Here is a 72,089-nt window from a genome sequence, read left to right as displayed (position 1 = left end):
CACCGTGCAAGAGTTATACATCAGAACTCCAAAGCACAATACCTGCAACAAACATGATTTATTCAGAGCAAACATGCACATGTCCACGCGCCTCTATTTCTTCTCCTAAACAGATGTAGGCAAAGTTAGAATCATATTGGCTTGGCAATGTCCAACCAATCCCTGCAGAACAGTGAAAAGAAAATAATTGGGCGATTAGATAAAAGTTGAATTTATTAGATCCAGCATATACACAAAAGCACCAAGAGGCAATCATATCATGATATACAAGCCAATAGATAGTGCCAATGCAATAGATAGTTAAATTAACATGATGCTGGGAAGAGATGTGTACAAATATGATGTGTCCTTTGAATCTGAGTACAGAACCTAAGCAAGCACATGATCCTCTCTCTACCTATCTCTCTGAACCCAAAATCTTGACCCTAATCCACTGCACACAATAGAAATTTACTTAGGGGAGCAGCTGACTTCCACACTCTAGTCTGCACAACATTCCTGTCACTCAAATCTATGATAAGTATTGGATCAGGGGACCAAGACGTGGATTACCTGAGGCGGAAACACTTTGTGGGATGGAGAGGCAGCACGAACACCAGTCTGCATCTGCAAGCTGCACACGGGCATATGGTGGAGCAGGAGGACGAGCTTCTCGTCCTGGATTGAGGCACGGCAGCGACGGCGCCGCAGATGGCTAGGCCTCCTGCTCCTCCCGCCCACGACTATGCCGCGGACAGCTCTGCCACCTTGCTATCCACGCGGCCCACGCTTGATCCTGGACGGCCTCGAGGAGGAGGAGGAGGAAGGCGGCGCAGAGGAGCGGCGGCCGACTGGGCGCGCGGAGGAGAAGGCGGCGACATGGGGTGCACGAGGACGGCGAAGGCCCACGCTCCTCTCACCCAACTCCTCCGGTGAAGGGAGAGCGCCAGCCGGCGGCTCGAGGGGAGGTGCGACGGGGACGGGGGGCGGAGCGGCGGCCTGAGTTCGACGGTGGGGAAGAGAAGACGTCGTGCGGCGGTCGGGAGCGCCGCCAGGAAGGGGAGCGGGGAGGAGGACGAGTGGGAGAGGAGGGGAGGGGAGGCGCGCGGGAGGGGAGAGGAGGAGGTGGCGAGGCGGGAGGAGCTGGGCGCGGGGGAGGCGCGAGTGCGGAAGGGAGGATGCGGCTAGGTCATCGCGAAATGACCAAATGCCCTGGTGGGGGCATGGATTTTACATTATGTTGCCATTGAATTTTTATCCGATGGCCGAGGTTGATCGGGTAAATATCCAACGACCCACAGCGATTTGGATCGAGATCCGACGGCCTGTATCGCGAGGAGATTTCGATCCGATGGTCCAGAATCCAAACACACGGGGAGGCTTCATTTTGCTTCGGACTCTAACAAGGGGATAGTACCAGAGAGGAATGCCATGAATGAGCCAAGATTTCTAGAGAAAGAGACCTGAGACAAGTTTTCTTGCCGTCAAACACTAAAGTTATTATGCCATGAAGTAGTAACCAAACTGATACGGTAAAAAGTAAAAATAACATCAAGACGCAAACACAAATCGTCACAATATCATGGTAACACGTACAAGCTGAAACATTGTTAACTGAACATGGATTGAAATTTAGCAGTCTGCATAATTAGTTGCACATATGATACCTTTACCTCTTAAACAGAACTAGCCACCACGGGACACCATGTCCAGTAACTCCTTCATGAGCAAAGGACAGCTTGCTACCAAATGCTCGAAACCATCGGTTGCCATAACAGCTTGTAGAACATTCCGTGGAGCGATAAACTCAACACATGCTTCTTTGAGATCCTTGCAATGGTGTTGCACTTGCTCTGCTAAAACCAATGTTGTTGCAACAGTCTCCACGTCAATGCGCTCAGACAATTTACTTTCGCACATCCCATTTAACCTATCCAATCCATATCGATCCGAGGCAACTAGCAGATGCTGCATTTTTGCAATTTCACCTTCTCTGTGGTGCTCATTGACTAGCAGGGAATCTGTGTATATGAAGTGAAGAAGCGCCTCAAAGATTTTAGGGTCGATGTCATCAATTTTGATACACTGTGTTTCTTTCTCCTTCATAGGACCAAAGAGCTCCGCCTTGAAAACCAGAGACCGTGCAGCCAACAAGCATCTGTGAGCTTTGAACAATTGGCCACTCACACTGAATGTCACATCTGCTCCCTGTCCATCCTTCCACATTTGGCAGAGTTGGCCTTGCATATTAGGTTGCGGAACCACAACAGTGTTCCTCTTAACCTCGGTGCAAGGTTCTTTTATCACGGTGAGAACACAACGTATAATGAAGAAGCCATTGTTGGCTTGCGACGATGATTTCAGTTTCGCTTTGGCAACGAATCTGAAGTAGCCCCAATATGACTTTGCTGAGGAAAAGACATGATTTATCTCATTATATTTAGTTAATTGTGCCTCGCCGTCTTTCTCTAGCATGTTTAAGGTGAACTTAGTCCTGACATTATAAGTGTCATTCTGTTGGATGACACGGTCAAGAAAGACTGATGTATAGTCAGCGTAGTCTGCCATCCTCCCATCCGGGAAGAAATTGATAAACCATTCGAAGCCACCCACGCTGAAGTTGCTTGAGCTGACGTGCTTGCCGATGCCAATGCCATCCAGCAACCGGTAATTGGCCACCTCAAAATCATGCACCGCAGTGACACCCTCCGTCAAGCATGTGGACGATGTCTTGGGTAGCTGGCCATGGCTAACTTCAGAGGTGGAATTGTTGGCCATGGTGAACAAAAATGCAACAGGTGTTGCAGGCTTGCGAAGAAGACAGAAACTTCCTCTGACAACAGGAGTAGCAAATATGAGCCTTATACTGAGAGATCAACAGGTTACAACCGGCGAAATCGGACCTTGAACGAAACACAGCCCAGATTTGAATCCGATGACAATGAGATCTCAACACCAAACATGCCACCATTTGGCTGATGCATAGCAGCTTACCATCTACAAAAGCTGAGGAAATTCAAATCAGGAAAAATATTTAAGATCTGAACCAAGGCTACCCAACACTAAAGATGGTTCACGGCGAACGGGCAGCGGCGCACCATGGTAGAGAAGGCGACGGAGCTGCGGGAGGGCGGCGCACCGAGGAAAAATACTCGACAGGCGAGGGCGCGACGGGCAATGCACGACAACGTCGCCAGGCGAGGACGCGATCCCGCACGCTGAGCAGGTCCAGCCGGCGGCGAGCCCGCAGGTGGTGGAGGTGGAGAGGAAGAAACCCCAGCCGCCGGCGCCCCTTGGAAGCGTTGGGACTACCTTTTTTTGAGCAACTAGCGTTGGGACTACCTTTGTCGACTAGAGGCTCACTACACCGGCTGAGAGAGAGTCTACTTCGTCGATGGGCAACACAAAGAAAAGAGTTTTTAGTGAAACCGGCCCATGAGAAACTAGGCTCTTGATCCAGTCCCGAGTGAGCTTCAATTTTCCCATGGCCAATGCTAGGCGCGGGCGCGCCGGCCCAATCTTTCGGTCGGTCCGCTGCTAGCCATTCGATCTGAAATTCATGAACCGTCACATCTCATGTCCTCTTCCTCTCCTTTCCATGTCCTTCTTCCCAACACGCACAAGCAAATAAAAACACAATGAGCATCATCGATTCCTTGCCACGCGACCTCGAAGCTTTGCTGGTTCCCCAGCGCTCATCGCTCGCTGTCGCCGCTCGTCAGTTGCAGCACAAAAAACAAAGAATACGCCAGTTTTGAAACCAAAAACACATAGTTCCATCAAATAATTAATATGGCTCCAGCAAACAATACTGTGGTTGCAGCAAATATGCTATGATTTCAGCAAAACACATTGATATGGTTCCAGCAAAAAATACACATGATTCCAACAAAAAATTGCTATAGTTCCAGCAAAAAAGTGAAAAGTGGTTCCTCGGGAAAAAAAGTCAATGCAGCAAAAAAATTCATGGCGTCGCCGTTGTATCCGCCCCAGCACCATCCTTGCCGCTTGCAGGAACTCAAAATGTTGGTTCCAGCAAAAAATCTGTGCAACAAAAATCATGGCACCCCGCCACAGTGGTCACTCAGCACTATCCTCCCCTGCTGCAGCAAATCGAGAAAATGGTTCCAACAAAAATTGAAAGTGGTTCCAGTAAAAGTAGAAAAAGAGGGCAACTTACCGCAGCCACCATTGTCACCGCCATCACCATCATCTCCGGTTGAAGCAAATCCTCGCTATCCTGGACTTAACACGACAGATGTCCTAGCAAAAGGACTTAGGTGTGGAGCCATCGCAATTAGGTTAGCTCGAAGGGGTTGAACGGGACAAAAGAAACAAAGAGTTTTACCCAGGTTCGGCCCCTCCCAATGAGGTAAAAGTTTACTCCTGCTTTCGGTTGTATTGCTTGGGTTTCGATTACCAGGGAGCGAATACGCTTGACCTAGTTCTTGATTCACTGTTTCTTGAGTTAACCCACCACCGGGTCACCCCTTTATATACAGGTTGATCCCCGGCGGCTTACAGAGTCTCGGCCGTCTCACACAAATGTGACCGGCTCAGTTTCTAACTAAGCTTACCTTACAGGACAAGTTAAACATACGGCGGCTCGCACCTTTGGGCCTCAAATCACCTCCGGGTCTTGGGCCTTCAACAAGCCTGCTCTACAAACTGAAGGAAATATGCCCTAGAGGCAATAATAAAGTTATTATTTATTTTCTTATATCATGATAAATGTTTATTATTCATGCTAGAATTGTATTAACCGGAAACATAATACATGTGTGAATACATAGACAAACAGAGTGTCACTAGTATGCCTCTACTTGACTAGCTTGTTAATCAAAGATGGTTATGTTTCCTAGCCATGGACAAAGAGTTGTTATTTGATTAACGGGATCACATCATTAGGTGAATGATCTGATTGACATGACCCATTCCATTAGCTTAGCACCCGATCGTTTAGTATGTTGCTATTGCTTTCTTCATGACTTATACATGTTCCTATGACTATGAGATTATGCAACTCCCATTTGCCGGAGGAACACTTTGTGTGCTACCAAACGTCACAACGTAACTGGGTGATTATAAAGGTGCTCTACAGGTGTCTCCAAAGGTACATGTTGGGTTGGCGTATTTCGAGATTAGGATTTGTCACTCCGATTGTCGGAGAGGTATCTCTGGGGCCCTCTCGGTAATGCACATCACATAAGCCTTGCAAGCATTGCAACTAATGAGTTAGTTGTGAGATGATGTATTACGAAACGAGTAAAGAGACTTGCCGGTAACGAGATTGAACTAGGTATTGAGATACCGACGATCGAATCTCGGGCAAGTAACATACCGATGACAAAGGGAACAACGTATGTTGTTATGCGGTCTGACCCATAAAAGATCTTCGTAGAATATGTAGGAGCCAATATGAGCATCCAGGTTCCGCTATTGGTTATTGACCGGAGACGTGTCTCGGTCATGTCTACATTGTTCTCGAACCCGTAGGGTCCGCACGATTAAGGTTTCGATGACAGTTATATTATGAGTTTATGCATTTTGATGTACCGAAGTTTGTTCGGAGTCCCGGATGTGATCACGAACATGACGAGGAGTCTCGAAATGGTCGAGACATAAATATTGATATATTGGAAGCCTATATTTGGATATCGGAAGTGTTCCGGGTGAAATCGGGATTTTACCGGAGTACCGGGAGGTTACCGGACCCCCCGGGAGGTATATGGGCCTTAGTGGGCTTTAGTGGAAGAGAGGAGAGGTGGCCAGGGCTGGGCCGCGCGCCCCTCCCCCCTAGTCCGAATAGGACAAGGAGAGGGGGGCAGCGCCCCCCTTCCTTCTCTCTCTCCTCTTTCCCCCTCCTGAATCCTATTCCAACTAGGAAAGGGGGGAATCCTACTCCCGGTGGGAGTAGGACTCCTCCTGGCGCGCCTCCTCCTGTCCGGCCGCACCCCTCCCCCTTGATCCTTTATATAGGGGGGCAGGGGGCACCCCTAGACACACAAGTTGATCCACGTGATCATATTCTTAGCCGTGTGCGGTGCCCCCTTCCACCATAGTCCTCGATAAAATTGTAGCGGTGCTTAGGCGAAGCCCTGCGACGGTAGTACATCAAGATCGTCACCACGCCGTCGTGCTGACGGAACTCTTCCCCGACACTTTGCTGGATCGGAGTCCGGGGATCGTCATCGAGCTGAACGTGTGCTAGAACTCGGAGGTGCCGTAGTTTCGGTGCTTGATCGGTCGGGCCGTGAAGACGTACGACTACATCAACCGCGTTGTGTTAACGCTTCCGCTGTTGGTCTACAAGGGTACGTAGATCACACTCTCCCTCTCGTTGCTATGCATCACCATGATCTTGCGTGTGCGTAGGAATTTTTTTGAAATTACTACGTTCCCCAACAGTGGTATCAGAGCCAGGTTTTATGTGTTGATGTTATATGCACGAGTAGAACACAAGTGAGTTGTGGGCGATATAAGTCATACTGCTTACCAGCATGTCATACTTTGGTTCGGCGGTATTGTTGGACGAAGCGGCCCGGACCGACATTACGCGTACGCTTACGCGAGACCGGTTCTCCCGACGTGCTTTGCACAAAGGTGGCTAGCGGGTGACAGTTTCTCCAACTTTAGTTGAACCGAGTGTGGCTACACCCGGTCCTTGCGAAGGTTAAAACAGCACCAACTTGACAAACTATCGTTGTGGTTTTGATGCGTAGGTAAGATTGGTTCTTGCTTAAGCCCATAGCAGCCACGTAAAACTTGCAACAACAAAGTAGAGGACGTCTAACTTGTTTTTGCAGGGCATGTTGTGATGTGATATGGTCAAGACATGATGCTAAATTTTATTGTATGAGATGATCATGTTTTGTAACCGAGTTATCGGCAACTGGCAGGAGCCATATGGTTGTCGCTTTATTGTATGCAATGCAATCGTGCTGTAATGCTTTACTTTATCATTAAGCGGTAGCGATAGTCGTGGAAGCATGAGATTGGCGAGACGACAACGATGCTACGATGGAGATCAAGGTGTCGCGCCAGTGACGATGGTGATCACGACGGTGCTTCAAGGATGGAGATCACAAGCACAAGATGATGATGGTCATATCATATCACTTATATTGATTGCATGTGATGTTTATCTTTTATGCATCTTATCTTGCTTTGATTGACCGTAGCATTATAAGATGATCTCTCATTAATTATCAAGAAGTGTTCTCCCTGAATATGTATCGCTGCGAAAGTTCTTCGTGCTGAGACACCACGTGATGATCGGGTGTGATAGGCTCTACGTTCAAATACAACGGGTGCAAGACAGTTGCACACGCGGAATACTCAGGTTATACTTGACGAGCCAAGCATATACAGATATGGCCTCGGAACACGGAGACCGAAAGGTCGAGCGCAAATCATATAGTAGATATGATCAACATAGTGATGTTCACCAATGAAACTACTCCATCTCATGTGATGATCGGACATGGTTTAGTTAATTTGGATTACGTATTCACTTAGAGGATTAGAGGGATGCCTATCTAAGTGGGAGTTCTTTAAGTAATATGATTAATTGAACCTAAATTTATCATGAACTTAGTACCTGATAGTATCTTGCTTATTTATGTTTGATTGTAGATAGATGACCCGTGCTGTTATTCCGTTGAATTTTAATGCGTTCCTTGAGAAAGCAAAGTTGAAAGATGATGGTAGCAATTACACGGACTGGGTCCGTAACTTGAGGATTATCCTCATTGCTGCACAGAAGAATTACGTCCTGGAAGCACCGCTGGATGCCAGGCCTGCTGCTGGAGCAACACCAGCTGTTATGAACGTCTGGCAGAGCGGCTGATGACTACTCGATAGTTCAGTGTGCCATGCTTTACGGCTTAGAATCGGGACTTCAACGACGTTTTAAACGTCATGGAGCATATGAGATGTTCTAGGAGTTGAAGTTAATATTTCAAGCAAATGCCGGATTGAGAGATATGAAGTCTCCAATAAGTTCTATAGCTGCAAGATGGAGGAGAACAGTTCTGTCAGTGAGCATATACTCAAAATGTCTGGGTATAATAATCACTTAATTCAATTGGGAGTTAATCTTCCAGATGATTGCATCATTGACAGAATTCTCCAATCACTGCCATCAAGCTACAAGAGCTTCGTGATGAACTATAATATGCAAGGGATGAATAAGAGTATTCCTGAGCTCTTCGCAATGCTGAAAGCTGCGGAGGTAGAAATCAAGAAGGAGCATCAAGTGTTGATGGTCAACAAGACCACTAGTTTTAAGAAAAAGGGCAAAGGGAAGAAGAAGGGGAACTTCAAAAAGAACAGCAAGCAAGTTGCTACTCAAGAGAAGAAACCCAAACCTGGACCTAAGCCTGAAACTGAGTGCTTCTACTGCAAGCAGACTGGTCACTGGAAGCGGAACTGCCCCAAGTATTTGGCGGATAAGAAGGATGGCAAGGTGAACAAAGGTATATGTGATATACATGTTATTGATGTGTACCTTACTAATGCTCGCAGTAGCACCTGGGTATTTGATACTGGTTCTGTTGCTAATATTTGCAACTCGAAATAGGGACTACGGATTAAGCGAAGATTGGCTAAGGACGAGGTGACGATACGCATGGGAAATGGTTCCAAAGTCGATGTGATTGCAGTCGGCACGCTACCTCTACATCTACCTTCGGGATTAGTATTAGACCTAAATAATTGTTATTTGGTGCCAGCGTTAAGCATGAACATTATATCTGGATCTTGTTTGATGCGAGACGGTTATTCATTTAAATCAGAGAATAATGGTTGTTCTATTTACATGAGTAATATCTTTTATGGTCATGCACCCTTAAAGAGTGGTCTATTCTTATTAAATCTTGATAGTAGTGACACACATATTTATAGTGTTGAAGCCAAAAGATGCAGAGTTGATAATGATAGTGCAACTTATTTGTGGCACTGCCGTTTGGGTCATATCGGTATAAAGCGCATGAAGAAACTCCATACTGATGGGCTTTTGGAACCACTTGATTATGAATCACTTGGTACTTGCGAACCGTGCCTTATGGGTAAGATGACAAAAATACCGTTCTCCGGTACTATGGAGAGAGCAACAGATTTGTTGGAAATCATACATACAGATATATGTGGTCCCATGAATGTTGAGGCTCGTGGCGGATATCGTTATTTTCTCACCTTCACAGATGACTTAAGCAGATATGGGTATATCTACTTAATGAAACACAAGTCTGAAACGTTTGAAAAGTTCAAAGAATTTCAAAGTGAAGTTGAAAATCATCGTAACAAGAAAATAAAATTCCTACGATCTGATCGTGGAGGAGAATATTTGAGTTACGAGTTTGGTGTACATTTGAAACAATGTGGAATGGTTTCACAACTCACACCACCCGGAACAGCACAGCATAATGGTGTGTCCGAACGTCGTAATCGTACTTTACTAGATATGGTGCGATCTATGATGTCTCTTACTGATTTACCGCTATCGTTTTGGGGATACGCTCTAGAGACGGCCGCATTCACGTTAAATAGGGCACCATCAAAATCCGTTGAGACGACGCCTTATGAACTGTGGTTTGGCAAGAAACCAAAGTTGTCGTTTCTGAAAGTTTGGGGCTGTGATGCTTATGTGAAAAAGCTTCAACCTGATAAGCTCGAACCCAAATCGGAGAAATGTGTCTTCATAAGATATCCAAAGGAAACTATTGGATACACCTTCTATCACAGATCCGAAGGCAAGACTTTTGTTGCTAAATTCGGAAACTTTCTGGAGAAGGAATTTCTCTCGAAAGAAGTGAGTGGGAGGAAAGTAGAACTTGACGAGGTAACTGTACCTACTCCCGTATTGGAAAGTAGTAGATCACAGAAACCTGTTTCTGTGACACCTACACCAATTAGTGAGGAAGCTAATGATAATGATCATAAAACTTCAGAAGAAGATACTACTGAACCTCGTAGATCAATCAGAGTGAGATCCGCGCCAGAGTGGTATGGTAATCCTGTTCTACAAGTCATGCTACTAGATCATGATGAACCTACGAACTATGAAGAAGCGATGGTGAGCCCACATTCCGCAAAATGGCTTGAAGCCATGAAATCTGAGATGGGATCCATTTATGAGAACAAAGTATGGACTTTGGTTGACTTGCCCAATGATCGGCAAGCAATTGAGAATAAATGGATCTTCAAGAAGAAGACTGACACTGACGGTAATATTACTGTCTACAAAGCTCAACTTGTCGCAAAAGGTTTTCAGCAAGTTTAAGGGATTGACTACGATGAGACCTTCTCACCCATAGCGATGCTTAAGTCTGTCCGAATCATGGTAGCAATTGCCGCATTTTATGATTATGAAATTTGGCAGATGGATGTCAAAACTGCATTCCTGAATGGATTTCTGGAAGAAGAGTTGTATATGATGCAACCAGAAGGTTTTGTCGATCCAAAGGGAGCTAACAAAGTGTGCAAGCTCCAGCGATCCATTTATGGACTGGTGCAAGCCTCTCGGAGTTGGAATAAACGCTTTGATAGTGTGATCAAAGCATTTGGTTTTATACAGACTTTTGGAGAAGCCTGTATTTACAAGAAAGTGAGTGGGAGCTCTGTAGCATTTCTGATATTATATGTGGATGACATATTACTAATTGGAAATGATATAGAATTTCTGGATAGCATAAAGGGATACTTGAATAAGAGTTTTTCAATGAAAGACCTCGGTGAAGCTGCTTACATATTAGGCATTAAGATCTATAGAGATAGATCAAGACGCTTAATTGGACTTTCACAAAGCACATACCTTGACAAAGTTTTGAAGAAGTTCAAAATGGATCAAGCAAAGAAAGGGTTCCTGCCTATGTTACAAGGTGTGAAGTTGAGTAAGACTCAATGCCCGACCACTGCAGAAGATAGAGAGAAAATGAAAGATGTTCCCTATGCTTCAGCCATAGGCTATATCATGTATGCAATGCTGTGTACCAGACCTGATGTGTGCCTTGCTATAAGTCTAGCGGGGAGGTACCAAAGTAATCCAGGAGTGGATCACTAGACAGCGGTTAAGAACATCCTGAAATACCTGAAAAGGACTAAGGATATGTTTCTCGTTTATGGAGGTGACAAAGAGCTCATCATAAATGGTTACGTTGATGCGAGCTTTGACACTGATCCGGACGATTCTAAATCGCAAACCGGATACGTGTTTACATTAAACGGTGGAGCTGTCAGTTGGTGCAGTTCTAAACAAAGCGTCGTGGCGGGATCTACGTGTGAAGCGGAATACATGGCTGCTTCGGAAGCAGCAAATGAAGGAGTCTGGATGAAGGAGTTCATATCCGATCTAGGTGTCATACCTAGTGCATCGGGTCCAATGAAAATCTTTTGTGACAATACTGGTGCAATTGCCTTGGCAAAGGAATCCAGATTTCACAAGAGAACCAAGCACATCAAGAGACGCTTCAATTCCATCCAGGATCTAGTCCAGGTGGGAGATATAGAGATTTGCAAGATACATACAGATCTGAATGTAGCAGACCCGTTGACTAAGCCTTTTCCACGAGCAAAACATGATCAGCACCAAGGCTCCATGGGTGTTAGAATCATTACTGTGTAATCTAGAATATTGACTCTAGTGCAAGTGGGAGACTGAAGGAAATATGCCCTAGAGGCAATAATAAAGTTATTATTTATTTCCTTATATCATGATAAATGTTTATTATTCATGCTAGAATTGTATTAACCGGAAACATAATACATGTGTGAATACATAGACAAACAGAGTGTCACTAGTATGCCTCTACTTGACTAGCTCGTTAATCAAAGATGGTTATGTTTCCTAACCATGGATAAAGAGTTGTTATTTGATTAACGGGATCACATCATTAGGCGAATGATCTGATTGACATGACCCATTCCATTAGCTTAGCACCCAATCATTTAGTATGTTGCTATTGCTTTCTTCATGACTTATACATGTTCCTATGACTATGAGATTATGCAGCTCCCGTTTCCCGGAGGAACACTTTGTGTGCTACCAAACGTCACAACGTAACTGGGTGATTATAAAGGTGCTCTACAGGTGTCTCCAAAGGTACATGTTGGGTTGGCGTATTTCAAGATTAGGATTTGTCACTCCGATTGTCGGAGAGGTATCTCTGGGCCCTCTCGGTAATGCACATCACATAAGCCTTGCAAGCATTCCAACTAATGAGTTAGTTGTGAGATGATGTATTACGGAACGAGTAAAGAGACTTGCCGGTAACGAGATTGAACTAGGTATTGAGATACCGACGATCGAATCTCGGGCAAGTAACATACCGATGACAAAGGGAACAACGTATGTTGTTATGCGGTCTGACCGATAAAAGATCTTCGTAGAATATGTAGGAGCCAATATGAGCATCCAGGTTCCGCTATTGGTTATTGACCAGAGACGTGTCTCGGTCATGTCTACATTATTCTCGAACCCGTAGGGTCCGCACGATTAAGGTTTCGATGACAGTTATATTATGAGTTTATGCATTTTGATGTACCGAAGTTTGTTCGGAGTCCCGGATGTGATCACAGACATGACGAGGAGTCTCGAAATGGTCGAGACATAAAGATTGATATATTGGAAGCCTATATTTGGATATCGGAAGTGTTCCGGGTGAAATCGGGATTTTACCGGAGTACCGGGAGGTTACCGGAACCCCCCGGGAGGTATATGGGCCTTAGTGGGCTTTAGTGGAAGAGAGGAGAGGTGGCCAGGGCTGGGCCGCGCGCCCCTCCCCCCTAGTCCGAATAGGACAAGGAGAGGGGGGCAGCGCCCCCCCTTCCTTCTCTCTCTCCTCTTTCCCCCTCCCGAATCCTATTCCAACTAGGAAAGGGGGGAATCCTACTCCCGGTGGGAGTAGGACTCCTCCTGGCGCGCCCTCCTCCTGACCGGCCGCACCCCCCCTTGATCCTTTATATACGGGGGCAGGGGGCACCCCTAGACACACAAGTTGATCCACGTGATCATATTCTTAGCCGTGTGCGGTGCCCCCTTCCACCATAGTCCTCGATAAAATTGTAGCGGTGCTTAGGCGAAGCCCTGCGACGGTAGTACATCAAGATCGTCACCACGCCGTCGTGCTGACGGAACTCTTCCCCGACACTTTGCTGGATCGGAGTCCGGGGATCGTCATCGAGCTGAACGTGTGCTAGAACTCGGAGGTGCCGTAGTTTCGGTGCTTGATCGGTCGGGCCGTGAAGACGTACAACTACATCAACCGCGTTGTGCTAACGCTTCCGCTGTCGGTCTACAAGGGTACGTAGATCACACTCTCCCCTCTCGTTGCTATGCATCACCATGATCTTGCGTGTGCGTAGGAAATTTTTTGAAATTACTACGTTCCCTAATAAAAACCGCCATCCTCATGTCTTCGTGGATCTAGCCTCTTCGCCTTTAAGCCACGAGTGGTATGACCCGGCCCCTCCTGGGCGAGTCATACCCAGTAGTTACATCCCTAACATTAGGCCAGGTTGATTTGAATTTGTTCACATCAATCTTCACCACTTGACTTAGTAGAATCTTCCATCATGAATTCCTCATCAACTTGCTCTAACCCGCCATGACGTCACATCACATAGCTGCAGTAACCCGCCATGACATCATGCGCATTAACTTCGCACAAACCCAGGATATCTCAACAAATCCTTATCTTAATGGACCTCCCGAAAATTGAGGCGTCCATGTAACCACATAATCATTTTTCAGCCTCCTCGATTCTCGCGCATGCTGCCTAATCACTTCCTTATAAATAAATAAAAAGAAAGAAAAACTCATCCTCCCCTTTTTGAAACATTACATAATAAATAAATAACAAAGGTGATGCCAAAATGTTCAACATTTTCCTCCCCATTTTCCTTTTTGTACAATTATTTTGGTTTCAGATGCACCTTTTTTAGAAAAGGAGGAGGGCCCCGGCCTCTGCATCTGGATGATGCATGCATCAACTTTATTAATAATTCACACAAGACCTTATAAAGTCATAGAACAGTAAGACTAAAACCACCGTCTAGGCGACATCTGTCGCTACTCCTATCCAGTTGATGAAGTGATGCTGATAGTCTGGGCCTAATACCAAACAGACCTCGCAGCCAAACCTAACATCTAAGATTGAGATCCCAACCAGGACTCCTGCCGGGTATGGGGCACCCACCAGTCCGACGCACTCCTCAACCAGGACGCCATCTTCAGTGATGTACTACTGCATCTACCTTGCCCGGTCTACCTGCTGTCGACTCCACCACAACGTCATACAACACCACCATCCTGCGCTCGTCCATCATCACACGCCCACCGGCGAGACTCCGTTGCTCCATGTCGCTGAGACCCACCATTGTCGACGTGCCAGATGTCGCGCCGCTCCTCCATCGCGAACAGCACATATTGCCACTGGTCCCATCCCCTAACCGAGCACCCAAACGCCCCAGGCGGCGCCTCCAAGAAGGGTACGACACACGTAGTGCCGCCGCTACCCAATCTAAGAAGATTTTGGGTTTTCACCCGGGCATGGGGACGGGGTGGAGGGCATGGACCTCGACGGCGCCTGCAAGGAGGAGAACGGCAACCCTGGGCGTCGCCACCGTCGGTATGAAGGAGTCATCCAGAGTTTCCTCCGGTCCGATGGCACCTCTACCAGCCCCGCGAACGCACCAAGGCCGACGACCGCGATCGTAAGCCACCAAGTGCGGCGGGAGAGAGCCTGCAGTGTGGAGGAGATCCACCGGCAACTCACGGCCCACGCGGTCAAGACGTCGTCCATCCACCCCACGCAAACGTCGCCAGCCGAGGGCACTGTCGCTAAGCCTTACGGGGCCGCCGCCCTAGGTCCAGGTTCCTCCACAATTGCCGGAGTGGCGAGATCCGCCACGAGCGATGAGATCCAGCATCGCGCGGGCAACGCCATCGCCCAAGCCCGCCGTCGACCGATCCCGCCACCGCCGGGAGTCCAACACCCATGGATCTGAGCGTCCGTGCACCGTCGTGAGCCCGCTGTCTCCGGGATCCGCCACACCGACGGGAGGGCTGCACCCCGCGGATCAGGACGCCCGCGCCGGCGCGGATCCGGGAGAGGGAGGAGAGACCCTCCACCGCCGCCGTCACACGCACGGGCTTTGCCCGGCGCCAACCATCGGCAGCGGCGGAAGGAGAGAAGGGCGCTGGAGGGTTACTAGGCGACGGCGGCTGAGCCCTCCCGAGCCGCCCGCTGGAGAGGCAACGCGAGAGGGAGCCGGGCAAAGTAAACATAACACTGTGAAACTGGTGATCTACCTAGAGGACGCACTTGTCTCGGTAAACCAAAAAAACCAAGTAATAAGACCGCAAACCGAAGACTGTGAAACTGGTGACGGGCCGTTTCAGCGTCTCTGTCGGTATTGTGAACCCTGCTTGTAATGATCCATGCATCTGGGGGGTGTGGGTATGTGCATCCGGCCGGCTTAGCTACTTTCCTCACGAGGCATGACCTAGCTAGACTTGAATTGCCGGCATGTTTTTACCTTGGAGTAGCAATAATCCGTCGAATCGTGGGAGACAGCAGGCAAGAACCCACTTAGTACTACTTATTGATCCAATCCCTGCTCGCAATCACTTGCCTTTAGGGCATCTTCAATGGTTGTAAGATAGTTGTTCGTAAATTTTGCCACATAGAATTTTTTATAATGTGTCATATAATAAATGAGGGAAGAGAGAAATGTTGTATGTACATGAACCAACACCCTTTGCACAAGTTTCAATGTAGAATGAGAGAGCACATTATTTATTATCTCACATCGTATTGGGCAAACTACATATAACCCATTAAAATTGTTGTATGTTAATGTGTTGGTTGATGACATGGCATATTTTACCAACAAGCTAACATACAAACTGTTGAAGATGCATTTATATGGCGCTTAATTACCAAATCCCTATATAATGTGAGTCAGACAGTCGTCAGTAAATCAGCGACGCAGCGGGTTGACTTGAATGGACCAGGTCACAATCCATCACCATGCACGTGCGTAAATTTGGCTGCAGGCAATAAACCAAGGCCATTGGTACTAGCAAGTTGCAACTTGCAAGATCGCATAGGCAGGCGCCCATGGTTAGGGTACGCACGTAGTTATTGCCTTCTCCTGCAGTTTTTGATTTCCCATTTGAATGAATTTGCACCAAAGTAACTTTCCAAGTTGCAAGCGTGTACATATATGCACGTGGCACCAGAGGACTCTCCATAACCTGTATCATCTCACTCACCAAGTCACCATTCATCCATTCATTCAGAGCATCTCCAGCCGTTGGCCCTCCAGGGGTGCCTAAAGTCGCCGCCTGGAGGTGAGCCGACGCAAAAATTGGGTCTGGGGGCGAATTGGTCCTCAGCCGCCGGGCCCAGGCCGCCCCCAGGCGCGTTTAAAAATAAAATTTGTAGAGCAAATTTCGGCACAGTTCGGCGAAGTTCGGCTAAACAAGATAAATTTCGGCAAACTTGGGCATATATTAGACATGTTCGCGGATTTTTATTACATAGCAAAATAGATAACTAATCTAAAAAAGCTACTGGTTGAACGCCGAGTAGTCGCCGTCGTCGCCGCCATCGTCGCCGCCGTCGTCGGGCTTCTCCTCCTTGACGCGGCCGTCCCTGGTGGACCCCTGACCGGCGTCGCCAACGCGGGCTGGTGGCGGCCGCGCATCGTCGTCGTCGCTGTCGCAGATGACGACGACTCCGCCTTCGTCACGGTCGCGTCGGCGCTCCCCGAAGCGGCGCAGGGCGGCGCACTGGCGTTCCTTCGCCTTCTCCAGGCGCTCCTTCTCCATCGCTATGGAGTCCCTGTGCGCCCATTCCAGGGCCGCGTCGTCGTCGTCGAGCACCGTCTTCACTGGCGCGGCCAGCTCCTTCTTCACTGGCGCGAGCCCCGGCTCCGTTTTTGGCTTGACGAAGCGCGGAGGAGGAGCTGACGAGGAGGCGCGCCGACCGCCCTCGTTGATGACGATGCCGGCGCTACGAGTGCGTCGGCCGAGCGGCGTCTTCGCCACGGGCTCGGCCTTGACGCCGAGCAGGGCCGGAGTACCGGAGGAGTGCGAGAAAGATCGCGAGGAGGAAGAAGAGGAGGAGGACCCTAACCTCCTTGACGCCCATGGCCCGACGCGTCGGTGGTGCGCCGGGGCGACCACCCTCGCCGGTACGCCAACGGCGGGTCGTTGCCGCCCTCGAGGTATGTCAGCCGACCACCGGCGCGTCGTTGGTGGACGCCAACCGCTGCTGCTGGCGGCGCTCGAAGTACGCCGCCCAAGCCGCGTGGTTGTCGGCGGCGTACTAGAGGAGGGAGAGCTGGGCGTCGGTGAGGGAGGCGCGTACGACCTCGACCTCCTCGGCGAAGTATTTGGGCTTGGCCATGGCGTCGGGCAACGGGGGAACGAGCACTCCCCCGTCGCTGAGTCTCCACCCCGTTGGCCCGGCGCGCATGTCCGGCGGCGCCGGGATGTTCGCCTGGAACAGGAGTCAGGACTCCTGTTCGCGCAGGGAACAGCGGCCGAAGCCGTTGGCCGCCGCCTCGTCTCCGGGGAAACGCTCTGCCATGGCGACGGGCTCGGGAGAGGTAGAGAGGGAGAGGGAGGGGCTGGGCGGCGGCGCTCGGGAGAGGTAGAGGGAGGGGCTGGGCGGCGGCGAGGGGCGGGGCTGGTGTGGGCACAGGCGAGTGAGGCCACCGGCTATATAGCCGCGCCGCGCCCGTGTGAACACGTGCGAGGGAGGGGAGGCGTCGGCGCCCCGTCCCATGACGCGCCGCCCGTGAGGAATCAATGGCAAGGCTGACCGGCGACAACCTTGCCATTGATTTGTTGGGGAACGTAGCAGAAATTCAAAATTTTCCTACGCGTCACCAAGATCTATCTATGGAGAGACCAGCAATGAGTAGAAGGAGAGTGCATCTACATACCCTTGTAGATCGCTAAGCGGAAGCGTTCAAGTGAACGGGGTTGATGGAGTCGTACTCGTCGTGATTCAGATCACCGATGATCAAGTGCCGAACGGACGGCACCTCCGCGTTCAACACACGTACAACCCGGTGACGTCTCCCACGCCTTGATCCAGCAAGGAGAGAGGGAGAGGTTGAGGAAGACTCCATCCAACAGCAGCACAACGGCGTGGTGGTGGTGGAGGAGCGTGGCAATCCCGCAGGGCTTCGCCAAGCACCATGGGAGAAGAGGAGGAGGGAGAGGGGCAGGGCTGCACCAACGAGAGATCAAATCATGTGTTATGGGCAGCCCCATGCCTCAATATATATAGGGGGAGGGGAGGGCTGCGCCCCCCTTTAGGGTTTCCCACCCCAAGGGGCGGCGGCCAGCCTCCAGATGGCATCTGGTGCGGCGGCCAAGAGGGGGGGAGGAGTCCATCCTCCCCAAGGCACCTCGGAGGTGCCTTCCCCCTTGAGGACTCTTCCCTCTAGGGTTCCCTAGGCGCATGGGCCTCTTGGGGCTGGTGCCCTTGGCCCATGTAGGCCAAGGCGCACCCCCTACAGCCCATGTGGCCCCCCGGGGCAGGTGGCCCCACCCGGTGGGCCCCCGGGACCCTTCCGGTGGTCCCGGTACAATACCGATGACCCCGAAACTTGTCCCGATGGCCGAAACAGGACTTCCTATATATAAATCTTTACCTCCGGACCATTCCGGAACTCCTCGTGACGTCCGGGATCTCATCCGGGACTCCGAACAACATTCGGTAACCACATACAAGCTTCCTTTATAACCCTAGCGTCATCGAACCTTAAGTGTGTAGACCCTACGGGTTCGGGAGACATGCAGACATGACCGAGACGTTCTCCGGTCAATAACCAACAGCGGGATCTGGATACCCATGTTGGCTACCACATGTTCCACGATGATCTCATCGGATGAACCACGATGTCAAGGACTCAATCGATCCCGTATACAATTCCCTTTGTCTATCGGTATTTTACTTGCCCGAGATTCGATCGTCGGTATACCAATACCTTGTTCAATCTCGTTACCGCCAAGTCACTTTACTCGTTCCGTAACACATCATCCCGTGATCAACTCCTTGGTCACATTGCGCATATGATGATGTCCTACCGAGTGGGCCCAGAGATACCTCTCCGTTTACACGGAGTGACAAATCCCAGTCTCGATCCGCATAAAACAATAGATACTTTCGGAGATACCTGTAGTGCACCTTTATAGTCACCCAGTTACGTTGTGACGTTTGATACACCCAAAGCACTCCTACGGTATCCAGGAGTTACACGATCTCATGGTCAAAGGAAGAGATACTTGACATTGGCAAAGCTCTAGCAAACGAACTACACGATCTTTGTGCTATGCTTAGGATTGGGTCTTGTCCATCACATCATTCTCCTAATGATGTGATCCCGTTATCAACGATATCCAATGTCCATAGCCAGGAAACCATGACTATCTGTTGATCACAACGAGCTAGTCAACTAGAGGCTCACTAGGGACATATTGTGGTCTATGTATTCACACATGTATTACGATTTCCGGATAATACAGTTATAGCATGAATAAAAGACAATTATCATGAACAAGGAAATATAATAATAATACTTTTATTATTGCCTCTAGGGCATATTTCCAACAGTCTCCCACTTGCACTAGAGTCAATAATCTAGTTCACATCGCCATGTGATTAACACTCACAGGTCACATCGCCATGTGACTAATACCCAAGAGTTTACTAGAGTCAGTAGTCTAGTTCACATCACTATGTGATTAACACTCAATGAGTTTTATGTTTGATCATGTTGCTTGTGAGAGAGGTTTTAGTCAACGGGTCTGAACCTTTCAGATCCGTGTGTGCTTTACAAATCTCTGTGTCATCTCCTAGATGTAGCTACCACGCTCTATTTGGAGCTAATCCAAATAACTGTTCTACTTGGAGCTATTCTAAATTGTTGCTCCATTATATGTATCCGGTATCTCTACTCAGAGCTATCCGGATAGGTGTTAAGCTTGCATCGACGTAACCTTTACGACGAACTCTTTTACCACCTCCATAATCGAGAAAATTCCTTAGTCCACCAGTTACTAAGGATAACTTTGACCGCTGTCCTGTGAGCCATTCTTGGATCACTCTTGTACCCCTTGACTGACTCATGGCAAGGCACACTTCAGGTGCGGTACACAGCATAGCATACTGAAGAGCCTACGTCTTAAGCATAGGGGACGACCTTCGTCCTTTCTCTCTATTCTGCCGTGGTCGAGCTTTAAGTCTTAACTTCGTACCTTACAACTCAGGCAAGAACTCCTTCTTTGACTGGTTCATCTTGAACACCTTCAAGATCATGTCAAGGTATGTGCTCATTTGAAAGTACCATTAAGCGTTTTGATCTATCCTTATAGATCTTGATGCTTAATGCTCAAGTAGCTTAATCCAGGTTTTCTATTGAAAAACACCTTTCAAATAACCCTATGTGCTTTCTAGAAATTATACATCATTTCTGATCATCAATATGTCAACAACATATACTCATCAGAAATTCTATAGTGCTCCCACTCACTTCTTTAGAAATACAAGTTTCTCATAAACTTTGTACAAACCCAAAATCTTTGATCATCATCAAAGCATACTTTCCAACTCCGAGATGCTGACTCCAGTCCTTAGAAGGATCGCTGGAGCTAGCATACCTTTTAGCATCCTTAGGATCGACAAAAACTTTCTGATTGTATTACATACAACCTTTCCTCACGAAAACTGGTAAGGAAACTCGTCTTGACATCCATCTGCCAGATTTCATAAATGCAGCTAATGCTAACATGATTCCGACGGACTTTAAGCATCGCTACGAGTGAGAAAATCTCATCGTAGTCAACTCCTTGAACTTGTCGGAAAACACTTCGCCACAAGTCGAGCTTCATAGATGGTGACATTAACATCCACGTCCGTCTTCTTCTTAAAAGATCCATTTATCTCAATGGCTTGCCGATCATCGGGCAAGTCCACCAAAGTCCATGGATCCGTTCTCGGATTTTATGGCCTCGAGCCATTTATCGGAATCCGGGCCCACCATCGCTTCTCCATAGCTCGTAGGTTCATTGTTGTCTAGCAACATGACCTTCAAGACAGGATCACCTTACCACTCCGAAGTAGTACGTGTCCTTGTCGTCCTACGAGGTTTGGTAGTGACTTGATCCGAAGTTTCATGATCAATATCATAAGCTTCCACTTCAATTGGTGTAGGTGCCACAGGAACAACTTCCTGTGCCCTGCCACACACTAGTTGAAGAGACGGTTCAATAACCTCATCAAGTCTCCACCATCCTCCCACTCAATTCTTTCGAGAGAAACTTTTCCTCGATAAAGGACCCGATTCTAGAAACAATCCATATTGCTTTCGGATCTGAATTAGGAGGTATACCCAACTGTTTTGGGTTTCCTATGAAGATGCATTTTATCCGCTTTGGGTTCGAGCTTATCAACCTGAAACTTTTTCATATAAGCGTCACAGCCCCAAACTTTTAAGAAACGACAACTTAGGTTTCTCTAAACCATAATTCATACGGTGTCATCTCATTGGAATTACGTGGTGCCCTATTTAAAGTGAATGTGGTTGTCTATAATGCCTAACCCATGAACGATAGTGGTAATTCGATAAGAGACATCATGGTACGCACCATATCCAATAGGGTGCAACTATGATGTTCGGACACACCATCACACTATGGTGTTCCAGGCGGTATTAATTGTGAAACAATTTCCACAATGTCTTAATTGTGTGCCAAAACTCGTAACTCAGATATTCATCTCTATGATCATATCATAGACATTTTATCCTCTTGTCACAATGATCTGCTACTTCACTCTGAAATTACTTGAACCATTCAATAATTCAGACTTGTGTTTCATCAAGTAAATATACTCAACATTTACTCGAATCATCTGTGAAGTAAGAACATAATGATATTCACTGCATGCCTCATCACTCATTCGACTGCACACATCAAAATGTGTTACTTCCAACAAGTTGCTATCTTGTTCCATCTTACTGAAAATGAGGCTTTTCAGTCATCTTGCCCATGTGGTATGATTTGCATATCTCAAGTGATTCAAAATCAAGTGAGTCCGAACGATCCATTTGCATGGAGTTTCTTCATGCATATACACCAATAGACATGGTTCGCATGTCTCAAACTTTTCAAAAACGAGTGAGTCCAAAGATCCATCAACATGGAGCTTCTTCATGCGTTTTATACCATTATGACTTACATGGCAGTGCCACAAGTAAGTGGTACTATCATTACTATCTTATATCTTTTGGCATGAAAATGTGTATCACTACGACCGAGATTCAATAAACCATTCCTTTAAGACCATTGAAGGTATTATTCAAAAATAGAGTAACCATTATTCTCCTTAAATGAATAACCGTATTGCGATAGACATAATCCAATCATGTCTATGCTCAACGCAAACACCAATCTCGGTGGTAGAGGGAGCGTGCGATGCTTGATCATATCAACCTTGGAAACACTTCCAACATATATCGTCAGCTCACCTTTAGCTAGTCTCCATTTATTCCGTAGCTTTTATTTCGAGTTACTAACAATTAGCAACCGAACCGGTATCCAATACCCTGGTGCTACTAGGAGTACTAGTAAAGTACACATTAACATAATGTATATCCAATATACTTCTATCGACCTTGCCAGCCTTCTCATCTACCAAGTATCTAGGGTAATGCTGCTCCAGTGGTTGTTCCCCTTATTACAGAAGCAGTTAGTCTCGGGTTTGGGTTCAACCTTGGGTTTCTTCACTAGAGCAGCAGCTGATTTGCCGTTTCATGAAGTATCCCTTTGTTCCCTTGCCCTTCTTAATTTCTACTTTCGCGGTGTCAAACATCACGAATATTTCAAGGATCATCATATCTATCCCTGATATGTTATAGTTCATCACGAAGCTCTAGCAGCTTGGTGGCAATGACTTTGGGGAAACATCACTATCTCATCTGGAAGATCAACTCCCACTCGATTCAAGTGATTGTTGCACTCAGACAATCTGAGCACAAGCTCAACAATTGAGCTTCTCTCCTTAGTTTGCAGGCTAAGATAATCGTCGGAGGTCTTATACCTCTTGACATGGGCACGAGCCTGAAATCCCAATTTCAGCCCTCGAAACATCTCATATGTTCCACGACGTTTCGAAAACGTCTTTGGTGCCTCTACTTAAACCATTTAATTGAACTATCACGTAGTTATCAAAACGTGTATGTCCGATGTTCGCAACATCGACAAACGACGTCGGGGTTCAGCACACTGAGCGGTGCATTAAGGACATAAGCTTTTTACTGTCCGCATAATTGCTACTATCAACTTTCAACTATATTTTCTCTAGGAACATGTCTAAAACAGTAGAACTAAAGCGCGAGCTACGACATAATTTGCAAAAGGTCTTTTGACTATGTTCAAGATAATTAAGTTCATCTTATGAACTCCCACTCAGATAGACATCCCTCTAGTCATCTAAGTGATTACATGATCCGAGTCAACTAGCCCGTGTCCGATCATCACGTGAGACGGACTAGTTAACATCGGTGAACATCTTCATGTTGATCGTATCTACTATACGACTCATGCTCGACCTTTCGGTCTCCGTGTTACGAGGCCATGTCTGCACATGCTAGTCTCGTCAAGTTAACCCTAAGTGTTTTCGCTGTGTAAAACTGTCTTACACCCGTTGTATGTGAACGTAAGAATCCATCACACCCGATCATCACGTGGTGCTTAGAAGCGACGAACTGTAGCAACGGTGCACAGTTAGGGGAGAACACTTCTTGAAATTTTGTAAGGGATCATCTTATTTACTACTGTCGTTCTAAGTAAACAAGATGCATAAACATGATAAACATCACATGCAATCAAATAGTGACATGATATGGCCAATATCATTTTGCTCCTTTTGATCTTCATCTTCGGGGCTCCATGATCATCATCGTCACCGGCATGACACCATGATCTCCATCATCATGATCTCCATCATCGTGTCTTCATGAAGTTGTCACGCCAACGACTACTTCTACTTCTATGACTAACGCGTTTAGCAATAAAGTAAAGTAGTTTACATGGCGTTCTTCAATGACACGCAGGTCATACAATAAATAAAGACAACTCCTATGGCTCCTGCCGGTTGTCATACTCATCGACATGCAAGTCGTGAATCCTATTACAAGAACATGATCAATCTCATACATCACATATCATTCATCACATTCTTCTTGGCCATATCACATCACATAACATACCCTGCAAAAACAAGTTAGACGTCCTCTAATTGTTGTTGCATGTTTTACGTGGCTGCTATGGGTTTCTAGCAAGAACGTTTCTTACCTACGCAAGACCACAACGTGATATGCCAATTGCTATTTACCCTTCATAAGGACCCTTTTCATCGAATCCGTTCCGACTAAAGTGGGAGAGACTGGCACCCGCTAGCCACCTTATGCACCAAGTGCATGTCAATCGGTGGAACCTGTCTCACGTAAGAGTACGTGTAAGGTCGGTCCGGGCCGCTTCATCCCACAATACCGTCGAAACAAGATTGGACTAGTAACGGTAAGCATATTGAACAACATCAACGCCCACAACTACTTTGTGTTCTACTCGTGCAAAGAATCTACGCAATAGACCTAGCTCATGATGCCACTGTTGGGGAACGTAGCAGAAATTCAAAATTTTCCTACGCGTCACCAAGATCTATCTATGGAGAGACCAGCAATGAGTAGAAGGAGAGTGCATCTACATACCCTTGTAGATCGCTAAGCGGAAGCGTTCAAGTGAACGGGGTTGATGGAGTCGTACTCGTCGTGATTCAGATCACCGATGATCAAGTGCCGAACGGACGGCACCTCCGCGTTCAACACACGTACAGCCCGGTGACGTCTCCCACGCCTTGATCCAGCAAGGAGAGAGGGAGAGGTTGAGGAAGACTCCATCCAACAGCAGCACAACGGCGTGGTGGTGGTGGAGGAGCGTGGCAATCCCGCAGGGCTTCGCCAAGCACCATGGGAGAAGAGGAGGAGGGAGAGGGGCAGGGCTGCACCAACGAGAGATCAAATCATGTGTTATGGGCAGCCCCATGCCTCAATATATATAGGGGGAGGGGAGGGCTGCGCCCCCCTTTAGGGTTTCCCACCCCAAGGGGCGGCGGCCAGCCTCCAGATGGCATCTGGTGCGGCGGCCAAGAGGGGGGGAGGAGTCCATCCTCCCCAAGGCACCTCGGAGGTGCCTTCCCCCTTGAGGACTCTTCCCTCTAGGGTTCCCTAGGCGCATGGGCCTCTTGGGGCTGGTGCCCTTGGCCCATGTAGGCCAAGGCGCACCCCCTACAGCCCATGTGGCCCCCCGGGGCAGGTGGCCCCACCCGGTGGGCCCCCGGGACCCTTCCGGTGGTCCCGGTACAATACCGATGACCCCGAAACTTGTCCCGATGGCCGAAACAGGACTTCCTATATATAAATCTTTACCTCCGGACCATTCCGGAACTCCTCGTGACGTCCGGGATCTCATCCGGGACTCCGAACAACATTCGGTAACCACATACAAGCTTCCTTTATAACCCTAGCGTCATCGAACCTTAAGTGTGTAGACCCTACGGGTTCGGGAGACATGCAGACATGACCGAGACGTTCTCCGGTCAATAACCAACAGCGGGATCTGGATACCCATGTTGGCTACCACATGTTCCACGATGATCTCATCGGATGAACCACGATGTCAAGGACTCAATCAATCCCGTATACAATTCCCTTTGTCTATCGGTATTTTACTTGCCCGAGATTCGATCGTCGGTATACCAATACCTTGTTCAATCTCGTTACCGCCAAGTCACTTTACTCGTTCCGTAACACATCATCCCGTGATCAACTCCTTGGTCACATTGCGCATATGATGATGTCCTACCGAGTGGGCCCAGAGATACCTCTCCGTTTACACGGAGTGACAAATCCCAGTCTCGATCCACATAAAACAATAGATACTTTCGGAGATACCTGTAGTGCACCTTTATAGTCACCCAGTTACGTTGTGACGTTTGATACACCCAAAGCACTCCTACGGTATCCAGGAGTTACACGATCTCATGGTCAAAGGAAGAGATACTTGACATTGGCAAAGCTCTAGCAAACGAACTACACGATCTTTGTGCTATGCTTAGGATTGGGTCTTGTCCATCACATCATTCTCCTAATGATGTGATCCCGTTATCAACGATATCCAATGTCCATAGCCAGGAAACCATGACTATCTGTTGATCACAACGAGCTAGTCAACTAGAGGCTCACTAGGGACATATTGTGGTCTATGTATTCACACGTGTATTACGATTTCCGGATAATACAGTTATAGCATGAATAAAAGACAATTATCATGAACAAGGAAATATAATAATAATACTTTTATTATTGCCTCTAGGGCATATTTCCAACATGATTCCCCGCGGGAACCGAGGTCGTTGGGGGAAGACGAGGCGCCGTGTCGCTGACGCGGCTGGCCCGCGGCTTTTTCGCGCCAAAACAGCTCGCCCTGGCGCCCCCGGGCGCCCGCCAGCACGCCGGGTTCGGCCTGGGTCCGCCGGCGCTGTTTTCGGCCCAGGCCGGCGAAAATCAGGCTTCTGGGACGCGACTGGACCATTTTTTCGGCGCCGACGCGAGAAAATTGCCTGGGGAGGCCTTTTTGGGAGCGCGGCTGGAGACGCACTCACAAATTAAGACAAGATGGGCGCCTCATCACTCATGGAGCACTGCGACACCCTGGTCGTCGTGGTGCTCCTCGCCGCAGCCGCAGCGGCACGGGCGAATAACGAGTGCCACCCCGGCAACAAGGCGGCGCTGTTGGCCATCAAATCCGCCTTCGGCAACGCCTCCTACTTCAACTCATGGACGCCCGCCACCCCGTGCTGCGAGTGGGCCAACGTCTCCTGCGACGGCTCCGCCTCCCCCTACACCACGCGCCGCATCGTCGGCGTGTCCTTGGTGAACGACGCCAGCCTCGCCGGCCCGTTGCCCAGCGCCGCCATCGCCCGGCTCACCGCGCTGCAGCAGCTCGTGCTGAACTACATGCCCGGCGTGAATGGCACCATCCCGCGCTACCTCACCCGCCTCAAAGCCACCCTCAGCTTCCTCGACATCATCTCCATGGGCATCTCCGGCCCGGTGTCGTTGTTCCTGTCCGAGATCACGGCGCTCAGCTACCTCAGCCTCTCCTTCAACAAGCTCACGGGCCCAATCCCGGCGTCGCTCGGGGACATGCCCAACCTCTACTTCCTCGACCTCGGCTATAACCGCCTCACGGGCACGATACCGCCTCAGCTCCTCAGGAAGGGCTCATACGTCTACCTCTCCCACAACAAGCTCACCGGCAGCGTCCCGGCCGAGTTCGCCCCCGTGAATTTCTGGACCATCGACCTGTCGTATAACGGGTTCAAGGGCGACGCCTCGTTCCTGTTGGGCGCGAACAAGCCCCTGCTGAACCTGGACCTGTCGCACAATGCCTTCAGCTTCAACCTGTCCGCCGTGCAGCTGCCCGAGGGCCTCAACAGCTTGGAGCTGAGCCACAACTGTTGGGTTTCGTAGTAATTTCAAAAAATTTCCTACGCACACGCAAGATCATGGTGATGCATAGCAACGAGAGGGGAGAGTGTTGTCTACGTACCCACGTAGACCGACTGCGGAAGCATTGACACAACGTAGAGGAAGTAGTCGTATGTCTTCACGATCCAACCGATCAAGCACCGAAACTACGACACCTTCGAGTTCGAGCACACGTTCAGCTCGATGACGATCCTCGGACTCCGATCCAGCAAAGTGTCGGGGAAGAGTTCCGTCAGCACGACGGCGTGGTGACGATCTTGATGTACTATAGCAGCAGGGCTTCGCCTAAACTCCGCTACAGTATTATCGAGGACTATGGTGGCTGGGGGCGCCGCACACGGCTAAGGAATAGATCACGTGGATCAACTTGTGTGTTCTTTGGGGTGCCCTGCCTCTGTATATAAAGGACTAGAGGGGGGAGGCTGGCCGGCCAAGGGAGGGCGCGCCAGGAGGGTCCTACTCCCTCTGGAAGTAGGATTCCCCCCCAATCCTAGTTGGAATAGGATGCCTTGAGGGGGGAAAGAGAGAGGGGGGGCCGGCCACCTCTCCTAGTCCTAATAGGACTAGGGGAAGGGGGGAGGCGCACAGCCACCTTGGGCTGCCCCTTTCTCCTTTCCACTAAAGCCCACTAAGGCCCATATAGCTCCCGGGGGGTTCCGGTAACCTCCCGGTACTCCGGTAAAATTCCGATTTCACCCGGAACACTTCCGATATCCAAACATAGGCTTCCAATATATCAATCTTTACGTCTTGACCATTTCGAGACTCCTCGTCATGTCCCTGATCACATCCGGGACTCCAAACAACCTTCGGTACATCAAAATGCATAAACTCATAATATAACTGTCATCGTAACCTTAAGCGTGCGGACCCTACGGGTTCGAGAACAATGTAGACATGACCGAGACACGTCTTCGGTCAATAACCAATAGCGGGACCTGGATGCCCATATTGGCTCCTACATATTCTACGAAGATCTTTATCGGTCAGACCGCATAACAACATACGTTGTTCCTTTTGTCATCGGTATGTTACTTGCCCTAGATTTGATCGTCGGTATCCAATACCTAGTTCAATCTCGTTACCGGCAAGTCTCTTTACTCGTTCTGTAATACATCATCCCGCAACTAACTCATTAGTTGCAATGCTTGCAAGGCTTATGTGATGTGCATTACCGAGAGGGCCCAGAGATACCTCTCCGACAATCGGAGTGACAAATCCTAATCTCGAAATACGCCAACCCAACATCTACCTTTGGAGACACCTGTAATGCTCCTTTATAATCACCCAGTTACGTTGTGACGTTTGGTAGCACCCAAAGTGTTCCTCCGGCAAACGGGAGTTGCATAATCTCATAGTCATAGGAACATGTATAAGTCATGAAGAAAGCAATAGCAACATACTAAACGATCGGGTGCTAAGCTAATGGAATGGGTCATGTCAATCAGATCATTCAACTAATGATGTGACCTTGTTAATCAAATAACAACACTTTGTTCATGGTTTAGGAAACATAACCATCTTTGATTAACGAGCTAGTCAAGTAGAGGCATACTAGTGACACTCTGTTTGTCTATGTATTCACACATGTATTATGTTTCCGGTTAATACAATTCTAGCATGAATAATAAACATTTATCATGATATAAGGAAATAAATAATAACTTTATTATTGCCTCTAGGGCATATTTCCTTCAGTCTCCCACTTGCACTAGAGTCAATAATCTAGTTCACATCGCTATGTGATTAACACCAATAGTTCACATCTTTATGTGATTGGTTCACATCTCCATGTGACTAACACCCAAAGGGTTTACTAGATTCAATAATCTAGTTCACATCGCTATGTGATTAACACCCAAAGAGTGATCATGTTTTGCTTGTGAGAGAAATTTAGTCGACGGGCCTGCCATATTCAGATCCGTATGTATTTTGCAAAATTCTATGTCAACAATGCTCTGCACGGAGCTACTCTAGCTTATTGCTCCCACTTTCAATATGTATCTAGATCGAGACTTAGAGTCATCCAGATCTGTGTCAAAACTTGCATCGACGTAACTTTTTACGACGAACCTTTTTGTCACCTCCATAATTGAGAAATATTTCCTTATTCCACTAAGGATAATTTTGACCGCTGTCCAGTGATCTACTCTTAGATCACTATTGTACTCCCTTGCTTAACACAGTGTAGGGTATACAATAGATCTGGTACACAGCATGGCATACTTTATAGAACCTATGGCTGAGGCATAGGGAATGACTTTCATTCTCTTTCTATCTTCTGCCGTGGTCGGGCTTTGAGTCTTACTCAACTTCACACCTTGTAACACAAGCAAGAAACTTTTTCTTTGACTGTTCCATTTTGAACTACTTCAAAATCTTGTCAAGGTATGTACTCATTGAAAAACCTTATCAAGCATTTTGATCTATCTCTATAGATCTTGGAGCTCAATATGTAAGCAGCTTCACCGAAGTCTTTCTTTGAAAAATTCCTTTTAAACACTCCTTTATGCTTTACAGAATAATTCTACATTATTTCCGATCAACAATATGTCATTCACATATACTTATCAGAAATGCTGTATTGCTCCCACTCACTTTCTTGTAAATACAGGCTTCACCGCAAGTCTGTATGAAACTATATGCTTTGATCAACTCATCAAAGCGTATATTCCAACTCCGAGATGCTTGCACCAGTCCACAGATGGATCGCTGGAGCTTGCACATTTTGTTAGCACCTTTCGGATAGACAAAACCTTCTGGTTGCATCATATACAACTCTTCTTTAACAAATCCATTAAGGAATGCAGTTTTGTTTATCCATTTGCCAGATTTCATAAAATGCGGCAATTACTAACATGATTCGGACAGACTCTAGCATAGATACGAGTGAGAAACTCTCATCGTAGTCAACACTTTGAACTTGTCGAAAACCTTTTGCGACAATTCTAGCTTTATAGATAGTAACACTACTATCAGTGTCCGTCTTCCTCTTGAAGATCCATTTATTCTCAATTGCTTGCCGATCATCGGGCAAGTCAACCAAAGTCCATACTTTGTTCTCATACATGGATCCCATCTCAGATTTCATGGCTTCAAGCCATTTTGCGGAATCTGGGCTCATCATCACTTCCTCATAGTTCGTAGATTCGTCATGTTCAAGTAACATGACCTCTAGAACAGGATTACCGTACCACTCTGGTGCGGATCTCACTCTGGTTTACCTGCGAGATTCGGTAGTAACTTGATCTGAAGTTACATGATCATCATCATTAGCTTCCTCACTAATTGGTGTAGTAGTCACAGGAACAGATTTCTGTGATGAACTACTTTCCAATAAGGGAGAAGGTATAATTACCTTATCAAGTTTTTTTACTTTCCTCCCACTCACTTCTTTCGAGAGAAACTCCTTCTCTAGAAAGTTTCCGAATTTAGCAACAAAAGTCTTGCCTTCGGATCTGTGATAGAAGGTGTATCCAATAGTTTCCTTTGGATATCCTATGAAGATTTACTTCTCCGATTTGGGTTCGAGCTTATCATGTTGAAACTTTTTCACATAAGCATCGCAGTCTCAAACTTTAAGAAACGACAACTTTGGTTTCTTGCCAAACCACAGTTCAGATTGTGTCGTCTCAACGGACTTAGATGGTGCCCTTTTAAACGTGAATGCAGCTGTCTTTAATGCATAACCCCAATACGATAATGGTAGATCGGTATGAGACATCATAGATCGCACCATATCTAATAAAGTACGGTTATGATGTTCGGACACACCATTATGCTGTGGTGTTCCAGGTGGCGTGAGTAGTGAAACTATTTCACATTGTTTTAACTAAAGACCAAACTCGTAACTCAAATATTTGTCTCTCCAATCAGATCGTAGAAACTTTATTTTCTTGTCACGATGATTTTCCACTTCACTCTGAAATTCTTTGAACTTTTCAAATGTTCCAGACTTATGTTTCATCAAGTAGATATACCCATATCTGCTCAAATCATCTGTGAAGTTCAGAAAATAACGATATTTGTCGTGAGCCTTAACACTCATCGGACCGCATACATCAGTATGTATTATTTCCAATAAGTCTGTTGCTCGCTCCGGAGAACGGAGTCTTAGTCATCTTGCCCATGAGGCATGGTTCGCAAGCATCAAGTGATTCATAATCAAGTGATTCCAAAATTGCATCAACATGGAGTTTCTTCATGCGCTTTACACCAATATGACCTAAATGGCAGTGCCACAAATAAGTTGCACTATCATTATTAACTTTGCATCTTTTGGTTTCAATATTATGATTATGTGTATCACTACGATTGAGATCCAATGAACTATTTTCATTGGGTGTGTAACCAAGGTTTTATTCATGTAAACAGAACAACAATTTATTCTCTTACTTAAATGAATAACCGTATTACAATAAACATGATCAAATCATATTCATGCTCAACGCAAACACCAAATAACACTTATTTAGGTTCAACACTAATCCTGAAATTATAGGGAGTGTGCGATGATGATCATATCAATCTTGGAACCATTTCCAACACACATCGTCACTTCACTCTTAACTAGTCTCTGTTTATTCTGCAACTCCCATTTCGAGTTACTAATCTTTAGCAACTGAACTAGTATCAAATACTGAGGGTTTGCTATAAACACTAGTAAAGTACACATCAATAACATGTATATCAAATATACTTATGTTCACTTTGCCATCCTTCTTATCCGCCAATCACTTGGGGTAGTTCCGCTTCCAGTGACCAATCCCTTTGCAGTAGAAGCACTTAGTCTCAGGCTTAGGATCAGATTTGGACTTCTTCACTTGAGCAGCAACTTGCTTGCTGTTCTTCTTGAAGTTCTCCTTCTTCCCTCTGCCCTTTTCTTGAAACTAGTGATCTTGTCAACCATCAACACTTGATGTTTTCTTTGATTTCTACCTTCGTTTGATTTCAGCATCACGAAGAACTTGGGAGTTGTTTCTGTTATCCCTTGCATATTATAGTTCATCACTAAGTTCTACTAACTTGGTGATGGTGACTAGAGAATTCTGTCAATCACTATCTTATCTGGAAGATTAACTCCCACTTGATTCAAGCGATTGTGGTACCCAGACAATCTGAGCACATGCTCACTAGTTGAGCGATTCTCCTCCATCTTTTAGCTATAGAACTTGTTGGAGACTTCATATCTCTCAACTCAGGTATTTGCTTGAAATATTAACTTCAACTTCTGGAACATCTCATATGGTCCATGACGTTCAAAACGTCTTTGAAGTCCCGATTCTAAGCCGTTAAGCATGGTGCACTAAACTATCAAGTAGTCATCATATTGAGCTAGCCAAACGTTCATAACGTCTGCATCTGCTCCTGCAATAGGTCTGTTACCTAGCGGTGCATCAAGGACATAATTCTTCTGTGCAGCAATGAGGATAAACCTCAGATCACGGATCCAATCCGCATCATTGCTACTAACATCTTTCAACACAATTTTCTCTAGGAACATATCAAAATAAACATATGAAAGCAACAACGCGAGCTATTGATCTACAACATATATATGCTAATACTACCAGGACTAAGTTCATGATAAATTAAAGTTCAATTAATCATATTACTTAAGAACTCCCACTTAGATAGACATCCCTCTAATCTTCTAAGTGATCACGTGATCCAAATCAACTAAACCATAACCGATCATCACGTGAGATGGAGTAGTTTTCAATGGTGAACATCGTTATGTTGATCATATCTACTATATGATTCACGCTCGACCTTTCGGTCTCTGTGTTCCGAGGCCATATCTGCATATGCTAGGCTCGTCAAGTTTAACCTGAGTATTCTACGTGTGCAAAACTGTCTTGCACCCGTTGTAGATGGACGTAGAGCTTATCACACCCGATCATCACGTGGTGTCTGGGCACGACGAACTTTGGCAACGGTGCATACTCAGGGAGAACACTTCTTGATAATTTAGTGAGAGATCATCTTATAATGCTACCGTCAATCAAAGCAAGATAAGATGCATAAAAAGATAAACATAACATGCAATCAATATAAGTGATATGATATGGCCATCATCATCTTGTGCTTGTGATCTCCATCTCCGAAGCACCGTCATGATCATCATCGTCACCGGCGCGACACCTTGATCTCCATCGTAGCATCGTTGTCGTCTCGCCAATCTTATGCTTCCACGACTATCACTACCGTTTAGTAATAAAGTAAAGCATTACATCGTGATTGCATTGCATACAATAAAGCGACAACCATATGGCTCCTGCCAGTTGCCGATAACTCGGTTACAAAACATGATCATCTCATACAATAAAATTCAGCATCATGCCTTGACCATATCACATCACAACATGCCCTGCAAAAACAAGTTAGACGTCCTCTACTTTGTTGTTGCAAGTTTTACGTGGCTGCTACGGGCTTAAGCAAGAACCAATCTCACCTACGCATCAAAACCACACCGATAGTTTGTCAAATAGACTTTGTTTTAACCTTCGCAAGGACCGGGCGTAACCACACTTGGTTCAACTAAAGTTGGAGAGACAGTCGCCCGCAAGCCACCTATGTGCAAAGCACGTCGGGGGAACCGGTCTCGCATAAGCGTACGCGTAATGTTGGTCCGGGTCGTCTCGTCCAACAATGCCGCCGAACCAAAGTATGACATGCTGGTAGGCAGTATAACTTATATCGCCCACAACTCACTTGTGTTCTACTCGTGCATATAACATCAACATAAATAACCTAGGCTCGGATGCCACTGTTGGGTTTCGTAGTAATTTCAAAAAATTTCCTACGCACACGCAAGATCATGGTGATGCATAGCAACGAGAGGGGAGAGTGTTGTCTACGTACCCACGTAGACCGACTGCGGAAGCGTTGACACAACGTAGAGGAAGTAGTCGTACGTCTTCACGATCCAACCGATCAAGCACCGAAACTACGGCACCTCCGAGTTCGAGCACACGTTCAGCTCGATGACGATCCCCGGACTCCGATCCAGCAAAGTGTCAGGGAAGAGTTCCGTCAGCACGACGGCGTGGTGACGATCTTGATGTACTACAGCAGCAGGGCTTCGCCTAAACTCCGCTACAGTATTATCGAGGACTATGGTGGCTGGGGGCGCCGCACACGGCTAAGGAATAGATCACGTGGATCAACTTGTGTGTTCTTTGGGGTGCCCTACCTCTGTATATAAAGACCTAGAGGGGGGGGGGGAGGCTGGCCGGCCAAGGGAGGGCGCGCCAGGAGAGGGAGTAGGATTCCCCCCCAATCCTAGTTGGAATAGGATTCCTTGAGGGGGGAAAGAGAGAGAGGGGCCCGACCACCTCTCCTAGTCCTAATAGGACTAGGGGAAGGGGGGAGGCGCACAGCCACCTTGGGCTGCCCCTTTCTCCTTTCCACTAAAGCCCACTAAGGCCCATATAGCTCCCGGGGGGTTCCGGTAACCTCCCGGTACTCCGGTAAAATCCCGATTTCACCCGGAACACTTCCGATATCCAAACATAGGCTTCCAATATATCAATCTTTACGTCTCGACCATTTCGAGACTCCTCGTCATGTCCGTGATCACATCCGGGACTCCGAACAACCTTCGGTACATCAAAATGCATAAACTCATAATATAACTGTCATCGTAACCTTAAGCGTGCGGACCCTACGGGTTCGAGAACAATGTAGACATGACCGAGACACGTCTCCGGTCAATAACCAATAGCGGGACCTGGATGCCCATATTGGCTCCTACATATTCTACGAAGATCTTTATCGGTCAGACCGCATAACAACATACGTTGTTCCCTTTGTCATCGGTATGTTACTTGCCCTAGATTCGATCGTCGGTATCCAATACCTAGTTCAATCTCGTTACCGGCAAGTCTCTTTACTCGTTCTGTAATACATCATCCCGCAACTAACTCATTAGTTGCAATGCTTGCAAGGCTTATGTGATGTGCATTACCGAGAGGGCCCAGAGATACCTCTCCGACAATCGGAGTGACAAATCCTAATCTCGAAATACGCCAACCCAACATCTACCTTTGGAGACACCTGTAATGCTCCTTTATAATCACCCAGTTACGTTGTGACGTTTGGTAGCACCCAAAGTGTTCCTCCGGCAAACGGGAGTTGCATAATCTCATAGTCATAGGAACATGTATAAGTCATGAAGAAAGCAATAGCAACATACTAAACGATCGGGTGCTAAGCTAATGGAATGGGTCATGTCAATCAGATCATTCAACTAATGATGTGACCTTGTTAATCAAATAACAACACTTTGTTCATGGTTTAGGAAACATAACCATCTTTGATTAACGAGCTAGTCAAGTAGAGGCATACTAGTGACACTCTGTTTGTCTATGTATTCACACATGTATTATGTTTCCGGTTAATACAATTCTAGCATGAATAATAAACATTTATCATGATATAAGGAAATAAATAATAACTTTATTATTGCCTCTAGGACATATTTCCTTCAACATCGACATCTACGGCGACATCCCAGAGATGGTGGTGGACATGATGCTGAATTATTTGAACGTGAGCTACAATCGCCTCAGCGGCGTGGTGCCCGCCGGTGGCAACATGGCCTGGTTTGATCAGTCCTGCTTCCAGCACAACAAGGGGCTGTGTGGAAGTCCACTTCCACCCTGCAAGCAGTGGTCGTCGTCTCCACTCTCGACCAACCCGTACGTCCGGCTGTAATCTGATGGATGGATAATTACAACTTTATTATCATATAAGAAATAAAGGATAGCATCCCTGTGGCTTTTTCTACTACTGTTTACTGCGTGTTTTCATCAGTTGGATTAGCCAGCTGCTTGTTAGACTACTCATAGTGGAGAGTAACTTAGAGTAGTAACATGCATATGTTACTAGTCTATGTTACTACCTTTATAGTGGGGAGGGACTTAGATTAGTAACTTAATTTATTAGCTTATAGACTTATTTTGTGTTGGTATGTGTGATGTTATTCGAAGGGGAGCCTTGGCGCAGTGGTAAAGCTACTGCCTTGTGACCATGAGGTCATGGGTTCAAGTCCTGGAAACAGCCTCTTACAGAAATGTAGGGAAAGACTGCGTACTATAGACCCAAAGTGGTCGGACCCTTCCCTGGACCCTGCGCAAGCGGGAGCTACATGCACCAGGTTGCCCTTTTTTTTATGTGTGATGTTATTCATAGTATGAGTAACTAGCTATGTTACTCAAATCATCTCTCACTATTAAATCATTGTCACATAAGCAATTTGCTGAGTTGAACCTTATATTACTCCTGAATGAGCAATGCTAGACCTACGTACAAGTCCTACGTGCTGATGTGGCCCAATAACAGATAGAAATTTCTGTTGCCTCAACAGCACTACAGCAGACGTGCTGGTCCACAGTTCTCAGCCTGTGTTTGGTTTGAGTCATGTCACTATTAAATCATTGTCACATAAGCAATTTGCTGAGTTGAACCTTATATTACTCCTGAATGAGCAATGCTAGACCTACGTACAAGTCCTACGTGCTGATGTGGCCCAATAACAGATAGAAATTTCTGTTGCCTCAACAGCACTACAGCAGACGTGCTGGTCCACAGTTCTCAGCCTGTGTTTGGTTTGAGTCATGTCCCCGGACGAGACAGGACGGTCCCATTCCATTTTTCGTGGTGTTTGATTCAGAGGCGAGATGGAGTGGGACGACCCAAGCAGGGCCCCCTAGCTCGTGGTGTCACAAATACTTGAACTGCTGCGGTGACTAGGTACATACAGTGGGTCCTAGTCATTATTTTCTCAGTTCTGAGCTATGAGAATCTAACTTCCTTCAAATCTTTGAGCTATAACAGTTTTCAGTTGGTGTTCAAACTTTCCTGTCTTCTATACTGAATATAATATAGACGCACAGTCAGTTATGTGCGTGCAACCTTCAAGCCCTCTTGCAGCTTTGGAACTTTAAGTCAGTCATGAGTTGGGCTAGGGTTCAAATTTTCTTCCAGCATGTTTTGCCTCTGTAGGATTTATTTTTAGCTCAGATGAAATTCCATGGTTTGATGCTCCGTGCATAGTTTCTGATGCAAACCGTACATCTATCAAAAGGCACAATGCAACTGAACTTGTTTTCTATTGCTTGGTTCCACTAAGATGCATGATTGCAACCTATTCATTATCTTTCAGTTTTTAGATGTGAGAAGATTGCCCATGTCCATGTGTGTGTGTTGTGCTCATTTGAGCAAGAAATTACCAAGTGTATGTCTTTTGCAAATGTGTTCGTCCATGGAGTTCTCCTCTGCTCACTCTCACTGTGCTCTCATCTCTATAGGTGTGAGCGAGCAGGACGAAGCAATGGATGCTGCTCGTGGTCCGCTCCTTCCCCACCAGGACGACGCCCACAGCAAGCTCAGGGTTTGCTCCTTCTCTGCGTGGCCTGTTAACACCTCTCCCGTCCATGGAAGCCTGGAAGGTCCACCTCCCCTCTCCTCTCCCTGTTCAATGCAATTTCTTTCTTTCTTTTTGCTCTTTCTGATTCAAGCATGCTAGAGCATATTCCAGTATGTGCCCATGTGGCTCACAAGTTTGGAACATCGAATCTAATTAGGGATTAGATTAGAAGTTTGGAAGGTGTTCTGCTGCTGCTAATCAAACCACCCTAGCGAGTTACTTAGTTGATGCAGATGCAAGAATGCTCACTTGTCCTGCCTACCGTGCCACTGCTCGGTTTTCGGTGTATTTGTGTTTGTAACTGATGCAAAGCTATCAAATCTTGTTGTGTGCAAAGCTAAGCAATCAAATTTTACTGGTGTGTGTAATCAACGTAAAGCAATCAAATAAACTTGCTACATGTTGCTTAGCTTATTTACCGGAACACTTTTAGGACCACTTATATAAGTAACAAAGAAACCTCAGCTTGCTTAATTTGTTACTCCCTCCATCCCATAATGTAAGACGTTTTCTTACACTAGTGTAGTAGTGCCAAAAAACATCTTATATTATGGGCCGGAGGGAGTACTTCTCAATGACAAGCATATATGTCAAATTAACTTGTTATTTCTCCTGTCCTTGTGTGGCAGGATTCGGTTTGGTACAACACCATCACCGAACCGATGCAGACGACAAAGACCTTCAGCGTGCCAGGTACCTTGGCGCTGCTGCTTCCGTGCGATGGCGGCAGCGGTGGGTTCGGCATCGGCTACAAAAACAGCCACGGTGACCTCCTCTCTTTGCCTCTAGCAATTCTCTTCTGATGTAGGTGGTCTATGTTCATCTCTAACCCATGTGTGTGTGTTGTGCTCATGTGAGCAGCATATTACCAAGTTGTATGTGTGTTGAAAATGTGTTCTGCACATTAGCAGATCATGTTGATGTGATACAGTACAGTGGTTTAGTTCTTTAATGAACATGAGCTGATTTTCTTATCTCTGCTTAGGGATTCTTGTTGTATGAATTTCAGTTTTTGATGTTCTGCCCACTGATGCTTATTTATTGGTGTATGTGCTATGCAAATATGTTCTGTACAATAGCAGTTCATGTACATCATACAAGTGTTTGCACATGCCATACTTACCTGCACCATCAAACTATCTTCTTTATCCACTAGCTGCTGCAAATGCCAACTACTCCCTCTGTCCCACAATTTTTCGCAAGCTAAAACAGATTGCAAAAACATCTTATATTATGGGACGGAGGGAGTATTATGATCTGATGGATGCCTCTATGTATATATATCGAGAGAAGTATAATAATGGTTAGAGAAAAGTTGAGCTATTACTTTGGTGCCAAGACATGAAAGTTTATTACTTTGGTGCCAAGACATGAAAGTATTTCTTTTCAAGGTCAGGGTAGTAGGACCGCATGCAATGTTCAAATATTTATATAGGCGGATCACTTGTTCCACTCAATCGATTCGTTCTTTAGCACTAGTCACTGCTCAAATTAGCACAGGAACAACAAGAGTGAATTCCATTTTTTACCTTGTAGTTGTACATTTGTGACACATATTACCCTATTTAGCGGAACTTTTATCGAAATGTCAGATTTTGGAGACTTTTAACACGGTTTTACCCCAGTTTTACATTTTGTTTGTTTATGGTCGATAGGATCGGCATGTTGCGTCATTGATTCGTACAAAAAACTGTAAGGATCGGAGGGCATCATTGGCGATCTTGTCCAAGCTTCTCTTGCCTATCTGTTCCACTCCTTGTGGCCGTCGACATGTTTTTGGATACAGGGCGTCACCTCACACCTTACCTGATGGACACGCATCAAAAAACAAGGGTCCAAAGATTTCAAAAGGGGCATTCTAGACGAATTTTCACTCGAAGGGGTAATTAGTGTCACAAATGTATAAATATGGGGTAAAAAGTGGAATTCACTCGAACAACAATATCATGGCACTCCAAACTAGTCATGTTAATACGTAGTATTAATTAGTATTGAGTCTCTGTGATGACTCTCCTCTCATATATGGGTTAAATCTTGCATCTGTGTGTGACGCGTATTTAAGTTTGTTAGATATAAATAAAAGAAGAGCAACGGGTCATTCATGCTAGCATGATTTTTTCTCCCGCTTCAAATTTTTTATGCCAGCATGATTTTTTCTCCTGCTTCAAGAAATATGTGCCTGATCGCAGCAGTCCAGTCCATATTATCTATCATTGGTGGAAACAATTGAACAGTTTGGTGAATTCACGGCATTTATGCCTGCCCTGTACTTTCTTCAGAGCATCTTAATTCACTGTGTTGGTTTGTTAATTATATTTATTATATTTTTCAAGCTAATTCTTATGGAATCTGACCTGTGATTTATGGATCAGCTGATGAAGATACTTGATATATTTCTCAGGTATTTACCGTAATTGCTAGACGATTTTTGAGTCATACTCCAGAGACCACCGTATGGTGTGGGTGGGGGAGAACTTCACCAGCGAGTCGGTCAGTGTGAGGCCTAGTTCAGCTGCAAAACGTGCCCAACCATCAGTGCCTTTACATGTCACTTGTCGTTCTCGACGGTGTCTCAGTGTCTGTTTGCACTCTTTTATGGGAGGAAAAATAATGCATTTCAGGGGAGGCGGTGACAAATTTTAAGCTTGTTTTAGAGAAAATGCAAAAGAGCTTGCGTTTCATTGTATTAAAAAGAAGAGGGTTTAATAGTTACAATCCTCCTGGGAGGCGGTTACATTTCGGGGTGATGATAGTCAATGGACATCCTAGGTTTGTGGGATGATGGCTCTAAGCCCTAACGCGCCAGCGGCAGCCCAAAGGGTGGCCTCCTCCTTGATCTTTGTGAGCAAGTCAGCAATGAGGGGGCGGCCATGATTGAAGACGCAGTCGTTGCGGTGCTTCCAAAGCATCCAGGGGACTAGCAGGACGGCAGAAGCGAGGCCTTTGCGCATGGGCTTGGGCGCGAGCTGTCTTGCGGATTGCTTTGTGATGTATGGATCAGCTGATGAAGTTATTTAATATTCTCCGGCCCGGTGCCGTCGTTCCTGTCGGAGATCACGGCGCGCGGCTACCTCAGCCTCTCCTCCAACAAGCTCACGGGCCCAATCCCGGCGTCGCTCGGGGACATGCCCAACCTCTACTTCCTCGACCTCGGCTATAACCACCTCACGGGCACGATACCGCCTCAGCTCCTCAGGAAGGGCTCATACCTCTACCTCTCCCACAACAAGCTCACCGGCGGCGTCCCGGCCGAGTTCGCCGCTGTGAATTTCTGGACCATCGACCTGTCGTATAACGGGTTCCAGGGCGAAGCCTCGTTCCTGTTGGGCGCGAACAAGCCGCTGCTGAACCTGGACCTGTCGCACAATGCGTTCAGCTTCAACCTCTCCGCCGTGCAGCTGCCCGAGGGCCTCAACAGCTTGGAGCTGAGCCACAACGAGATCTACGGCGAAATCCCGGAAATGGTGGTCGACATGATGCTGAATTATTTGAACGTGAGTTACAATCGCCTCGGCGGCGTGGTGCCCGCCGGTGGCAACATGGCCTGGTTTGACCAGTCCTGCTTCCAGCACAACAAGGGGCTGTGTGGAAGTCCGCTTCCGCCCTGCAAGCAGTGATCGTCGTCTCCACTCCCGACCAGCCCGTACGTGGCTTACTACGTTGTAGGTTCGTATAATACCCAGCGAACAGCCCTCCCACATGGGCTCAGCCCATTTAGCTTTTTTAGTTTTAATGAGGCCATTTAGCTTTTTTAGTTTTAATCATCAAAAATGGATCCATCTGGGCTACCACATCTGATATGCTTACTAATCTTGTTTTCTTCTTCTTGTTGGAGAGACACAACGCCAAGAAAAAAAACACAGCACCTTCACTCTTTGGTTTATGTTTTTTTTGCACGGTTTTTGTTACGGTTTCTAGTTTTCCTGTTTTGTTCATAAAAGACTAATATTTGTTTTTTTAAAATTGTACATAAATTTCAAAAAAAAAATGTTCATGCCTTTCAAACTTGCTCAGAATGTCAAAACACGAACAGTTTTTTTATAAAAGACCAAAATTTTAAACAAGTTCTGCATTTTTTGGAGTTTTCTTAGTAAAAGAAGACCGATAAAATAGTCGAACATGTCGCAACTTACATATGGTGTCGGAAATTGTTAAACCTAGCATGGTTGCCTACCATGGGCATGCCCATCCGGGTGCACCCTTCATTGAACATGGTCTAGTTTTGAAAAAAATTTAAATGACCCAAACTTTTGCAGGCAGGGGGCATGCCCATGGTAAGGATCCATGCCAGGTTTGAACGATTTCCGACAAAATATGCAAGTTGCGACACATCCTATCATTTAGCTGCCTTTTTTAACGGAGAGAAGTCCAGAAAAGATCAAATTTGTCGAAAACCAAAACAACTTGGCATGGTGCATTTAATCGATCATATAAGATCATGGAAAGATTTAGGGTGAGTTAATGGATGCCGCAAAAACATGCCCTCAAATGGACGCTTCTCGCTTACCTGAACATCCTCTGTTGAACATGATATATTTTTGGACATGCATGAAATGATCCCAACCTTTTCCAGTAGGCTGGCATGCCCATGGTAGGCTCCATGTTAGGTTTGAATGAATTTCCCACAACATATGCATGTTGTGTCACGTCCGGGCATTTATAAGCCAGTTTTCACCGAGAAAACTCTAAAAAATGCAAGAATTATCAAAAACTTAAATAGCTTGACATGGTGCCTTGATTTAATCATAGAAGGAGGTGGGAAAAATTAGGCCATTTGAAGGATGTTGAGAAACAATATACCCTCAAGTAGAGTCTTCTAGCCAACCCGAACATCATCCATTAAACATGGGCTACTTTTGGACATTCTTAAAATGACCCCAACCTTTCCAACCTGGTGGGCATGACCATGGTAGTCATCCATGCCAGGTTTGAACGATTTCTAACACAGTATGCAAGTTGTGACATGTCCGCCCATTTATCGGGCGTTTTTTACCGAGAAAACTCTGAAAAATGCAAAACTTGCGGAAAAGCAAAACAACTTGGCATGGTGCCTTGAATTGGTCATACAAGGCATCAAAAAAAAATATGGGCCATTTCAAGCATGTCGGGAAACGACATGCTCTTATATGGAGCCACCTCGCCTACTCGAACACCTCTGTTGATCATGGTCTAAGTTTTTCTTTTTCCATCTTTTGTAGTGCGTCAAATATAACACTAAAAAAGACTTTGGTTTTCCTTTTCAATCGGGCTGGTTTTTTCTTCAGTTTTTACATGGGTTTTTATATTATTTTGTTTTTCTTTTCTTTTATTGATTTTGAAAAAAGTTCATCAAAAAATCAAAATAAGTTTATCAATTTTGAAGGAAAGTTCATTGATTTGGGAAAAAACACAAATTTGAAAAAAAACATTGATTTAGAAACAAAGTTCATCAATTTTATAAAAAAGTTCAACAATTTTCAAAAACAAATCGCCAATTTGCGAAATAGTTCACGAATTTGAGAAGAGAACCGATCAATTTTGGGGAAAAAAAGTTCACTGATTTGGAAGAAAAATTCAAGAATTTGAAATTTTGTCGTCATTTTCGAAAAAAAAATCACTAATTATAAAAACTTCACGCATTTAAGAAAAAAAAACAAGAAGAAAATACCCAACAGAAAATGTTCCGCTTTTCCAGTATCCTATTTTAAGTATTAAAAAATGTACACAACACGTGAATTCCTATTGCTGAGGTGGTTAGTGCGGGTGTGCTAGTTCCTGGAGGACCTAGGATCAATACTGCAGGACGCATGATTTTTTGCCTTTTCATAAAAAAGGAAGGCTGAATGGGCCAGCCCGCGGCAGGGTGTGCACGTCCGTTCATGTACAGCGTATACGTGTTTGTCAAAAAAAAAACAGCATATACATGAAGAGTTTATAAATTATGACCATCATGCCTTTACTTATAAAGAGGTAATGGGCTAATCTGAGCCGTTCTTATGTTTAAGGGGGGTGTACCGAAGCAGAAGTGCCCATAATATAAGAGAGTTTTTGACACTACAGGGAGTACTATCTTTATAGTGGGGAGTGACTTAGATTAGTAACTTAATTTATTAGCTTATAGACTTATCTTGTGTTGGTATGTGTGATGTTATTCATAGTATGAGTAACTAGTTATGTTACTTAAATCATCTCTCATTATTAAATTATTGTCACATAATCAAATTTGCTGAGTTGAACCTTATGTTATTCCTGAATGAGCAATGTTAGACCTACGTACAAGTCCTACGTGCAGATGTGGCCCAATAACAGATAGAAATTTCTGTTGCCTCAACAACACTAGAGTAGACGTGCTGGTCCACAGTTCTTAGCCTGTGTTTGATTTGAGTCATGTCCCCCGACGAGACAGGACGGTCCCATTCCATTTTTCGTGATGTTTGATTCAGAGGCGAGATGGAGTGGGACAACCCAAGCAGGGCCCCCGAAATTCGGCTGTGTCAAGCGGCTCAGCAAGAAGCGAGTGGCTGTGTCGAGCGCGTGTGGCAAGGCAGGGTGGCGCGGCCATGTGGGCCGGGCGGGCGATGTCACGCTGGTCCTCTGTGTTCCTCTCCTTCCCAAAACGCGACTGCAGCCGGATCGGCGATCGAGCTGGCGATGTTCAGCGGCAAGGCATGGCGGCGTGGCAGCGCCAAGAGCACGTGCGGCAAGGTTGCCAGCCTCCACCTCCTCGTCGTGGCCCTCATCGCGTCCTCTCTCTCCGGCCGGTGGGGCGCGCGTTGGAGCCCGCCCCGGACGAGGAGGAGCACGGTGTGCACGTCCGTTCATGTACAGGGTATACGTGTTTGTCAAAAAAAAACAGCATATACATGAAGAGTTTATAAATTATGACCATCATGCCTTTACTTATAAAGAGGTAATGGGCTAATCTGAGCCGTTCTTATGTTTAAGGGGGGTGTACCGAAGCAGAAGTGCCCATAATATAAGAGACTTTTTGACACTACAGGGAGTACTATCTTTATAGTGGGGAGTGACTTAGATTAGTAACTTAATTTATTAGCTTATAGACTTATCTTGTGTTGGTATGTGTGATGTTATTCATAGTATGAGTAACTAGTTATGTTACTTAAATCATCTCTCATTATTAAATCATTGTCACATAATCAAATTTGCTGAGTTGAACCTTATGTTATTCCTGAATGAGCAATGTTAGACCTACGTACAAGTCCTACGTGCTGATGTGGCCCAATAACAGATAGAAATTTCTGTTGCCTCAACAGCACTAGAGTAGACGTGCTGGTCCACAGTTCTTAGCCTGTGTTTGATTTGAGTCATGTCCCCCGACGAGACAGGACGGTCCCATTCCATTTTTCGTGATGTTTGATTCAGAGGCGAGATGGAGTGGGACAACCCAAGCAGGGCCCCCGAAATTCGGCTGTGTCAAGCGGCTCAGCAAGAAGCGAGTGGCTGTGTCGAGCGCGTGTGGCAAGGCAGGGTGGCGCGGCCATGTGGGCCGGGCGGGCGATGTCACGCTGGTCCTCTGTGTTCCTCTCCTTCCCAAAACGCGACTGCAGCCGGATCGGCGATCGAGCTGGCGATGTTCAGCGGCAAGGCATGGCGGCGTGGCAGCGCCAAGAGCACGTGCGGCAAGGTTGCCAGCCTCCACCTCCTTGTCGTGGCCCTCATCGCGTCCTCTCTCTCCGGCCGGTGGGGCGCGCGTTGGAGCCCGCCCCGGACGAGGAGCCGGCGTTCAACCTTGTTACGTCCCTGCCCACGCGCCTTGGTCGCCAGGAGGACCTGACCTCGCCATTGCACGGGCTGGACGAGCTGTTGAGCTTAGGCATGATACTCGATGAAATGCCTACAAGACGGGCTGACGTTATATAGGATTCATCCCATCCCTGCTTCATCTCTCCAAGGACGGTCATGTCTCTTGAAGGAATTTTATAGGAATTTCATATGATAGGATTTTTAAAAAAGAAATTCCTATAGAACTCTTCGGTTTGTAGGAATGAAATCCTATTCCTATGAAGGAAATCTTCATATCCTTCACATTTCATAGGAAAATAAATATTAACCTAGACTCAATGGAAAAAATCTTATGATGTAAAACAAATGACATCTCCTTTCCTATTACTACTTATAGGATTTGAGATGCATGTCATCTCTTATTTTCTATGACTTTTTTATTCCTATAGTTTTCCTACCCTATGAACCAAAGGAGGCCTAAACACTATCTGGGATCGTCCCGTCTTCGCCTGGTTCCACCTTGTCCCAAAACAAAACACACCCTAGAATTCGATAAAGCAACCTAGGCTTCACTGCGACCATACTGTCACTTGGCCCGCAGCTGAGAATGTTATTCCTCTTGTTTTGGTTCTTCCGAGGATGCGCCTATTAAGTTCCACAATTTAAATGGAGGAAGCCTATTTTTACTCTCCTCAATAATTCCCACAAGTTATCATCTCCTCTTGGGATTACATTGGAGCTTGCCATAGCATCAAGGAAGCGAAACTAAGAGCAATCCGGCCTGTATATTGGTACCACTCTTGACAAGCCCGTTATTTTGAAAACTGACAGTTCTTTTGGGGCTTCTGTGTTTGGAAAGGAGTATGTTGACAGGCCTACTCTGATGGATTTAAAGAAGGATGCATTGAATGTGTCTAAGCTGATGGTGGATATAAAGATATTGAAGATGAACATGAGGGACACTATGGTGGCTAACGAGACTGCAAAGTTTAGTTTTGATAATAGGTCTGATAGTATTATTTTAATACTATTCCGTTTGACCCTCTAAATAAAATTATGATTCAAATTTACACCCTCGAACAATTCAAGATAACAATATGTGATGCCTTACAAGCCATCAAATTTTTTGAAGTTCCTTGTATGACATTTGATATGAATTTCATCCCTCACATGCCACTGCTCGTAAGTTGATCTGGAAAAAGGAAAAATTAAACAAAGTTTTTGTCTGCACTGTTTTCATGACATTATATCTGTAAATACAAATAATTGTGTTCCTTCCATGTCATTATAATTACGAATACAAATGCAGTGTGAGTACAAGAGGCATCAACCAATAATTTTTTTTGCGGATGAACCAATAAAAAGTTGTGAATATGTATTGCCGAGAAATAGATTAATCATAAAAAAATATTAATAGACAATGTCACAAATAATAGACAAGTGCACAATTCCGATACAACCAGTATTCCATTATGTCCATGGACCGGAGTAAATCTAAGCAAAAACATAATTAGGAGAACTGGATAGAACGAGATAGAGAGTGTCTAGTAAAATTATTTTGCCATTGTTGGCACTCAAATTTTTAAAAAGGTATGGGCCAGCACATGGCCTAAAACAACGATATATATATATATATATATATATATATATATATATATATATATATATATAATGAAGATTAAAATAACTTATATAAGAAATACATAGGGGGGGGGGAGGGACTTTTTGAGGCAGGGGTATCTGATATAGCAGGTCTTCTCTGGTTCTATTTTTTTGCGAGAAAATTTCCAATATATTCATCTTCAATCATGGTAGTACAACGAACACGAGAAATTACAGCTAGATCCGTAAACCATCTATCAACAATTACAAGCACTGAAGCAAGTCGAAGATGTGCCGCCGTCATTGCCCCTCCCTTGCTGAAGCAGGTCTTCTCTGGTTCAATATCTATTTTGAGGGTAAATTTCATGTCTATCACGTTATGCAAGAGAGCTAGCTAGGAGTATCCAATCCAAGTGGACATTACTAGTTGTTTAGGCAGGGTGTCATAGCTAACGATGCATAGTTTGACCGATGGTCTGATTTGTGGGATCTGCTAGAGATGTTCTTAGCTACAACTTCATCACGAGCGATGACGACCTACACTTGAATTGGCCGCAGGTTCTAATATACCTTGGAAGATCAATCCACGCCCACGGAGATTCAAAAAGCTTAATAGGCAGCTGCATGCTGGCAAGAACCCGCTTACTTTGATCCAATTCTAGGTCAATCACTTACTCCCTAAAGTTAGTATAAAATTGGGTCATCTATTTTGGAACGGAGAGACTATATATGATTAGATGATGCTTAATTGCCAAACACACCCATGTGAGTCAGAGTAGCTACTGGTTGACTTGAATGGACCACCAGGTCACCTAAATTGGCAGGAGGCAAGAAACGAAGCCCGTCGGATATTGCAAGATCTCATTTCACTCAAATTAGCTTCATATTGACTGCAGCTGCACAAATTAATCAGAAAACAGGCAGGCAGGCAGGCAGGCACCCACGGTTGCAACTTGCAAGTGTATACATATATGGGTATGGCGCGAGTCTCTCCATAACCAGCATCATCATCATCTCACTCGCCATTCATTCCGAAATTAAGATAAGAAGATGCGCGCCTCATCACTCGGACGCTGCGCCACCGTGGCACTCGCCGTGCTCCTCGCCGCAGTAGCGGCTGCGGCTCCGGCAGCACGGACGAAGAACGAATGCCACGCCGGCGACAAGGCGGCGCTGCTGGCCATCAAGGCGGGCTTCGGCAACGCCTCCTACTTCCAGTCGTGGACTCCGGACAACCCCTGCTGCGAGTGGATCAGCGTCTTCTGCGACCTCTCCGCCTCCCCGTACACCTTACGCCGCGTGGTGGCCGTCTCCTTCCTCCGCGACGCCAGCCTCGTGGGGCCCTTGCCCGGCGCCTCCGTCGCCCGCCTCACCGCGCTGCAGCAGCTCGTCCTCATCCACGTGCCGGGCGTGAACGGCACGCTCCCGCGCGACCTCGCCCGGCTTTCCAACCTCAACTTCATCGACGTCTCCTACACGGGCATATCCGGCCCCGTGCCTCCGTTCCTGTCGAGGCTCACCAAGCTCACCTACCTCAGGCTCTCCTTCAACTCGCTCACGGGCCCCATCCCGGCGTCGCTCGCCGACGTCCCCAACCTCTCCTTCCTCGACCTCGGCGGCAACCGCCTCAAGGGGACCATACCGCATCTCCTCCTCGGCAGGACCAACGACACGGCCTACCTCAGCCTCTCCCACAACAACCTCACCGGCGGCGTCCCCGCCGACTTGGCCGCCGTGAGGTTCTCAAGCCTCGACCTGTCGCACAACGCCCTCGCCGGCGAGGCCTCGGTCCTGTTCGGCCTGAACAAGTCGCTGGAGAAGCTGGACCTGTCGCGCAACTCCTTCAGCTTCAACCTCTCTGCAGTGACGCTGCCGTCGCAGCTCGGCATGCTGGACATCAGCCACAACGACGTCTACGGTGTGCTGCCCCCGCAGGTGGCCACGCTGCAGTACTTGAACGTCAGCTACAACCGCCTCAGCGGCAGAGTGCCCATCGGCGGCAACATGGATCGGTTTGATCAGTACTGCTTCCAGCACAACAAGGGACTGTGTGGGACTCCACTTCCTCCCTGCAAGTGATCGTCGTCTCAAGCGACTAGCTCCTCCAGCCGTAATCTAACGGATGATTATTAATTACAACTTCTTTAAGAAATAATAAAAGCATCCCTCTTCAGTACAGTAATGCTTCTTACTGTGCTCAAGTGTGCATCTTCACATATATTTCATTACAGTTTTGCTAAGTCACAGTCGTCTGAGACTTCGTTATGTCTCAGTCGATATTATCTTCTTTTGATTTTGCATGAAGATTTATGCAAAATTTTGTTTTGAGTTTTTCCTTTTTCTTCTTACATTGCTATATCACTTGACTGAGACTTGGTTAAGTCTTAAAGCATCTCCAGCCGCGCCCCGAACAGGCCTCTCAGGCCACTTTTTCGGCGCCGGCGCCAAAAAACGTCCTAGTCGCGTCCCAGAACATCGAAAAGCGCCGGTTCGGCCCGTTTTTGGGCCCGGCGGTCGCAGGCCGAACCCGGGCACTGGGGGCGATCGGGGGCTCCGGCGTAAGGGAAAAGCGCGGCTGGCCCACCCCGTCAGGTGAAAAGTCAAGTCTTTCTTCCCCGACTCGCCTCCCACCCCCCGCGCCCTCGGCCGCCACTAGCTGTATCCCGGCGCCGCCCGCCGCCCTTCGCCACTAGATAGCCAATCCTCGCCAGAAAATAGCAGAGGTTCGCCGAGGCAGCCCCTTCACCTGCAGCTGGGCGCTTCCGGCCAGGCTGTTTCTGGCCGCGGAGGGGCAATTTAGCGGCGGGTACATGCCCGCCGGCGTGCAAGGTGTTCGACGATTTGCCTGCCTCGGCGAGATGGACTCAAATGATGAGGAAGTGCTCGTCGCGTTGTTGGAGGAGGAAGTCGAAGCCGACGTCCAGGAGGAAGAGCATCTCATGGTGCTCGCCACCCTCGCCCAGCTGCTGGCGAGCAATGAAAAGCTGCGGCGAGGTGGCTTGGCGCCGGGGCGGGTGAAAGCAAAGAACCGGCATCGTCTCGAAGGCTACTGCATGCTTTACTCCGACTACTTCACCGACGCTCCACTGCACGGCGACAAAACATTTCGGCGCCGTTATCGGATGAGCCGAAAGCTTTTCCTCAGGATTGTGAACTCCATCCGGGAGTTCGACAGCTACTTCAAGTGCAAGAAAGATTGCACCGGCAAACTTGGATTCACCTCGATCCAGAAGTGCACGACAGCGATGAGGATGCTTGCATACGGAGCTCCCGGTGATTCACTCGATGACTATGGGCGCATGGCCGAGTCCACCAGCATTGAGTGTTTCTGCAAGTTCTGTCGGGCAGTGGTGGCAGTGTTTGGACCGCAATACTTGTGAACACCCAATGCGGAAGACACTGCTCGAATCCTAGCACATAATGCAGCAAGAGGATTTCTTGGGATGCTTGGAAGCATCGACTGCATGCATTGGAAATGGAAGAACTGCCTATTTGCTTGGCAGGGGATGTACAAAGGCGCCAAAGGCGGTTGCAGTGTGGTACTTGAGGTGGTGGCCACACATGATCTCTGGATTTGGCACTCCTTTGGTATGCAAGGAACTCACAATGACATCAACGTGCTGCAGTGCTCCCCTGTCTTTGCCAAGCTTGTTGAAGGTCGTTCTCCTCCGGTGAACTTCGAGGTCAATGGGCGACACTACAACAAGGGGTACTACCTAGCTGATGGCATCTATCCGAGATGGTCTACATTTGTGAAGACTATCTCAAACGATGTGCCAGGAAGCAAGAAGTCCTACTTTGCCAAGTGTCAAGAGGCTTGCAGGAAGGATGTCGAGCGGGCTTTTGGTGTGCTCCAATTTCGATTTGCTGTTGTCCGCTACCCTGCTCAGACCTGGTTGAAAGATCAAATGTGGGAGATCATGACTTGCCGTGTCATTTTGCACAACATGATCATCGAGAGCGAGCAGGAAGAGCCAGTGTTTGACACTGAACCATACTACAGGCAGGGTCCTCTAACCGAAGTTGATCACCAGCTACCGGTAACCTGGATTGCCTACCTCAGTATGCGTCAGGAGGTCCGAGACCCACAGGTGCATCATCAACTGCAGCAGGATCTGGTGGAGCACCTATGGAGGCTCAAGGGCGACGTCGGGCTCGACGTGTGATGAAATATGAGTTTTTATTTGTTGAACAATATAATTTGTATTGAACTATTTGTTGTTGCACTATTTTGTTGAATTATTTGATTTTCTATGATGAACTATGTGATAAAAAAAATATTTATGTTTATAATTGAACGCCGAGCCACGGTGAACCACGTCGAATATGGGTCGATTATCGCCCATACGGGGCCTTTTATTCGCCGAAAGTGGCCCAAAAACTGGGCCAATCTCGGCGCCTGGGGGCGACGACTGAATGCCCAATCGCTCCCAGCGCCGATTCTATCACCGGCTCGCCCCCAGGGGGCGATTTTTATGCCTCCTGGGGGGGGGGGGGGGGGCAACGGCTGGATATGATCTTAGTCTATTGAGACCTAGCCACACCCATTTCATTAAGCTATGTACTATGTGAATAGCTGGATTAGTCTGCTGCATGTTATGCTCAAGTAAGGTCCAATAAAAGATTCACTTCTCTTTTTTTCTCAAAAGCAAATAGCAGATGTGATGTTTTGGGTGAAAAAAACATGGATGGTGGATCATTCCACTTCTGTCCTGCTGTCTCTTAATGTTCCAAGTCAGATTCATAATACTTGACAAATTTGGCATTAGGCATACAGATGATACATTGCAACGCTATTTCTTTGTTGGAGTTTTCAAGTGAGAACCCCAAGTTGACAGGCTGCTGAATTCTCAAACTCCAGCAAGACTAGTGGAATTTTTATGTTTTGCTCCTTCAATTTTTATTTATTTAGACACACCTACGAAAGTATACCCAGAAATGGAACCTAGAGTCCTGGGAGACGGATCCGGCTTGCCTGCTCCCTCCCCATACTTCCATCCGTGCTCCCACTTCATCCTACGGCTGTCTTTTTTCTTTTTCCTTTCTAATCTAATCACCCCCCTGATTTTAAGGGGATGGGGTTGGATCTTATTTTGTTCCAATCAAATCAAGACATGTATGCGAAAGCAAAGATGGGCATGCATGGAGAGCAGGCAAGTCTCGTCCCTGGGAGACGCGTTAATTGGTGTTGTATGCTGCCATGCCAATAGAGGCGCACTTACCCGTAGGCCGAGCTGGCGCATATACGGTGTCAAAGGTGTGACTCCCTACGGACAAAAGTCTTAAACAGAGATTGAAGAAAAAATGGTTTGAGAGAATTAAGTGATTGTATTGATGATTGAGTTGGATATTTATATGTCGCCAACGGATGCATACAAAGGTTGCTTCACAAGGTTCGCATCCTCTCAAAGGGACGCAGCGTTTGGACAAAAAGTACTAACTACCTAATTAGCTCAAGATGTAAGCCAATCTAATAAATGCCTAGTTGGCTTAGGATCTAAGCTAATATATTCCTAACACTCCTCCTTGGACAACGCCATTTCTTGAAAATCTCTTGTATAGTCTTCGGATCTTCTTGCATAGTATTTAGAGTGTTCCTGTGTATCCATGAGGTGTCCTTTGTAGATTCTATCATCTTGCAATTCTTCATTTTTAGAATCTCTCCTCCAAAAACCCGGTGAAAAAATAGGAGAAAATGATACAACATACAATGATTATTGTCTCCTTGATAACTCATATGAGAAAAACCTTGATAGGAAAAGTCTCATTAGTGAGTTTAGCGACCAATAAATATGCCTTATATACTTCCTTTAAAATCTCCGGTGGGGAAAATAGAAAGTATGACATATCATAATGAAGATATATTACCTCATTTAGCACCTTATATGAGAACCTTGAGAGTAAACCCATAAAGTGAAAAGGTGTGAAAATGAGTGTAATATGATGTGCCAATGTAATTCCTCTAAAATGCAGCGGGAAAATATAAGGAAAGCGAAATGGCATATGTGAACACTTGTATTTATATAGTCTCGGAAAACCTTTTATGAGAAACCATCAGGGAAAACTCATTAAGGGGAAAAAGAGTACAATATGTATGATCTAGCGACCATCGACTCGCTATGATTTGGGGGTTTTACTCCCCCTGAACTTTGCAAATTTGAATATTTTTCTTTGCAATATTGTTCTGTATATAACCTTTATGCATTTGAGAAATACAAGTGGTATTATCTTGATAGATAATGGTAGGTGACTCTGTTGAAACTTAACCACATAATCTTGAATGTAGTCAATCATTTTGTGAAGCCATACAAATTTTATGATGATCCGTATAAAGTAATTATACCATAATGATTAATAACAGTAGACATTAAAGTATGTGTGAAGACATCCCTTAAAAGATCTTGGGTGAATTCAGTCCGCGATATGGCATTTTCGGGACCAAACAATTATAGCTAATATTTGTATATCACACAATGGTCAATTCTTGATGTTCCCGAGGGATTCAATCAAGATCTTTTGTGCCTTGAAGATATCGAAGGATATTACTTATACTAACATTTAGTTGGGGTTAGCACTTTGAATAATTTGACAACAAAATATTGTCACACATGATGCAGTTTGCAATAATGGTATTGTGATATGGAACTAGAGGTCCCGATGCCACTTCATCATAGATACTATGTATAAAATGAGTTTGCATTCTTGTTAGCTAGGGATAGTATGACCATATGTGTCTTTGATATGATTTATCCATATTTAACTTCTACCATATTTTATGGATATGTTAAGACCGGCGGATATGTATTCCTTGTTGGGTTTCGTAGTAATTTCAAAAAATTTCCTACGCACACGCAAGATCATGTGGTGTATAGCAACGAGGGGAGAGTGTGATCTACATACCTAGTAGATCGACAACGGAAGCGTTTGGTTGATGTAGTCGTACGTCTTCACGATCCGACCGATCAAGCACCAAAACTACGGCACCTCCGAGTTCGAGCACACGTTCAGCTCGATGACGATCCCCGGACTCCGATCCAGCAAAGTGTCGGGGAAGAGTTCCGTCAGCACGACGGCGTGGTGACGATCTTGATTTACTACAGCAGCAGGGCTTCGCCTAAACTCCGCTACAGTATTATCGAGGACTATGGTGGCTGGGGGGCGCCGCACACGGCTAAGGAATAGATCACCTAGATCAACTTGTGTCTTTTTGGGGTGCCCCTGCCTCCGTATATAAAGGACTAGAGGGGGGAGGCTGGCCGGCCAAGGGTGGCGCGCCAGGAGAGTCCTACTCCCTCTAGGAGTAGGATTCCCCCCCCCCCCCCAATCCTAGTTGGAATAGGATTCGCGGAGGGGGAAAAGAGAGAGGGGGGGCCGGCCACCTCTCCTTGTCCTAATAGGACTAGGGGAGGGAGGGAGGCGCGCAGCCCATCTTGGGCAGCCCCTTCTCTTTTCCACTAAGGCCCACTAAGGCCCATATAGCTCCCGGGGGGGTTCCGGTAACCTCCCGGTACTCCGGTAAAATCCTGATTTCACCCGGAACACTTCCGATATCCAAACATAGGCTTCCAATATATCAATCTTTATGTCTCGACCATTTCGAGACTCCTCGTCATGTCTGTGATCACATCCGGGACTCCGAACAACCTTCGGTACATCAAAATGCATAAACTCATAATATAACTGTCATCGTAACCTTAAGCGTGCGGACCCTACGGGTTCGAGAACAATGTAGATATGACCGAGACATGTCTCCGGTCAATAACCAATAGCGGGATCTGGATGCCCATATTGGCTCCTACATATTCTACGAAGATCTTTATCGGTCAGACCGCATAACAACATACGTTGTTCCCTTTGTCATCGGTATGTTACTTGCCCGAGATTCGATCGTCGGTATTCCAATACCTAGTTCAATCTCGTTACCGGCAAGTCTCTTTACTCGTTCTGTAATACATCATCCCGCAACTAACTCATTTAGTTGCAATGCTTGAAAGGCTTAAGTGATGTGCATTACCGAGAGGGCCCAGAGATACCTCTTCGACAATCGGAGTGACAAAACCTAATCTCGAAGTACGCCAACCCAACATGTACCTTTGGAGACACCTGTAGTACTCCTTTATAATCACCAAGTTACGTTGTGACGTTTGGTAGTACCCAAAGTGTTCCTCCGGTAAACGGGAGTTGCATAATCTCATAGTTATAGGAACATGTATAAGTCATGAAGAAAGCAATAACAACATACTAAACGATCGGGTGCTAAGCTAATGGAATGGGTCATGTCAATCAGATCATTCTCTTAATGATGTGATCCCGTTAATCAAATAACAACTCATTGTTCATGGTTAGGAAACATAACCATCTTTGATTAACGAGCTAGTCAAGTAGAGGCATACTAGTGACACTTTATTTGTCTATGTATTCACACATGTATTATGTTTCCGGTTAATACAATTCTAGCATGAATAATAAACATTTATCATGATTATAAGGAAATAAATAATAACTTTATTATTGCCTCTAGGGCATATTTCCTTCAGTCTCCCACTTGCACTAGAGTCAATAATCTAGATTACACCGTAATGATTCTAACACCCATGGAGCCTTGGTGCTGATCATGTTTTGCTCGTGGAAGAGGCTTAGTCAATGGATCTGCAACATTCAGATCCGTATGTATCTTGCAAATCTCTATGTCTCCCGCCTGGACTAGATCCTGGATGGAATTGAAGCGTCTCTTGATGTGCTTGGTTCTCTTGTGAAATTTGGATTCCTTTGCCAAGGCAATTGCACCAGTATTGTCACAAAAGATTTTCATTGGACCCGATGCACTAGGTATGACACCTAGATCGGATATGAACTCCTTCATCCAGACTCCTTCATTTGCTGCTTCCGAAGCAGCTATGTACTCCGCTTCACATGTAGATCCCGCTACAGTTTAGAAATGCACCAACTGACAGCTCCACCGTTTAATGTAAACACGTATCCGGTTTGCGATTTAGAATCGTCCGGATCAGTGTCAAAGCTTGCATCAACGTAACCATTTACGATGAGCTCTTTGTCACCTCCATATACGATCCTATCAGGATGTTCTTAGTCCTTTTCAGGTATTTCAGGATGTTCTTGACCGCTGTCCAGTGATCCACTCCTGGATTACTTTGGTACCTCCCTGCTAGACTTATAGCAAGGCACACATTAGGTCTGGTACACAGCATTGTATACATGATAGATCCTATCGCTGATGCATAGGGAACATCTTTCATATTCGCTCTATCTTCTGCAGTGGTCGGGCATTGAGTCTTACTCAATTTCACACCTTGTAACACATGCAAGAATCCTTTCTTTGCTTGATCCATTTTGAACTTCTTCAAAATTTTGTCAAGGTATGTTGTTTGTGAAAGTCCAATTAAGCGTTTTGATCTATCTCTATAGATCTTAATGCCTAATATGTAAGCAGCTTCACCGAGGTCTTTCATTGAAAAACTCTTATTCAAGTATCCCTTTATGCTATCCAGAAATTCTATATCATTTCCAGTTAATAATATGTCATCCACATATAATATCAGAAATGCTACAGAGCTCCCACTCACTTTCTTGTAAATACAGGCTTCTCCAAAAGTCTGTATAAAACCAAATGCTTTGATCAGACTATCAAAACGTTTATTCCAACTCCGAGAGGCTTGCACCAGTCCATAAATGGATCGCTGGAGCTTGCACACTTTGTTAGCTCCTTTTGGATCGACAAAACCTTCTGGTTGCATCATATACAACTCTTCTTCCAGAAATCCATTCAGGAATGCAGTTTTGACATCCATCTGCCAAATTTCATAATCATAAAATGCGGCAATTGCTAACATGATTCGGACAGACTTAAGCATAGCTACGGGTGAGAAGGTCTCATCGTTGTCAATCCCTTGAACTTGCCGAAAACCTTTTGCGACAAGTCGAGCTTTGTAGACAGTAATATTACCGTCAGCGTCAGTCTTCTTCTTGAAGATTCATTTATTCTCAATTGCTTGCCGACCATCGGGCAAGTCAACCAAAGTCCATACTTTGTTCTCATACATGGATCCCATCTCAGATTTCATGGCTTCAAGCCACTTTGCGGAATCTGGGCTCACCATTGCTTCTTCATAGTTCGTAGGTTCATCATGATCTAGCATCATGACTTCCAGAACGGGATTACCGGACCACTCTGGCGCGGATCTTACTCTGGTTGATCTACGAGGTTCAGTAGTATCTTGTTCTGAAGTTTCATGATCATTATCATTTACTTCCTCACTAACTGGTGTAGGTGTCACAGAAACAGTTTTCTGCGATGTACTACTTTCCAATAAGGGAGCAGGTACAGTTACCTCGTCAAGTTCTACTTTCCTCCCACTCACTTCTTTTGAGAGAAACTCATTCTCCAGAAAGTTTCCGAATTTAGCAACAAAAGTCTTGCCTTCGGATCTGTGATAGAAGGTGTATCCAATAGTTTCCTTTGAATATCCTATGAAGACATATTTCTCCGATTTGGGTTCAAGCTTATCAGGTTGAAACTTTTTCACATAAGCATCGCAGCCCCAAACTTTCAGAAACGACAACTTTGGTTTCTTGCCAAACCACAGTTCATAAGGCGTCGTCTCAACGGATTTTGATGGTGCCCTATTTAACGTGAATGCGGCCGTCTCTAGAGCGTATCCCCAAAACGATAGCGGTAAATCAGTAAGAGACATCATAGATTGCACCATATCCTGTAAAGTACGATTACGACGTTCGGACACACAATTATGCTGAGGTGTTCCGGGTGGCGTGAGTTGCGAAACTATTCCACAATTTTTGAAATGTACACCAAACTCGTAACTCAAATATTCTCCTCCACGATCAGATCGTAGAAACTTTATTTTCTTGTTACAATGATTTTCAACTTCACTCTGAAATTCCTTGAACTTTTCAAATGTTTCAGACTTATGTTTCATTAAGTAGATATACCCATATCTGCTTAAATCATCTGTGAAGGTGAGAAAATAACGATATCCGCCACGAGCCTCAATATTCATCGGACCACATACATCTGTATGTATGATTTCCAACAAATCTGTTGCTCTCTCCGTAGTACCGGAGAACGGCGTTTTGGTCATCTTGCCCATAAGGCACGGTTCGCAAGTACCAAGTGATTCATAATCAAGTGGTTCCAAAAGTCCATCAGAATAGAGTTTCTTCATGCGCTTTACACCGATATGACCTAAACGACAGTGCCACAAATAAGTTGCACTCTTATTATCAACTCTGCATCTTTTGGCTTCAACATTATGAATATGTGTGTTACTACTATCGAGATTCAACAAGAATAGACCACTCTTCAAAGGTGCATGACCATAAAAGATATTACTCATATAAATAGAACAACCATTATTCTCTGATTTAAATGAATAACCGTCTCACATCAAACAAGATCCAGATATAATGTTCATGCTTAACGCTGGCACCAAATAACAATTATTTAGGTCTAATACTAATCCCGAAGGTAGATGTAGAGGTAGCGTGCCGACTGCGATCACATCGACTTTGGAACCGTTTCCCACGCGCATCGTCACCTCGTCCTTAACCAATCTTCGCTTGATGCGTAGTCCCTGTTTCGAGTTGCAAATATTAGCAACAGAACCAGTATCAAATACCCAGGTGCTACTGCGAGCATTAGTAAGGTACACATCAATAACATGTATATCACATATACCTTTGTTCACCTTGCCATCCTTCTTATCCGCCAAATACTTGGGGCAGTTCCGCTTCCAGTGACCAGTCTGCTTGCAATAGAAGCACTCAGTTTCAGGCTTAGGTCCAGGTTTGGGTTTCTTCTCTTGAGTAGCAACTTGCTTGCCGTTCTTTTTGAAGTTTCCCTTCTTCTTCCCTTTGCCCTTTTTCTTGAAACTAGTGGTCTTGTTGACCATCAACACTTGATGCTCCTTCTTGATTTCTACCTCCGCAGCTTTCAGCATCGCGAAGAGCTCGGGAATAGTCTTGTTCATACCTTGCGTATTATAGTTCATCACGAAGCTCTTGTAGCTTGGTGGCAGTGATTGAAGAATTCTGTCAATGACGCAATCATCTGGAAGATTAACTCCCAATTGAATCAAGTGATTATTATACCCAGACATTTTGAGTATATGCTCACTGACAGAACTGTTCTCCTCCATCTTGCAGCTATAGAACTTATTGGAGACTTCATATCTCTCAATCCGGGCATTTGCTTGAAATATTAACTTCAACTCCTGGAACATCTCATATGCTCCATGACGTTCAAAACATCGTTGAAGTCCCAATTCTAAGCCGTAAAGCATGGCACACTGAACTATCGAGTAGTCATTAGCTTTGCTCTGCCAGACGTTCATAACATCCGGCGTTGATCCTGCAGCAGGCCTGGCACCCAGCGGTGCTTCCAGGACGTAATTCTTCTGTGCAGCAATGAGGATAATCCTCAAGTTATGGACCCAGACCATGTAATTGCTACCATCATCTTTTAACTTTGCTTTCTCAATGAACGCATTAAAATTCAACGGAACAACAGCACGAGCCATCTATCTACAATCAAACATAAACAAGCAAGATACTAATCATGTACTAAGTTTCATGATAAATTTAAGTTCAGTTAATCAAATTAATTAAAGAACTCCCACTTAGATATACATCCCTCTAATCCTCTAAGTGATTACGTGATCCAAATCAACTAAACCATAACCGATCATCACGTGAGATGGAGTAGTTTTCAATGGTGAACATCGTTATGTTGATCATATCTACTATATGATTCACGCTCGACCTTTCGGTCTCCGTGTTCCGAGGCCATATCTGTATATACTTGGCTCGTCAAGTATAACCTGAGTATTCCGTGTGTGCAACTGTTTTGCACCCGTTGTATTTGAACGTAGAACCTATCACACCCGATCATCACGTGGTGTCTCAGCACGAAGAACTTTCGCAACGGTGCATACTCAGGGAGAACACTTCTTGATAATTTAGTGAGAGATCATCTTATAATGCTACCGTCAATCAAAGCAAGATAATATGCATAAAAGGATAAACATCACATGCAATCAATATAAGTGATATGATATGGCCATCATCATCTTGTGCTTGTGATCTCAATCTCCGAAGCACCGTCGTGATCACCATCGTCACCGGCGTGACACCTTGATCTCCATCATAGCATCGTTGTCGTCTCGCCAAGTTTGTGCTTCTACGACTATCGCTACCGCTTAGTGATAAAAGTAAAGCATTACATCGCGATTGCATTGCATACAATAAAACGACAACCATAAGGCTCCTGCCAGTTGCCGATAACTCGGTTACAAAACATGATCATCTCATACAATAAAATTCAGCATCATGTCTTGACCATATCACATCACAACATGCCCTGCAAAAACAAGTTAGATGTCCTCTACTTTGTTGTTGCAAGTTTTACGTGGCTGCTACAGGTTTAAGCAAGAACCAATCTTACCTACGCATCAAAACCACAATGATAGTTTGTTAATTTGACTCCGTTTTAACCTTCGCAAGGACCGGGCGTAGCCATACTCGGTTCAACTAAAGTTGGAGAGACAGTCGCCCGCAAGCCACCTATGTGCAAAGCACGTCGGGGGAACCGGTCTCGCGTAAGCGTACGCGTAATGTTGGTCCGGGTCGTCTCGTCCAACAATGCCGCCGAACCAAAGTATGACATGCTGGTAGGCAGTATGACTTATATTGCCCACAACTCACTTGTGTTCTACTCGTGCATATAACATCAACATAAATAACCTGGCTCGGATGCCACTGTTGGGTTTCGTAGTAATTTCAAAAAATTTCCTACGCACACGCAAGATCATGTGATGTATAGCAACGAGGGGAGAGTGTGATCTACATACCTAGTAGATCGACAACGGAAGCGTTTGGTTGATGTAGTCGTACGTCTTCACGATCCGACCGATCAAGCACCGAAACTACGGGCACCTCCGAGTTCGAGCACACGTTCAGCTCGATGATGATCCCCGGACTCCGATCCAGCAAAGTGTCGGGGAAGAGTTCCGTCAGCACGACGGTGTGGTGACGACCTTGATGTACTACAGCAGCAGGGCTTCGCCTAAACTCCGCTACAGTATTATCGAGGACTATGGTGGCTGGGGGGCGCCGCACACGGCTAAGGAATAGATCACGTGGATCAACTTGTGTCTTTTTGGGGTGCCCCTGCCTCCGCATATAAAGGACTAGAGGGGGGAGGCTGGCCGGCCAAGGGTGGTGCGCCAGGAGAGTCCTACTCCCTCTAGGAGTAGGATTCCCCCCCCCCCCAATCCTAGTTGGAATAGGATTCGCGGAGGGGGAAAAGAGAGGGGGGGGGGGCGGCCACCTCTCCTTGTCCTAATAGGACTAGGGGAGGGAGGGAGGCGCGCAGCCCATCTTGGGCAGCCCCTTCTCTTTTCCACTAAGGCCCACTAAGGCCCATATAGCTCCCGGGGGGGTTCCGGTAACCTCCCGGTACTCCGGTAAAATCCCGATTTCACCCGGAACACTTCTGATATCCAAACATAGGCTTCCAATATATCAATCTTTATGTCTCGACCATTTCGAGACTCCTCGTCATGTCCGTGATCACATCCGGGACTTCGAACAACCTTCGGTACATCAAAATGCATAAACTCATAATATAACCGTCATCGTAACCTTAAGCGTGCGGACCCTACGGGTTCGAGAACAATGTAGACATGACCGAGACATGTCTCCGGTCAATAACCAATAGCGGGACCTGGATGCCCATATTGGCTCCTACATATTCTACGAAGATCTTTATCGGTCAGACCACATAACAACATACGTTGTTCCCTTTGTCATAGGTATGTTACTTGTCCGAGATTCGATCGTCGGTATTCCAATACCTAGTTCAATCTCGTTACCGGCAAGTCTCTTTACTCGTTCTGTAATACATCATCCCGCAACTAACTCATTTAGTTGCAATGCTTGCAAGACTTAAGTGATGTGCATTACCGAGAGGGCCCAGAGATACCTCTCCGACAATCGGAGTGACAAAACCTAATCTCGAAATACGCCAACCCAACATGTACCTTTGGAGACACCTGTAGTACTCCTTTATAATCACCCAGTTACGTTGTGACGTTTGGTAGTACCCAAAGTGTTCCTCCGGTAAACGGGAGTTGCATAATCTCATAGTTATAGGAACATGTATAAGTCATGAAGAAAGCAATAGCAACATACTAAATGATCGGGTGCTAAGCTAATGGAATGGGTCATGTCAATCAGATCATTCTCTTAATGATGTGATCCCGTTAATCAAATAACAATTCATTGTTCATGGTTTGGAAACATAACCATCTTTGATTAACGAGCTAGTCAAGTAGAGGCATACTAGTGACACTTTGTTTGTCTATGTATTCACACATGTATTATGTTTCCGGTTAATACAATTCTAGCATGAATAATAAACATTTATCATGATTGTAAGGAAATAAATAATAACTTTATTATTGCCTCTAGGGCATATTCCCTTCATTCCTAAGGGAACATGCTCAAGTTATGAACTTGAATAGTGTTTGGTTTCATCCAAATCTTCGTCTTGATATGATTGTGAGCACCTTTCATGTATTGTATATATTTTGATGATAAAATCATCGACATATACATAGGCCATGTACAATCCAATGGGTGATTTTGTTAATGACTACATGCAAGCAATCTTTATCCGAGTAATCATTGTTTGTATGTGGTGCAACCAAGCTACTAAAAGTAGTGGATGTAGATGCACCGAGTTTCTTTTCGTTTTACACCCTTATTTGTTTTCCTGTGGTGCAATTGATCTGGTAAAGCCTAAAAATATTAGCTATAGGGACCCTGAGTTATTTTAATATAAAAATGGGAGTCTACAAGTGCTAACAGAATGTGATTGCTGCATGTAGGGACTAGCTCTCTAATGTAACTCCTTGAGGATGATGCACTTGAAACGCTCTCTGGTGAGTTCCTAGTCTCCTCCCTCTCTCCCTTGTGGCTGATATTGTCTGGCCATCGAGCCATGACTGATTGTGGTGCTGACCATCTAGCCAATGATTGAGGACCCCGTTGTGTGGTTATGGTCTTTGTGGTGTTTTCTTCGGCCATCGCAATCTTGTGATTGTGATGATCTTGTTGGCATGTTTATGTTACTTTCTACGAATTACTTTTGGTCAGAATTGGTGTTTGTTTAGCCTTTTATTTCCAGATGATGTTACACCAGGTTTAATTTCATGAAGTGGCATGGAACAGTTACCAATTGATCAGGGTTATGCGATTGTTTGAGTTGTAATTCAATGAATATGCTTCTTGGCCATGCTAGAATTGGCCTTTAGAGTTAATATTTCTCTCGCAACCATTCTTGTCTTGTTTCATAGGTATAAGAACAAATATTCTTTTACCAAGTGCTAGTGTTGTGCTTTGTGTTGATGATAAGAATGTGGCATGCTTCACCTATTTATCATGTGTCGTGTTGTGTTGTGCACAGTGACGATAGTAAAAGGATTGTTTGACTTATGAGCTTGATTTATCAGATTTGCAAGAAATTTTTATGTGGCAGTGTAAGTCTGTTGTGAAATATGATGGCATGGGGAGTAGGGAGCATTTTGTGGTTTGACATTTTTTGTCGAACTAATAATCTTTGAGCGTGAATCAATCAAGTATCCTACTAACTGACCCTATAATGTGTCACGTTTCTACTGCAGCAATGGAGGATGCTATGAAGCGCCAAGACTAGCAACTTTTTGTTGGTCGACATTGTTGAGTACTAGAGTCGGCGTTTTGCATCGCCAAAGGGGAAATCTGCCATGCCGGGGATCTGGGTGGCGGTGGCCAAAGCATGGGAGCCCTCCATGGATGAATAGCTAAAGTGGTTAAGGAAACAAGGAAGTGATATCCCATCGTCCGTCGCCGGTAAAGAAATCAGGGACTGGCGCACATACGCCCATCAACCGTCGTCGCTTCCCTCCATCTTTGCCATAGCCAACAACTCCATGGCTTTCGTTAACCATGGCCACATCCTGCCGGCAACGTCGTCCAGATGCTCCACGAAGAGCTTCACCAGAGCCCATGATTTCGAGGTGGCCAATTACCTGCTGCTTGATGGCTTGGGCATCGACATGTACATCAGCTCATGCGTCTTCAGCGTTGGTGGCTACGACTAGACTATCCAGTTCTACCCAAGTGGTGAATCGGTCGTCTGTGCCGGTAAGGCTTTAGCCCTTTTGTATTGTGTCAGCCAACAGGAAGGTGCGAGGGCTAAGTTCACCTTGAATATGCTGAATTAAAAAATGAACCGGATAAAAAATAATTCATGAATGGTCCACTTGCATGAAGCCTGGGGCTGGGGCGCTAAATAGCATGGCGCCCTCGGACTAGCAAGGTGCCTCCGGACAGGGCGTCATGCTATTCAGCAGGGCCGCCCCAGCTCTGGGCATCATGCAAATGGGCCATTTTGTGTTTTTATTAATCCAGTTCATTTTGTGCTAAAGTTTCTGAAAAAGGAAAGATTTGTTCATTTTCACCAGGCCAGATGCAGCCCTTGGCACGCGCCTTCGTCATCGAAATTCAAAGTACGCCACGGGAAATCGACTCGCGGAGGCTGTCTTCGTAGGAAAAGATTCCACGGAGATCAGATATTTAGTTCGACAAAACAAGACCGGAGGTCGGCTGCCGTGCATTCGGTAATGCCGACCCTTGGATCTTCTACCATATTCAAAGACTGGCAGAAGCGTCACACATTGCCCCAAGAGCAAGTCGATGCATAACCCATCTTTTGGGGAACTTCGTGAACCAACTGTCAAGGCCTCGTCAAGCTATGGGAAGACAATGTGATGAGGTCGACCCTAGGCCGGAAGGTGCCAAGTCGGCCAGAAGGTGCTTAGTTCGTGGGCTTGTTCAGGAGTTACCGACGGTGCTATGACCCAGGAGTGACTCAAAGTGCCGGAAGTCAGCCCAGAAGGTCGACCCAAGACCCCCAGGCCACCTCATGGCGTCATCTTATCAGTCCGCCCTGGTAGCCCTCCAGTGGAAGGAACTGTCATCCTTGTCATGCAAGACGAGGAGGCCGGACCAACCGGGAGATTCTTCAACAGTCTAGAACTGACTAGGATTCTATAACCATAGGCCCATCGTGTCATTTTAAGCCGGGGATAGTCGATAGGCCCACTGGTATACCTATGATTCCTGATATCATCTTTGTACCCCGTACACCCCATCCGGTCAATACAATAAGAGAGTGAGTGGGGTTTTACCTCTAGAGCAAGGACCTGAATCTAGGTAATTTTGTCTCTTGTTCCCCTCTAGGCTTTCTGGCTAGTCACAGCACCCTACCGAGGGGTTTATCAAAATTTACACCGACACTATGTCTCCCACCTAAAAACTGGAATATTCTAAGGCTCTATTTTTTGAGTTAATCGATACTTTCTCAAGTGCAGTCACTTGTTAATGTATTTTTCTAGAGAAATTTTTTGTATTGACTAGTCAATTTCAAAAGAATCTTGAACCAACATATGGTTAGATGGTTAAGAGGACAGTAATATTCCCAGCCCACCACGGTTGAAGTCCTAAAGTTAACATTGATGCTTACATTTTTTTTGGATTTATTTCAGGCGCGTTCACTGGGAAAACACGTTTCCGTAGACTACAAAGGCATCTGTGATGACTTCGTCAACATGAGTGAGTGTATGTGTGTATGTGTTGTATGTGCATGAACGCCTTTTTTTAGACAAGTATATGCATGAACGTCTGCGTGTGTACTGTATTTTTTTTCTAAAGGATCTTTTTAGGGAACAAGGCCTTTTTTTTGGTAATAATTTTTCCGCAAGCCCATTCGGCTCCGGACCGAGCCTAGTTTCTCATGGGCTGATTTCACTTTTCTTTGTCTTGCCCACCGACGAAGTAGACTCTCACAGCCCGTCTGCTGCGCCTCTAGTCGACGGTCCCCAACACTTCCAAGTGACGGCGGCGGCGGTTTCTTCCTCTCAGCCTCCACCACCTGCGGGCTCGCCGGCGGTTGGACCTGCTCAGCGAGCGGGACTGCGTCCTCTCCTGGCGACGTTGCCGTGCATTGCCCGTCGAGTCTTTTTCTTCGGCGCGCCGCCCTCCTGCAGCTCCGTCGCCTTCTGTACCACGGTGCGCCGCTGCCCGTTCGTCGTGAACCATCTAGTTGGGTAGGCTTGGTTCAAATCTTAAATATTTTTCCCGATTTGAGTTTTCCTCAACTTTTGTAGATGGTAAGCTGTTATGCGTCAACGAAATGGTGGCGTGTTTGGGGTTGAGATCTCATTGTTATCAGATTCAAATCTGGGCTGTGTTTCTTTCGTTCAAGGTCCGATTTCGCCGGTTGAAACCTGTTGATCTCTCAGCTTAAGGCTCATATTTGCTAGCCTTGTAAACTGAATTTTGTCAGAGGAAGTTCTGTCTGCTTCGCAAGCCTGCGACACCCGTTGCATTTTTTTTCACCATGGCCAACAAATCCACCTCTGAAGTTAGCCATGGCCAGCTACCCAAGACATCGTCCACATGCTTGACGGAGGGTGTCACTGCGGTGCATGATTTTGAGGTGGCCAATTACCGGTTGCTGGATGGCATCGGCGTCGGCAAGCACGTTCGCTCAAGCAACTTCAGCGTGGGTGGCTTCGAATGGTTTATGAATTTCTTCCCGGATGGGAGGATGGCAGACTATGCTGGCTATGCATCAGTCTTTCTGGACCGTGTCATTCAACAGAATGACACACATAATGTCAGGACTAAGTTCACCTTAAACATGCTAGAGAAAGACGGTGAGGCACAATTAACTAAATGTGATGAGATAGGTCATGTCTTTTCCTCAGCAAAGTCATATTGGGGCTACTGCAGATTCGTTGCGAAAGAGAAACTGAAATCATCGTCGCAAGCCAACAATGGCTTGTTGATTATACGATGTGTTCTCACCGTGATAAAAGAACCTCGCACCGAGGTTAAGAGGAACACTGTTGTGGTTCCGCAACCGAATCTGCAAGACCAGCTCTGCCAAATGTGGAAGGATGGCCAGGGTGCAGATGTGACATTCAGTGTGGGTGGCCAATTGTTCAAAGCTCACAGATGCTTATTGGCTGCACGGTCTCTGGTTTTCAAGGCGGAGCTCTTGGGTCCGATGAAGGAGAAGGAAACACACTGCATCAAAATTGATGACATCGACCCTGAAATCTTTGAGGCTCTTCTTCACTTCATATACACAGATTCCCTGATAGTCGATGAGCACCACAAGGAAGGTGAAATTGCAAAACTGCAGCATCTGCTAGTTGCCTCGGATCGATATGGTTTGGATAGGTTAAATGTGATGTGTGAAAGTAAATTGTCTGAGTGCATTGACGCGGAGACTGTTGCAACAACATTGGTTTTAGCAGAGCAACACCACTGCAAGGATCTCAAAGAAGCCTGCATTGAGTTTATGGCTCCACGGAATGTTCTACAAGCTGTCATGGCAACCGATGGTTTCAAACATTTGGTAGCAAGCTGTCCTTTGGTCATGAAGGAGTTACTGGACATGGTTTCCCGGGGTGGCTAGTCTGGTACGTTCAGAGGTCAAATTATCATATGTGGAACTAGTTATGCAGACTGCTATTTTCAATCCATTGCTCGGTTTACCTATGACTTATTACGCCGTGATATTGTGATGAGTCGTGTTTGCATTTTTTATGATATTTTTACCATATCAGTTTGATTAGTACTCCATGGCATAACTCCTATTTGAGGAAAAGGCTGTTATCCAAGGGAGTGCTTGGATCATTCGTTGGCAGTATAAACTGTAAGATAATATACTGTTGCTCATGCAGTTTATTATTAAGTTCATTCAGAATTTTTCTGTATGATTGAATTTATTGTAGTGAGAATATTATTCGGGTATTATACTAGTACAATTGTCCAAAATTTAACTAATGATCCTCGTGCTTTATAGTACAACCATGTAAATGGTAACTTCAGATTCATTCTATTTTAGACAATTCTGGAGTAACCAATTTTACACGATTGTAGTTGATATTTTAGTATGCCAAATAAAGAGAATTCGTCCTATTTTAAGAGTAACCACATATGAGCCAAAAAAAAAGGTTCGTTCATATTATTATACACATGTATGTCAACTAAGTTCGAAAGAAAAGGAAGGGTGTTAAATAATGTTTTTGACTCAATGCAGCATAGCATGCATCTACCAAATAAAAACTGATGAGAGAAGGGGCGTTTGCCTACTCTCACTACTGAATCTGCCCGTTTTCTTCCGTAATTGTTGTTTTCTATTGCCAAGGTGTGTAGTAGGTAAGTTTCAGGTACAGTATCTGGTAGGGCTCCTGCAGTTTTTGGTCGTTTGGTTCTAGTTGTAAGTTTTTTTTATCCTTCTCTCTCTTAATATTACACATGCATCCTCCTGCGTGATTCAAGAAAAATAGTAAAAATCTTTTTCGAAGCATAGGCAAAAGATTTGCCTCATCGCTTAATTAAGCAGAAGAGAATTGCCCAGTTGATTAACGGAAAACCGGGCAAAAAAGGGTACAAACCAACCACATGTGGTATACTCACAAAACATGCAACCCTATAATTAAGCACATGATCAGCTCGACAACGTTATGCAACACGTAACAGCCATCAACCTTCACACTGCTACATCGCAAAGACAACCCCAACAAAAGTAACTCGGCTGAAGATCACCTCATTGGGCTCATTGGAGTCCTTGGCGGTGGCCGTGACGCCCTCACCACCATGGTCACAGTCTTGACAGCCTCTCGCCTTTGTGAACAATGGAGGCTTGGTTGGTTTTGTTACTCTCATCTATGACCATTGAGCATGTGGTGTCTTTGAGTGGCGAGGTTGATGAGACACCTAACTCTAAGGCTCTGTCTTCTGAGCAATTTGAGACGCTCGAGTACATAGTGTCGGTTGTATCTGCGGCTGATGATGCCGAGGCAGTCGGTATTTTGACGCCTGATCCCTTGGAGCCCACACAGCTGCTCGCCTTTGTGGAGCATGGAGGTTTGGTGTTGGAGTCACCCACTCACACATGACCGTTGTGCACGTTTCTGTGTGTGACAAGGTTGATGATATTCTCTTCCAGATAAAACTTCACAGCTTGCTCAAACGTTTGGAGACGGCTGGCCTTGGATCTAGCAAGACGATTTTGGAGGAGGCTATCAGGTGCAAAGGAAAGAAAAAAAAGAGTAAATATCCTTCTCTCGGTTTATCCAAATGCACAAACACAATTTACCAAAGGTTTTCTCATAGAAAAACTAAGCTATTCTGTTCACAACTTTGGTTGTTTGGTTGTAGCTACTAGTTGTAAACTTTTGGTTGTAGGTAAGTTTTAGGAGTAATGCTACACGCACAGGGATGTGATTATGTGTCAGTTTTTGATTCGTGATTAGAAGGGAGGCAGGGCCCACCCCATGAGAATCAGGGGAAGAGATTAATTAGCATTGAGTAGTCCTTGGGAGGCCCGTATGTTAGAAATTTAGGGTTTTGCGGTCTACCCCTAATTCCTCTGCGCTTATCCGTGGTGCCGCTCACAATTCACATATTTGAGACTAGGGGGTAGGGACCTTCTTATACTGTCTTTTCAAAGAGTCCACCTCTTATACAGATATAAGATTCCTAGTCTTTTCCACTAGTTTCCGGGATAGAGTCCAGATCAAATTACCAACCACGATCATATTTGTCTGTTAACAGATTCTACCCGTTATGTCCCGGAGCACGTGCTTGTGAGCAACGCGTCATAATAAAGTATAAATTCTTCTAATTATGTAGATCAGCATTAGGGTTATAATCTAACTATATGATCTAGCTCCTTCCAATTATCAGCGTACCCGGGTAGTCTTTCCAATATAAATAGTATATTGTATTTCAGTGATAATGGACCAGCTTCCTTAAGCATATTTTACTTAAGTACATTTCAACAAGTGATAATTCCATGATAATTATGTAAAGTAATTCCATGCACAAATACATGTATATAATTCCATAATGAGGTATTCCGAATATTTAGTAATTCCTAATAATTGGAATATAGTTGCAGGACACATAATTCCAACATCTCCCACTTGTCCAAAACGATCATTCAAATATTCGTAAATCCATAGCCTTAACATGCTTACCAAATACCTCATGACTAATAGGCTTAGTCAAGGGGTCAGCAACCAGGTTAACACTACGTTGAAAATCCAAAGAAATATATAGTGATATCTTCCATCAATATGTTTCCTTGCTGTGACACTTAAGATCACTAGAGACCTTTTGTTTCTGCCTAATTATTCCAGCAGAGTTGTCCTCGGCGCCTTGAGTATTATTTCCTCGAGTGCAATTCCACCTTTATAGGCATCTTGAGTATTTTGTTTCCTCAAGTGAAATTCCGCATCAATTATTTTCAGTCACATATATCAATAATATAAATAATTCCACATTGAGTCAAATAGAAGATAACCATCTTGAATAAAGTTTCCAAAACCACATAAATATCAAATCCAATCAGTAAATGAAGCTCCATAAGAAATCATGTTCTGAAAGAAATTCCTGACTTCGGTCAGTGAACCTGCAACATATTAGTACTTCACAAAAAAATGGATATGCGTACCTGGACTTATTTCTCAACTCGTAGATACAGTAATAGCTTTCTCAATGTGTTTACCTTAAATATAAATTCCAAAACAAGTGACAGGTTGTGATGCATTTTTCACAATCTTATATGATGTGTGAGATTCCCTTAGCTGCTCGTCTTTCCTTCCACTATTTGGAGGCAGCATAATTCTGAAAGCTATGGTATGATTGTATAATGAAGATACATACAAATTCCAGTACCATTTATTATTCCATTTTCCTCATGAGTTTAAATATAATTCCTCACTGAGTATGATTCCCTTTATCAAAGGTATTTTAACAGATTTTCAATTTTCCATAGAGAAACACTTGAAAATATTTTCTATGTATTTCCACTCGTAAAACATTGGATGTTTCAAATGTTCCTTTCATATGAAAGTTAAAAAAAAAGACCAAGCTTTCACTTCCATCAATGTGACTTTATCATTGCAAACAATAAAACACATATACAATAATAATGCAAAATACTTTACACTTATATTTATAGATGACCGCCTTGCTTCATTTAGAAAACCATATGACCTGCTATTCCATTGATGTGAAGCTTGTTATAAGACCACACATTAATATACTCAATTAGCTTACCATGTCTTTAGTTCCACTTTCCCAAAATTCCAGGAGAGAGAGTTTCCACAAAGTATATTTCCCTTTATGTGAATAATTGAATAAAGGGAGTGATATTATACTATTTCAATGAGACAAATTTCCTCACAAATAAATAAATAAAACACTTATAAACAATGGGCTTGCGGTTGTTTGGTATGATTATAAGTTCCTGAAAGTGCGTTATATCGACTAGAGGGGGGTGAATAGACGATTTTTATGAAATCTTCACTGAGGAATTTCAGGGTGAGGAAATTCCTGAGTGAAGAACTACTTGAAGTGGAATAAGTACTCAGAAGTAAACATAACAGAACATGAGCATGGTCTTCAAGATGAAATGAAAAACAGGCACAGAGTACAGAAAGCGTAAACACAGGATAACACAAGATGAAGACAAACAGACTAAAGAAATTGAACTGAGGAAATAGAGAAAGTCTTCAGTCAAAGTCTTCAAACAGATATGAACAAGCTCACAACATAAAAA

At 45.5% G+C, this 72,089-nt stretch overlaps 4 protein-coding genes, 1 long non-coding RNA gene and 1 pseudogene across 5 annotated transcripts in view; 4 read left to right on the top strand and 2 right to left on the bottom strand.

Annotated features, from left to right (window-relative positions):
• Positions 1-1,082, bottom strand: part of LOC123190495 (uncharacterized) — an 11,375-nt gene extending 10,293 nt beyond the window's left edge. The window contains exons 1-2 of the long non-coding RNA XR_006496367.1: positions 553-1,082; positions 43-162 (exon numbers count right to left, since the gene is read on the bottom strand). This is a non-coding gene — a long non-coding RNA (uncharacterized lncRNA). The remainder of the gene's footprint in view (positions 1-42; positions 163-552) is intronic.
• A 343-nt stretch (positions 1,083-1,425) lies between these two features.
• Positions 1,426-2,969, bottom strand: LOC123186144 (BTB/POZ and MATH domain-containing protein 2-like). The gene has a single exon (XM_044597933.1). The coding sequence runs from the start codon at positions 2,755-2,757 to the stop codon at positions 1,666-1,668; it is 1,092 nt and encodes a 363-aa protein (XP_044453868.1). The 5' UTR covers positions 2,758-2,969; the 3' UTR covers positions 1,426-1,665.
• Positions 2,970-26,736: 23,767 nt separating this feature from the next.
• On the top strand, positions 26,737-38,847 carry LOC123191905 (polygalacturonase inhibitor-like; annotated as a pseudogene).
• A 1,572-nt stretch (positions 38,848-40,419) lies between these two features.
• Positions 40,420-41,661, top strand: LOC123191904 (polygalacturonase inhibitor-like). The gene is made up of 2 exons (XM_044604455.1): positions 40,420-40,445; positions 41,055-41,661. The coding sequence occupies exons 1-2, from the start codon at positions 40,420-40,422 to the stop codon at positions 41,659-41,661; spliced, it is 633 nt and encodes a 210-aa protein (XP_044460390.1).
• A 6,757-nt stretch (positions 41,662-48,418) lies between these two features.
• LOC123186143 (polygalacturonase inhibitor-like) lies at positions 48,419-49,523 on the top strand. The gene has a single exon (XM_044597932.1). The coding sequence runs from the start codon at positions 48,419-48,421 to the stop codon at positions 49,445-49,447; it is 1,029 nt and encodes a 342-aa protein (XP_044453867.1). The 3' UTR covers positions 49,448-49,523.
• A 16,757-nt stretch (positions 49,524-66,280) lies between these two features.
• LOC123186142 (BTB/POZ and MATH domain-containing protein 2) lies at positions 66,281-68,283 on the top strand. The gene is made up of 2 exons (XM_044597931.1): positions 66,281-66,514; positions 66,613-68,283. Exon 2 carries the CDS (start codon positions 66,846-66,848, stop codon positions 67,929-67,931), a length of 1,086 nt encoding a protein of 361 aa, XP_044453866.1. The 5' UTR covers positions 66,281-66,514; positions 66,613-66,845; the 3' UTR covers positions 67,932-68,283.
• The last annotated feature ends 3,806 nt before the right edge of the window (positions 68,284-72,089 follow it).

The sequence above is a fragment of the Triticum aestivum genome, chromosome 2A (assembly GCF_018294505.1).
Source record: "Triticum aestivum cultivar Chinese Spring chromosome 2A, IWGSC CS RefSeq v2.1, whole genome shotgun sequence".
Taxonomy (NCBI): domain Eukaryota; kingdom Viridiplantae; phylum Streptophyta; class Magnoliopsida; order Poales; family Poaceae; genus Triticum; species Triticum aestivum.
Note: the sequence above shows the minus strand (reverse complement) of the source record. Positions and strands in the feature narration are given on the sequence as shown.

Excerpts from the sequence above, each read along its gene's own strand:
- LOC123186144 (XM_044597933.1), bottom strand. The coding sequence starts at position 2,757 with ATGGCCAACAATTCCACCTCTGAAGTTAGCCATGGCCAGCTACCCAAG.
- LOC123191904 (XM_044604455.1), top strand. The coding sequence starts at position 40,420 with ATGAAGATACTTGATATATTTCTCAG. Across the intron at positions 40,446-41,054 it reads ATACTTGATATATTTCTCAG|TTATTTAATATTCTCCGGCC; the intron begins GTATTTACCGTA and ends CAGCTGATGAAG.
- LOC123186143 (XM_044597932.1), top strand. The coding sequence starts at position 48,419 with ATGCGCGCCTCATCACTCGGACGCTGCGCCACCGTGGCACTCGCCGTG.
- LOC123186142 (XM_044597931.1), top strand. The coding sequence starts at position 66,846 with ATGGCCAACAAATCCACCTCTGAAGTTAGCCATGGCCAGCTACCCAAG.